Source organism: Terrapene carolina, unplaced genomic scaffold (assembly GCF_002925995.2).
Source record: "Terrapene carolina triunguis isolate 2854851 unplaced genomic scaffold, T_m_triunguis-2.0 Scaffold96, whole genome shotgun sequence".
Taxonomy (NCBI): Eukaryota; Metazoa; Chordata; order Testudines; family Emydidae; genus Terrapene; species Terrapene triunguis.
In genome coordinates this window covers 28,819,150-28,890,832 of record NW_020664447.1, presented here as the reverse complement: position 1 = coordinate 28,890,832, position 71,683 = coordinate 28,819,150, and the positions used below count along the sequence as shown (strand labels likewise).

The window sequence follows — 71,683 nt, the reverse complement described above, 5'->3', positions numbered from 1 at the left end:
CAGCCTGTTAGCCCACCACCTTTATTGCCACCTTGGAAAGAAAGGCCTACCAATGGGCCCACGCCACCAAAATCCCTCCTGCGCCATTTGCTAAGAACTGAGGACTGCCCATTGGGGATTTCCTTGCATCCCCATGAACTCTGGAGGGACACTTAGCCCAGAGTTTAAGGAATGGTAGTAGAGAAGTAACTGTGGAGGAATTTCCTGGTCTCACTGCTACAGAAAGCAGTGGTGAGTGACTGCTTCCTCCTCCAGAAGACGCTGCAGAGTAAAATTAAGTAGAGGGGGCTTGCCAGCTGTCTCCTGAAGAGCCAGATGGCGGAACCAACTGCAGGATAAGATGGCTGAAGGTAAGAAAGGAGAACAGCATGTTCTGAGAAGGCCGTGAGGGAGTTTAGTGGGTTTTGTGACACAGCCTGTGGAATCTGCTGTGGTTTCTCTCTGAATTTCATTTTTAGTTCTGGAGGCCATCTGAACTCAAACCTCAGAAGAAAACCCAAGTGTTGCTGAACCACCAAGCTGAACATGCCAGAACCATTCACTAAAATGCACAAGCACCAAGATCATTGGCTTTCACCCAGCCCCTTTCTAACCATCAGTAGATTTTAAAATTGTATTAATGAAGTCACTTAAACAAGTTGTGGTCTGAAACCAATGTAAATTTATCTCCCTACAGATACACAACACCTAGTCATTGTTTCTCTACCATAATATCGACTATCTCCCGGGGAAGCAATATCTGTGTTAAGTTCATTATGGGATGTAGGTCCATAAGACAATTTATTTGATTTAACCTTGTACCCAGCACTAAATTCACCAGGAATTTCAGGGGCAGATGAACCCGACATTTGGCAAAGTGGTTTTGTGGCCATTTCACAAATGATATATGGCTTATGTGATCTATGAATCATTAATCTGGTAAACTGGGGGGTGAAATGTGCATGCAAAATTTGCATGAAAGCCAGTGGGAACTGTAACACACTCATTCAAGGAGGGCACTGACTGTGTCCGCCTTCTTATTGCCTAACCAATAAGGGGGCCCTATGCTCCTGCTTCAGACCTGGTGTAATAAGAACTTTGGGACCTGTCTTGATGGCGATAAGGAGGAAATGATAAAACCGTGTTTAATTTTGTTGGGATTTCATATGAGTTGCTTGGTGATACTTCTCCTGTAGTTGGTTATTGTGATGTTTGGCTGAGGAACTTCACTAATGTTTATTCCAGGAACTTAGACTCCAAATTCCTGGTGTAACTAACCCCCCTAGGGGAGCGCCTAGCTGAGCTAACCCTTGATTGCCTGCAATGACCTGCTCAAGCCTCAAGGTGGACAATGGTGAGGCTGAAGAGAGTGGTGGGTCTACACAGGGTCCTTATCAGGAGCCAGTCTGGAAATCCTTTGTGTAGACAGAGCCTAGCTATTTCTCCCAGTGTTGTGAACAGGTGTAGTCTCTAGCATTCCCTTCCAGAATGAGTAGTTTATGTTAGGTCCTACAGGCCCCCTGCTAGCGGAAGAACAGGTCTAAATAGGAGAGGGAATACACTGATTCCAGTTTTATAAGGACAAATACAATTCCAATATTTTAGATAATACAGAAACATTTATTAACATCATGTCAGAGTTACTAAGAAGGAACAATGATAATACATCAGATCAAGGACTATGTGGCTAAAAATAGAGTGTCATAGAGCAATAGAGATGAGAGAAAAGAGGGAGGGAAGGAAAGAGAATGTAAACTACAGTGGTGTAGTCACATTGTTTGGGCATGTAATGAAACCCAGCCCTTAAAATTATTATACCAGAATATTAAAGCAGATTGCTACAGACAAACAGATGGTACCAGAAAGAAATTCACTTCTGAAAGATGCTTATCCATGCTGTACTAGACTAGCAGTTGACACCAGACGTTGGGTCACTGATTAGCCTGGAGATGTATCTGATTCTTTGTAGCTATCAACAAATTGAGTTAATTCATGATGTAATTCCCTTGACTTCAAGGATGAATCTGACCCATGGTCTGCAACTGGAGTCAATAAAGGTTCCGCAGAATGACGATGGAAAACTCCATGGCAGAACTTCAAAGGTCCCTTCCAGCCCTCCTTGATGCACACTCAGATGAGTGACCCATATTCACACTCTACATGGTGGTCTGGTCTTTTGTTCCCCATGTTTTTGGCATTTAATAATTTTTGCTGCTGGCTCCCCTGGTCATTTTGTGATGTGCAGCTGCGGAAATGTGGTTTCTGAATTTGATCTGCAGCAGCTAGCGTGGAGGGTGGCCCAGGGCTTTTCAGCCTCTTGGGAGGCTCACCAAATACTAGAGTAGCAAACTGAGGAGCCGTTCCATCCAGGTAGCTGTCTTCTGCTTTGTGTCTGCCTCTCAGTATTGTATTATGTGCTGTATGGAAAACGCCACAGCATAGGTAACCCTAAACGTCACAAAAATATGTGAATAGGGTTAATGATGTTTTAGTAAGTTTAAAAGCATGATGTCAAACTGCTTCCGCAAATTCACAAATAGAAAAGTACACCTCTACCTCGATATAACGCTGTCCTCAGGAGCCAAAAAAATCTTACCACCTTATAGGTGAAACCGCGTTATATCGAACTTGCTTTGATCCACCGGAGTGCACAGCCCCGCCCCCCGGAGCACTGCTTTACTGTGTTATATATGAATTTGTGTTATATCGGGTCATGTTATATTGAGGTAGCGGTGTAAATGGATTTGTTCTCACTTCAATGGGAGTTTGCCTGGCAGAGCCAGATCATTCCTCTACCTGGAAATAACCTGCCAATGGGAAGGGAAACAATATGAGATTCTCCTCACAGTGCTCCCTCTCAGTTCTTCTCTGAAGGACAGTCAGAGGTGGAGATTGCCCTGGTGCAAAAGAAACCAGGGATCTGGACCCCGTGTGGTTCTGTCCCAACTCCCTGACAGCATGGCTCCAATTGTGTTTTCATGGGGGAGGGAGAAATGCCCATCTCCCCTAAGACAAACCCACCCACTCCCTGCCCCTGACTGCTCAGATTCCCAGACCCTGCACTGGGGGTGAGGGAATGCTGTGGCAGCTCATGGGATCCTCATAGAGTTAAACTTGAGTCATCTAAAGGTTACTTTATTTTCTTTCCTATTGCTCCACTTCCTCTATTTTCTAAAGATAAATAAGTATGAAATGAAAGCCTGCAACTCTGCTGGGAATTTCTGCAGCTTGTTTATTCTGTGAAAATACATCATGTTATCTAAGTTTGGTCCAATTATTAAAAGCAGCAGCTTTCTTATATAAACATCTTTCAAGTAAACTAGCTGGGGCTTTGGGGAACAGAGCTCCAGGACACAGAGGACTTGCTCAGAAATTTGAGGATGAACCTTATTCCACTGTCAGCCCTTTTAGCATTTTTCTATAGCTTTGCACTATGTAAACCTGTCCAGGTGTGTTCATGCTGCCATGGCAGTTTAGACTTTGCATCTCTGCAGATCGACCTGTCTGTCCAAAACTAAGTTATAATATTTCAGCGTAGCCCAGAGTTTGTTGTGATTCTACCTAATGATAGTTTTCTTTTGATGATGTGAACATACTAAAAGATTTCCTTTCCTTTTGCAGGTAGCCACAAGAAATAATGAAATGGGTGAGTTTGATTTTAACTATTCTATAGATACTCGGGGTTCTTATGGATAAGGCTGTCCTTTTTATTCCATACACTAAAGTACTTCAGGCCTGATTTTCAACTCTGTTATACAAGGCTTATACTAGCATAACTCCTACCACTTCAAAAGAGCTACCTCTGATTTACAGTGCTGTAACTGGGAGGGGAATAGGGCACATAGGCTAAAATTTTCAGACCTGGATGCCTTCTAAATCCATATTTAGGCCCCTAAATATAAGTGATTATGGAGATTTTCCAAGGTGATGAATCACACCTGCAGAGCCTGTCGACTTCAATGGGAGACTGGAAAAGGGCAAATATAGTGCCCATCTATAAAAAGGGAAATAAAAACAACCCAGGAAACTACAGACCAGTTAGTTTAACTTCTGTGCCAGGGAAGATAATGGAGCAAGTAATTAAGGAAATCATCTGCAAACACTTGGAAGGTGGTAAGGTGATAGGGAACAGCCAGCATGGATTTGTAAAGAACAAATCATGTCAAACCAATCTGATAGCTTTCTTCGATCGGATAACGAGTCTTGTGGATAAGGGAGAAGCTGTGGATGTGGTATACCTAGACTTTAGTAAGGCATTTGATACGGTCTCGCATGATATTCTTATCGACAAACTAGGCAAATACAATTTAGATGGGGCTACTATAAGGTGGGTGCATAACTGGCTAGATAACCGTACTCAGAGAGTTGTTATTAATGGTTCCCAATCCTGCTGGAAAGGCATAACGAGTGGGGTTCCGCAGGGGTCTGTTTTGGGACCGGCTCTGTTCAATATCTTCCTTAACGACTTAGATATTGGCATAGAAAGTACGCTTATTAAGTTTGCGGATGATACCAAACTGGGAGGGATTGCAACTGCTTTGGAGGACAGGGTCATAATTCAAAATGATCTGGACAAATTGGAGAAATGGTCTGAGTTAAACAGGATGAAGTTTAACAAAGACAAATGCAAAGTGCTCCACTTAGGAAGAAAAAATCAGTTTCACACATACAGAATGGGAAGAGACTGTCTAGGAAGGAGTACAGCAGAAAGGGATCTAGGGGTTATAGTGGACCACAAGCTAAATATGAGTCAACAGTGTGATGCTATTGCAAAAAAAGCAAACATGGTTCTGGGATGTATTAACAGGTGTGTTGTGAGCAAGACACGAGAAGTCATTCTTCCGCTCTACTCTGCGCTGGTTAGGCCTCAGCTGGAGTATTGTGTCCAGTTCTGGGCACCGCATTTCAAGAAAGATGTGGAGAAATTGGAAAGGGTCCAGAGAAGAGCAACAAGAATGATTAAAGGTCTTGAGAACATGACCTATGAAGGAAGGCTGAAAGAATTGGGTTTGTTTAGTTTGGAAAAGAGAAGACTGAGAGGGGACATGATAGCAGTTTTCAGGTATCTAAAAGGGTGTCATAAGGAGGAGGGAGAAAACTTGTTCACCTTAGCCTCTAAGGATAGAACAAGAAGCAATGGGCTTAAACTGCAGCAAGGGAGGTCTAGGTTGGACATTAGGAAAAAGTTCCTAACTGTCAGGGTGGTTAAATACTGGCATAAAATTGCCTAGGGAGGTTGTGGAATCTCCATCTCTGGAGATATTTAAGAGTAGGTTAGATAAATGTCTATCAGGGATGGTCTAGACAGTATTTGGTCCTGCCATGCGGGCAGGGGACTGGACTCGATGACCTCTCGAGGTCCCTTCCAGTCCTAGAATCTATGAATCTATGGAGCTGGAGTTGCTAAGGACCTCTGCAGGTTAGGCTACTACTATAATTTCAATTTTAGGGACTCAGGGCTTGAAAATTTTGGCCATAATTTTTTATCACTTCAAAAATAATCCTCTGTGTCAGTACCTAATGGTGGGCCCTGGAAAATGAATCCAATTGTCTCTTTGAAACTCACATTAACTTGATGATTTATGTTGGTATGATAAGGAAATCAAGCAAGGTTACTGAATACAGGGCCGGCTCCAGGGTTTTTGCCGCCCCAAGCGGCGGAAAAAAAAAAAAAAGCCGCGATTGCGATCGGCGGCAGCTCCACCGCACCGCTTTCTTCTTCGGCGGCAAGTCCTTCCCTCCTAGAGGGACAGGGACCCTCCACCGAATTGCCGCCGAAGAGCCCGACGTGTCGCCCCTTTCCCTTGGCCACCCCAAGCACCTGCTTGCTCAGCTGTGCCTGGAGCCGGCCCTGACTGAATAATTACCCCAAGGAATGCTATTTTGCCAATGAATATGACCAGTAAAAGAAGAGAGCAGAATCTCTTCACCCTTTTTATATAAGTGATCCCCATCCTGGCTGTCTGACGCTGGGCCAGATTCAGTCTTGATGTAAGCAAGCTCAGCTCTCTTCAACATCAGTGGTAGATGTGTCTGCTTATGCCAGAGCTGAATGTAGTCATTTGTCTCTATCTTCTCCTCCGGCCACTCTCCACACTTGGGGGTCACTCATTCACCTGTGCTGTCCCTTTTTATCTTTCCTGTGTGACATTGTCACTTCTTTGTCTGCACGCACAAAACTACACGTGTATTTGGCGCAGTAATCGATACTTACTGCCCATGAGAAACACAGGATGGGAATAGCAGTGGAGATTTGGAAGTCAGAACTGGGGGGCATATTATGATGTCATGTAATACTTCACAAGTTAACCCGGAGACTAATTAGGGGCACACACTGAATAATCCCCTTAGAGACAGTAATGACTCTTGGACAGTTTAGCAGATCTTTCTGGATGCCAGTTAAGACTTTTCTTTCACTCTGCAAGTCTCAATGAAGGAGAGCAATGCCTTACATGTCTAAAACACTTTCCATGCTGAAGGATCCCAAAGCTCCTTTAGCAAATGTATACACTGTCATTCACATGACAGAATGTCATCGATTAAAAGTGTGCAGTGGCCTATAAGTTATCATATTTTCTTCACTGGAAGTTAGGAAGGCCTTACCTGTCCCAGCACATCACGGTTTATTTTAAGAACGGCCATACTGGGTCAGATCAAAGGTCTATCTAGCCCAGTATCCTGTCTTCTGACAGTGGCCAATGCCAAGTGCTTCAGAGGGAGTGAACATAACAGGTAATCATCAAGTGATCCATCCCCTGTCATCCATTCCCAACTTCTGGCAAACAAAGGCTAGGGACACCTATGGTCTAGACAGTATTTGGTCCTGCCATGTGGGCAGGGGACTGGACTTGATGACCTCTCGAGGTCCCTTCCAGCCCTAGAATCTATGAATCTATGAATGAATAAACCATCCCTGTCCATCTTGGCTAATAGCCATTGATTGACCTATCCTCCACAAACTTATCTAGTTCTTTTTTGAACCCTGTTATAGTCTTGGCCTTCAAAACATCCTCTGGCAAGGAGTTCCACAGGTTGACTGTGCGTTGTGTGAAAAAAATACTTCCTTTTGTTTGTTTTAAACCTGCTGCCTATTTTCCACACAAACATATTTACTAATCCTTTTGTACATTATTAGAAATAACTTCTCACTCAGGACATTTTCTAAGACAAAATGGGCAGGACACTGAAAGTCATTGGGAGTTGGCTGCCAAATTCCCATTTGTGCCTTTGAAAAATCACCCCGTTTCCCATGTCTAGTATGTTCTTTATTCTCTTTATCTGCCTAGAGAGCGATACAACTCTGCATGAGGGTGACATTGTCTTGAGAAGGAAACGCAGTGCCATAAACTGTGACAGCAGCTGCTTCTGGCCCAAGTCCCGTGATGGGCTAGTCAACGTCCCAGTTAATATTTCTACAGAGTTTTGTAAGTCACGTGTAAATGTACCTGTGGTGTTAAAATCCATGCTAATTTCAAATTATGAGGATTATTTCACGGCGGTATCTCTGTATCATGTGTCAAAAGTGATTTTAACCCAAGGCAGCCTTTATGACTAATACCCTTCCCATCAGCTGCTCTTAGGACAGTTTGGCTAAAATAGTATATAATTTAGTAAAATGGATATTTAAAGGTGTGGTTAATTGACAGTATTTAGTTACATAAATACCAATGGATTCATACATACTAGTCTATATTTACTGACATTTAACAGCTATGGACCAAATAACATGTCTAATCTGTTAATACAAATATTAGTAATATATTATTACTTGTAGTAATAAATATTTTGTCCTCACATACTAGTTTTTATGGAAGGATCTCAGAAAGAGCCATACCAACAGTAAGGCCTGATTGTCCTTTCCCATGGGAAATGGTGAAGAGGAAAAGACAAAGAAATCTCCATGAGGTTTTCCCTGGAGAGATTTCTTCCTAATTGTTTTGCTGGGGTCAGTGGATCGGGGGTCAGTCAGTGGATTTGTGGAACAGGCTGCAGAATTGGTGCCTTAACCTGGAAGATCTCTATAGAAGCCCTGTCTTCATATGAGCTCTGTGCCACTTTCACCACCCTGCTCCCTTGCAGATTGATTCCTTTGGAGCAGCACTGCTCGGTCTGCAACCACCAGTGACTTCCCTGGGGACCCCTCCTAAAGAGTTATTCTCACTTTCAGGGGAAGAGGCATGGACATTTAACACAGCCTGGGTCTGGGTTAACTTTTCATGGGAATCACTGTGGTGCCATTTGGGGGCAGGTGGACAATGTGGGTCCACCTATCCGTACAACTGTCCCGCTCATTCCTCATCCCTTTCTTATTTGCATATCCCTGGACCTGCAGAACCCCCCTCTTGAGGCAAGGGGCAATGGGGTACACTGATGCAGAGGAATGACTGTGCCCAGTAATTAATTCAGTTTTACGACATCCCTGTGGCTAGGTAAGGATTATTTACTGTAATGTTACAGATGGGGAAACTGAGGCACAACATTGTTGTGGGACAAATTTTGAAAAGTGGGTTGTAATTGAGGGGGCCGACCTAAGCCAGAAGTTTCAAATATAGTCAAGCACTTAAAGGCATGTTTAGGCACTGAATAAAAATGCTCTGATTTTCAGGAGTGCTGAACACCTGCTGCTTCATGTGACTTCAGTGGGAGCTGCAGGTGTTCAGTATCTGTGATAAACAAGCCGCTTTTATTTAGCTGCCTAAATATAGTCAGCTGTCTAACTTTACACACCCCAGACTGACTATTTTGGCCTTAACCTCTCTGTTTTAGTTTCTCCATCTGTCTAATGGAGATAATAATACTGACCTACCTACCTTTTATTGCCTGCACAGTGGTTTCATCATGCAAAGCAATGTACATAAGGGATAAGTATAATTATTATTACTACCCTAATCACTTTGAAGATCCCTTAACCCTCCGTACTCTTATCCAATTTGACTTCTGTGATAGGAAAATAAGTAGGTGCAGAGATTTAGTGGAGTGGACTGCCACATAATAATCAAAATACCATTGTTACATATTCCTCCTTTTCTTCCTAGCTGTGGAAGAGAGGACTTGGATTGCTGAAGCAATGCAGGAGTTCACAACCCTGACTTGTGTCCAGTTTATAAATCGCACAACAGAAACCAACTACATAAGCGTTGTACCTGGGGAGAGGTCAGTTCCATCAGTCCTAATTGTGACTAGAACATATTCTTCAGTTTTCTTTCTTTCCTGCTTGACCTGGATTTAAATAGTCCCAGCTGACAGCAAACTCCAGGAGCCTGTGATTAAGAGAGTGAGTTGTCAGAGCTCATACAATTTTTCATTTTTCTCTTTTTGTTGATATTTTTGGTTGATTACGTTGCTTTTCAGCTATGGGACTATAGCTTGTTGCACGTGACATCTTTGGTTATTGGTTGCATGTTCCTTTCAGCTGCTGGTCTCACTTTGGAAAGATTGGAGGTATGCAGAAGGTGGGCCTCATGAAAACCGGCTGCATGAATAAAGGAGCAATTCAACATGAAATGAACCATGCGCTGGGTTTTTTACATGAACAGGTCCGGAGTGACCGGGACAACTATGTTAAGATCATGTGGGAATATGTTATGGCAGGTATGTCCAAGGGAGTGGTGTGTGGTGTTGATGGTGATAGTAATAGTGCTTATCCTAATTCTTTACATCTTTAAAATGTTTACCAAACATTACATAATGAGGGATGGGACTGGGGAACAGAATACCAAATAGTGACAAATTACTTCAGCAAATGTATTTGATTCTTCCTTCTCAGACACATTGAAATATATGTGCTTTCCCTGTGAGTGGGACGTGAGCATGTTTGCTCCACCAGACCCTAAAACAGTTTGCACCAAAAATTTTCAGCCATTCCCACATTATCCTGAGTAAATTTCAATTGCATTATCTTGTGCTTAGACATCAGAGGTGGTTTCTTGCAAGATATTATAATTATTTGTTATTTATATAATGCCATAGGGTTCTGTGGTGCTTTTCAATGAAGTATAAAGAGGAGACCCCTAAGAAAAGGGGTTAAAAATCCACAGTTTTACCAAAGGTAGTGGACTTGGTTCTGATCTAATTCACACCCATTTTACAGTGGTGCAACCTCACTGACTCAAATGTAGTTACTCCTGATTTACACCAATGTAAATGAGATCAGAATCGGGGCTCATAATGAGAGGACAACCCACCTGGATGCTGTGAGGACAAGGCTAACAAAAAGAAGGGATTTAGCCCTGGAGTTTCCCCAGAGACCGTGAGAGATTAAAGCAGGTGGCTTCACAGGTCTTTATAGTTATTACTTATTTTTATGATGCAAAGAAGAGTAAAAATAAAAAGACAAAGAAGGAGTTAGTATGCAGTGTTGGTGTAGTCCTATCAGTCCCAGGATATTAGAGAGACAAGAAGGGTGCAGTAATATCTTTTCTGGGACCAACTTCTGTTGGTGAGAGAGAGAAGCTTTTGAGCCACATACCCTTCTCAGACCTGAAAAAAAGCTCTGAAGAAGGCCCTATCCTTTTCCCATGGATGTCAAAGGCAGAATTCCCATTGACTTTAGTAGTGCAGGATCATGCCCTGAGATCTTTTGCAATTTCCCAGCTCTTCCACCTCCTATTTTTTCCCAGGGTTTCAGTATTTTTTTTTTTAAACCCTCCAGTTCACCTTGGAAGTTTTCCCATTTCTTTGCTTTGACAACATATTGCCTGCTGTTTTGTTGCAGTCCACTTAGATCCTTGAAACTTGGCTTATTTTTCTCAGGTTTTTTTAATACAAGATACTGTTCTGTTCCTTAGGCCAGAACTTCTATTTTAGCTCTTTCTCCTTGCTTATAGTGTTTAGGTTCTGGGGCCCCAATTCAGCAAAGCATTTCAGCATATGCTTAACTTTAATCACATGCTTAAGTGCATTGCTGAACACAGATGGACTTAAGCACATTTCTGGATAAGCACATGCTTAAATGTTTTACTGAGCTGGCGCCTAGGTACTCTTTTCCCTCTGTCCATAAGACTCCCCAAATGATATGTTATTGTTTACATTTGTTTGCCTCATCAGTCAGCTAAAAAGAATCTGTTATACCCCCTTTTTTTTTTTAAAGTTTTTCTCTGTAAATGTTGGTGGGCGACTCGGGGCAGTTTATCATGAGAGGAAGGATGATCTTGTGCTTGACGAGATCTGGGTTTTATTCCTGGCTCTGCCACTGACTACCTGTGTGATCTTGAACAAGTCACTTACGCCAAAATTTGGGTGCCTGCAATCAGGCATTGAAACCCGCATTTAGGCACCTGAACAAGTGTCCTTATTGTAAAAGGTGCTGAACACCTTCAGCTCTCTGAAGTGAATATAATATGAAGGAATGTGGTAAACTTTATAATTAAAGAGAAAATTTTGGCTGTAGCTATTTTGTGCCTCAGTTATCCCAACTGTAAAATAGAATTGTACTAACTTAACTCACAGGGACTTGATTAAGAAAATTAATGTGTGTAAAGGTGTTTTGAGATCCATGGATGGAGGGTGCTAGAGAAAGGCAAAGGATTTATTGCTTACATGGTTTTGACATTTCTATATAAACAACTGATGCTGAGGCCCTTTCATATCTGCTGGTTAATAAAAGAGAACAGCATAGAGGTGGAAAAATCACAGTAAACTGTAGCAGCTTTTCACTCCCCTCCTCTTGGCTATAAATGGGGCAAATGGACATTATCATGAAACTATACATTGGCCTGGTGGAATCAATGCTGATAAGAACCAACCTGAACCTTTCCCCAAACCTCAAATCAGTTTTTTGAGCTATGAAAAAGTTCGGTTACTTTTTTCTCCCTCATCCGTTGTTAATTTTTGGATTTTCCCTGCATTTCATAGTCCTGGATTGGCCCAGGAGTGAAAGTGCTAAATGAAGAGACTGGTTTTTCCTTCAAGCTCTCCGGCCCAGTTTTGCAGACTCAGACTAAAGAGACTCAGATAGCTGGGATGAATTTCTGATAAGCATTCAATGTGGGGGACTTATCCAAATGGTTCCTGCTTTGCCAGCCACTAGTAACAATAACAGAGAAACTCATGTCAAAGGGTGAAGGAGAAAGGAAGGATGGCCCAGTGGTTTTGGCACTAAACCTAGGATTTAGGAGACCTCCCTGCTCTGCCTCAGACTTCCTGTTCGACCTTGTCAAGTCACTTAGTCTTTCTATGCCTTAATTCCTTATGTGTAAAATGGGAATAAGAGCACTTTCCTACCTCCCAGGGCTGTGGTGAAGATAAATACATTACAGGTTGTGAAGGTCTCAGATATTACAGTAATGGGTAGGGGGGTAAAAGTATCTTAGATAGAAGGAACATGTTCACTAGGATCCTATCCTGTGCTGTTATGTTGGCTATAGGCAGGTTGGGAGTGAAGTCAATGGGAATTTGCCTGAGTAAGGACTGAGCAAAACCTGAATAAAGATCTCGGTGTTTGGCCCTTAAGAGGTATACTTTGGTACAACTCCATGGTCCATAGTTCATGTGGATCAAATTCTGAAGTCCTTACTTGGCTTTTAGGACCGGAGCCAAAACCCTCTGAAGTTGATGGAAAGACTCATATGGGCTTAGGTGGGCTTTGTGTCAGGCCCATGCTCAGGACAATCTCCAATGGGAATAAATATATTTTAAGTATTCTAACAGCTCTGTGAGGACTGCAGTAACACTTTAATACTTTTTTTCTGGTCTTGATCCTGTCTTGGTGGTTGAAATGTTGCTTTCATACCTTACAGGGGAACAAGGGAACTTTAGGAAAGTGAATTCCAATAACCTGGGTCTTCCCTACGACTATTCCTCAGTGATGCACTATGGCTTGTAAGTTGGAGTCTGGGGCTTTCTTTCATAGATGCAAGTGGGGCTCTAATCTCCTATTCAAACTTAGGAGACAGAATTGCTCTTTCTAGGGCATGGCTATTGCTATTGACTTAAGGTATGTCTATACTCCAAGCTGAAGGTGTAAATTCCAGCTTGAGGAGACATACCTGCGCTAGCTCCAATCAAGCTAGCGCACTAAAAAAAAAAAAAAAAAAAAGTATAGTCATGGTGGCATGAGCTACAAGAGGGGATATCCGCCCTGAGCACAATCCTGTCTGAGTCTCTAGACACGTACTTGGGTGGTTAGCTCTCCCGCTGCCACAACTACACTAATTTTAGTGCACTAGTTTGATCACATGTGATACGTCTCCTCAAGCTGGAGTTTATACCTCCAGCCTGAAGTGTAGACATACCCTTAGAAATGCGGGAACACTTATGACGAAGGGAATCTATTCCTACTGTCTGACTTAGCCCTGGCAAAGGTAAAGAGGGATGGGGCTGGAAGAGAAAGACAGTGGAGTAACAGATTTCAGAGTAGCAGCTGTGTTAGGCTGTATCCGCAAAAAGAACAGGAGTACTTGTGGCACCTTAGAGACTAACAAATTTATTTGAGCATAAGCTTTCATGGGCTACAACCCACTTCATCGGATGCACAGACTGGAATATACAGCAAGAAGATATTTATACATACAGAGAACATGAAAAGGTGGAAGTAGCCATACCAACTGTAAGAGGCCAATCAATTGAGATGAGCTATCATCAGCAGGAGAGAGAAAAAACCTTTGAAGTGATAATCGAGATGACCCATAGAAGATGTGAGGATATATTAACATGGGGAAATAGATTCAATTAGTGTAATGACCCAACCATTCCCAGTCTCTGTTCAAACCTAAGTTAATTGTATCTAATTTGCATATTAATTCAAGTTCAGCAGTCTCTCTTTGGAGTCTGTTTTTGAAGTCTTTTTGTTGCAAAATTGCCACCTTTAAATCTGTTACTGAATGGCCAGAGAGGTTGAAGTGTTCTCCTACTGGTTTTTGAATGTTATGATTCCTGATGTCAGATTTGTGTCCATTTATTCTTTTGCTTAGAATACAAAAACAGACTCCAAAGGGAGACTGCTGAACTTGAATATGCAAATTAGATACAATTAACTTGGGTTTGAACAGAGACTGGGAATGGCTGGGTCATTACACTAATTGAATCTATTTTCTCCATGTTAAGTATCCTCACACCTTCTATAGATCATCTCGATTATCACTTCAAAGGTTTTTTCTCTCTCTCCTGCTGATGATAGCTCATCTCAATTGATTAGCCTCTTACAGTTGGTATGGCTACTTCCACCTTTTCATGTTCTCTGTATGTATAAATATCTTCTCTCTCATGTAAAAATTCAAGTCTTTATGTACAATCGTGGGATTGGAACTTCAAAGGACTTTTTGGTACAATGCACATGAAGTGGATTTCTTAGGAAATAACTGGGGTTTAGGGGATGCAAATTTTCCCCTCCAAAGTCAACCTGTGAAACTTCTCCCTGGAGAGGTTTATCTATACACTAGTTCAAACTTGATTCTCCAGGGTCCAACATGATTGTGTGCTTGTTCTGAGCTGAAGCTGTGATGAACTTGCATCCACAAGGAGTCCCTTGAGTTAGAGGAGGAAGGACTGCTCCTGCCAGAATCCGTATTAGAATGAACTCTGGTAAACTTATTCATATGCATGTAGGTTCTTTTAGTGTTTTTAATATGTTTTCTCTGTAGTTCTTTTTACCATAAGATTAAATCAGGCTTGCCTAGGAAGTACGGTGTGGTACCTTATAACCGTAGCAATTGTTATCTCTTATCTGCCTCTGAAAAGAAAGCAAGCAGATGTCATTAGGCAATCAGTCTGTGCTGGAAAATACAGACAGGACAGGGAATTGTGCAGCCTGAAAATACTCTAGTCAGAAGGGAGATAGAAGGGAAGTCAATGGCTGTGGAGCAAGAAGCCTAAGAGTGGGTGCCCTTGGTGGACCACTGAGGGGGAATACAGGTGCTGTTCACATTTGCCAACTTTCACGTGGTAAATAAGCACCCCAACTTTCACAATAAGCCAAAAATCAAGCTAATCCCATTTCAAAACAAGGCCAAAACAAGCCCATCCCTAAGAACCCCAACACTCTATGTGACTAGATCCCCCCAGCGGGCAATCTGGGACTGTGGTGGGCCCACTGTGCACCCCTGACTCTCTCCCCTGCTTGCCCCTTTCCCCTCCTTGCCGGGAGCCGATCCAAAAACAAAACAAAAAACCACACAGAAGCAACAAACAACAACAAACTACAAGCCAAAAACTAGCCAACAAGCAACTCACAAGCCAATTAAGCCAAAAACAAGCCCAATTTCTGCGTTTTTTTCATGGATTTGGCATGTTTGGTGCTATTGCCCTGAGCTGTGACACCTTAGAGTAGAGGCCTTATATGGCCGTAACTTCAGGTCTGGCACTTCCAAGTCTGTCCTCTAAACCAGCCTCTGCAGTGTTCTTGGGGCTGGGCTATTAATTAGATCGCTAATTCACTTATGCAACAGTACTTAGAAAGACAAGGAGGATTCCTCTTACATCCTCAGGATGTTGTGTAGTACTTTGTGAAAATTGTGTATTATCTTGGCTCATGGCTTAATTCTACAATTTAGCCCTTAACACAGAAGCCTGTAGGAGGCACCTTGCCCCACATTTGCACTAATGGGCAGCAAATTTCTGAGCATTTTCCCAAAGCAAACCAGTAATTAAGATAAATAAATCCTGTCTAGCTGGAGGCAAGAGACAGCAAGTAGCAGTTTCAAATATTCAAAGAATCAGGAGCTCAGACAGCAACCTTGCTCTTCAGAGCATTCTGCTTGGGACACAGAGTTCATTCTAATGAAAGGTTTGGAAGGAGTCATCCCCCAAACAATACATTCTCCCCTTGTTTTTTCATTTCAGTGTTGCTGGACACAAAGCTGCTTCCTCAGTGTTCTTCCGGAGATACCTGTGAAGGCTCTTTGCTTGCCCTTTCCTAGTTAGTTAATCTCTTCCGAATCTTAGGCAAATGTTACTTAGAATATTTTCCACAATAATACAAATGCATCACTTAAAGTGGGATTTGACTTAGACACATGATTTCCCCTGCTTCTGCAGATATGACTTCTCTAACACCTCTGGGAAAGCAACTATTGTACCGATTCCTGATCCCTCTGTACCCATCGGACAGAGAGAGGGACTGAGTAATCTTGACGTGGCTAAAATCAACAAGCTCTATAGCTGCAGTAAGTGCTCCAAACACTATGTACTTAATTAAGAAACTTTATGATAGCTGCTAATTTCCTTCTAGCTTATTTTACTAGCTCCATTATTTTGCTTACAGTTATTTAATGCATTTAGTAGATGAGCATTGACACATTTGTGAACATGACAATTAATTTCTCTTTTATAAATTTGACAGCCGTTAATGGATGGAGATAGCTGTGACTGGATTTTCCCTTGAAGAGGATTTCTCTGCATCTTTCATTTTCTTTACAACTGTTTTCTTTTGTTCTTCAGATTGCTGTAGCAATGTGCTGCATAAACCTAGTGACACCTTCTCTTCTGTCAATTACCCATCCTTATATCCAGACAACAGCAACTGTCTGTGGCTCATTCGCATCCCACAGCATCAGGTGATTTTTGTTAGGAAAAAGGAGGTTTGAATAGGTGTTAATAATACATGGCATTATTTATCCGATTTTTAATGTCATAATTTTAATAATATTATATATTAAATATTATTTAACTGTGCCAGTGATTAACCATTGGAACAAACTACAAGGGAAGTGGTGGATTCTCCATCTCTTGATGTTTTTATATCAAGACGAGGTGCCTTTCCGGAAGACATGCTTTAGCCAAACACAAGTTATTGGGCTCAGTGCCTGAGTAACTGGGTGACACTTAATGGCCTTTGATATATTGGTGGTCAGACTAGATGATCTAATGGTCCCTTCTGACCTTAAAAAGCTATGAGATAATATATCACTTTCCGATGCACTGGTTAATAACATAACCCTTTTGGGGTCTGATTCTGCTCTCATATATATCAGTTTTATACTGGTGTAACTCCATTGATGTCAGTGGAGTTACTCTGATTTACACCAGTGTAAATGAGCTCTGAATCAGGTTCTAGGTGCAAAGATTTACTGCTTTCCAGGGTTTTCCTTTGGCCACTCTGGGGAACGGTGGCAGGGAGAGGGGAATCTCTCTGGCTGCTGGGAGGTGGAATCCGGATGAGACTCTCATGCAAGTCCAGTCCCTCACTCTCTGTTTTTCTATACTTGGTCCTGCTGTTCTTGTCAAACCAGGAAGCTTCATGGGCATGTAGCATAGAGAAGTGGCTGGGGACAGGAGAGTGGGGACTGAAGCAGCACTGGCAAGGTGAAGAGCTGGGGAGAGCAGGTTGGCAGCGAATGAAAGGTAGGCAAGGAGCAGAAGGGTCTCTATGGTGGTGTCATTACTGAAGGTAGGTGGAGGGGACTAGAGAGATGGAAGAGGCACCACAATTTGGGGGGCGGCGACTGCGGCGGCAGGACCTTCTGCCGCCTCTGTGGAGGGCGGCATTTCGGGGCGGGATCTTCTGCCGCCTAGGGCGGCAGAAAAGCTGGCGGCGCTCCTGGTAGAAGTCAGGGCAGATTTGAAGTGTTTAATTTTCATGTTCCTCTTCAGGTTTTCCTGCAGTTTGATGCTTTTGATCTTCAGCCTTCCCCAGACTGTACCTCTGACTACATCAGAATTTATGATGGAAGCAGCAGGAATTCCAGTGTCTTACTGGACAAGTTGTGTGGGATGGGGTCCTTACCATCATTGGTGGCTTCTAGAAACATGATGCTTGTAGAGTTTGTGAGCGATCAGGCTACTGCAGCAACAGGTTTCCAAGCCTCCTATAGCCAGGGTGCGGACAGTGCCTCATTTACAGAGCTTGGTGACATTTCTAATTTGTGCTTAGCAAATATTCATGTGCAAAACAGAACGTTTTGTGGAATTTTGCAAAATGTGTTTTTCTATATTTGAATTTTTGGTGGTAAACCCTTTTTTCCATGTTATCCCTTCCTCCATCCATAAGAACTGTTCAAAGCCAGCAGCTTGTGAAGCTGGGAATGAAGAAAAAAAATGAAAAATAGGACCCTATCTGGCCCTCACTCCAACAGCTCTCAGGTCTCACTTCTTCTTCTGGAGGTCAAGGAAGCCTTGTTGGGCTAGTTGAGGTCTTCTCAGTTACTTTTTTTTTTAAACAGGTAGCTGTACAGTAGGAGCTGCTAGCCACAGAGTGAAAAATGGCTGCAGAAAACTCCACTAGCCATCTGGATATCTATGCAACTTTAGATCTCATGAATGACAAGGTAGAAAGTAGGGGCCACATAGAAGGTATTTTTTAACAATGGGGGGGGGGAAAGAGAGGCAGGGGGAAAAGGGATGGCTTGGGTCTACAGGTTTCAGGCCTATCATTTTCTAGGTTGGTTCAAATCAGCTTATCTGTGGACTTACTCCCTTGTGAGGTCTGGGCTTACTACACAAACTAAGTAGGATAGGGCCCTGTTAGTATTTGGACAGGGGAGACTCTCCCCCCAAGAAACATCCAGGTGCAGCAGAAAGTGGTTTTGGTGCTTCGGCAGGTAGCCATCTGACCCCCAAGTCAATGCTGAACCAATGATTCCACACTGGTGTGATGCCAGAGGGTACCGAAGAGAATTCTTTCCAATAAGATGTAAAACCAAGGTCCTGGCCACTTGGTGGTTATTGAAGGTCCCATGGCACTTTATCTAAGACAGGATACTGACCCCAGCGTCTTGGCAAGTTTCAGAGGAAGTAATTACAGGCTGCCTACTTAAACTTTTCCTGTACTTTCCCTTGGCTCTGGTAATTTTTCACTTCCTGATTTCAATGCTTCTGTGTGCGTTTGGGACCCTCCCAACTTCTCTTGAGAGGTTACTGTATTTTGGGGGGAGCAGTGGGGAAATAAACTACTTGGTGGCTATAGTTTCTCTGTCATTAGAGAAATGCTATGGAAGGAAAGGCATCAAATACAAGTAAGATCATTACTACTTATTATTACTTCAACTCCAAAATGTAACTTTGGTTTTTATGGGGGAAAAGTGGAGGACACCTCACTGTTTGACTTTTCACAAAAATGAAAAAAAAAATTTAATTAATGTTGTAGCCAGCAGTTTGTTCCCTCCCACTTCCCTCCTATTTTTGTCACTCTCCCTTGCTGTAGGACTATGATACTAGGTATAATTTTCAAAAGTAAATTTTACCCAGGATCTGACTCCTTAGCTACTTTCTTGCAATTGGAGCTGCACAGGCACCGCACAGAAAATTATTAACTCTCTACATCAAATAAGTGCTCCTGAAAGCTCATTTCCTTTTTACTGGCTATACAAATATATAAGAAACTATTTCAGACACATTTTTGGGACTAGTTTACTAGAACAAGTTACTGTCTATCTACCACAAGCCTGGTCTCAGAATCAAGCACTGGCTGAATTCCTGGTGAACAGAGAGGATGATCTATAAGTAGAAATGTGTCATATTTACAATTCTGCTCCCTGCTGGTTGAAGAAACAAAAATTGGGAAAAAAGTGGGGATGGGCTTGGGAATGTGCCAGGGGAGGTGGGTGTGGGGCAAACCCTCCCTTGTCTACATTAAAGTTATTTAAGTTCAGACCTTTATTCAGCATTAAGTTGCAGTTTCCCCCTCTTCTCCAAAGGAGAATCAATACTATGCTCTAAGCTCCGTCAATACAAATGGAAGCATAGATGCTGGCCATAGAAAACTGAGTAGGAGACATTTTCTTTTGGCTCTAGAATAGGCCCATATTGATGTCCCTTTTGATTCTTTCTTCCTGCTCACAAGCTGTTAAGAAGCTCATTAACATTATCTGTGTGGTTTCTTTTCTTCTTAGTGAAATGTGGAAGCACTTTGACGGGCACAAGTGGAGTGATCACCTCCCCGAACTACCCCAACAGGTACCCCAAAAACCAGGACTGCTTCTGGATCATCAGTGCTCCAGCAGATTGCAAGGTGAGGTGTTGAAGGGCTATTCTGCTGGCTCCAGCAATGCCTTCTGACTGCTTCTCTTTGCAGTACAGAATACCAGTTGTTCTAGCGCATCCTAAGAAGCAACATCAGCTACTCAAAGAATGAAATTTACCCCTATGCACTGTGTAAATCCAACCTAAGCCTTCACAATAAAGACTTCAGTAGGTGCCATAGGCCTTATGTGATAGTTAAAGAAAACCATTTTAGCCTTGAATGTGAACTGATGGTGACGTTGTCTCATAAGTGGTAGGTTTAGCTCAAAATAATCTCTGGGGCTATGTCTACACTATGAGCTACCGATGTGATTCCTCCTGCTCCTCTACGCATATTTGCAATAGCTCTCATTGAGCTAGTGAGAGTCTGAAGAGCAGTGTAGCTGCAATAGCACAGATAACTGCGGTGGAGGCATGGCTTAGCCATGCCGAGTACATACTCACTGGTTTTGGGGGGAGGGGTGCATAATCGGAACAGCTAAGCCTTGCCTCTGCTGCCAATACCCCTGTTGTACTGCTATTTAGACTTACCCTCGCAGATAGCTAGTGCAAGTATGTGTATGGGAGCAGGGGAATCACACCCCTAGCTCGTACTGTAGACATAGCCTAGGTGAGAGCCAAGAAGCTGAAATGCTACACTGGTATTTTGAATATTTGCTTCTAGAGGTATTCAAAACTGTATCCGATGCCTTACTGCCAAAGAGAGTGAAATTAATCCTGCCACAAAACAGGAGATTACCCAAATGACCCACCCTCCAAACCAAATGCCTTTTGAGTTCAAACAATTTTATAATAAAATAAATTTACATTCAGTAACACTTAAGGCCCACCCAAGATCAGGGCCAGACTCCTGGGGCACTGTACAAATAGCAATGGACAGTCTAGGCCCCCAAAAATTTACAATCTAAATAGACAAGATAAAGGTTAAGGGAAAGGTATGCAAGCAAAGTGTTCTTGTTGTATTTTCTATAGATATCTCTAACAATGGTGTCCTTTGAGCTGGAGGACATTGATGAATGTAAGTATGACTATTTGCTTATTCATGATGGGAGCCGACCCACATCTCCAGCTGTTGGCCGATACTGTGGGACAATGCAGATTGCAGACTTTACCTCCTCGGAGAACTTTGTGCTGGTAGAATTTCACAGCGATTTTGTTTGGGTGTTTCCTGGATTCATGCTGAACTACACTTTTGGTAAGTCTAATTGCAAAAATTTAGGGAGGGTTGGTGAATTTTCATGTTGATAAAAGTGTGAGACTAGTTTGTTTTGGGCTAAGTTATTATTTTACTGCTCTAAAAGTGTACATTGTGAATCACACACAAATAAAGGACAATGTCCTTGATCTTAGGCCCAGGTCCTCAAGGTATTTAGGCACTCAACTAAATACTTTTGAGGATCTGGGTCCGACAGTTTAAGGGCCCTCTCAGATACGAGCATGTAGTTATAACCTGCCCATCACCAGGGCAGGGGCATATAGTCATTTTGTTACAAAAATAAATGGCCACATTTTCAAGAGTTCAGCGTAATAGATACTGAGCTCCATTGAAAATCTGACCCTAAGTGTCTGAGTGGGCATTTCTGTGCGCTGAGAACTTGTGAAACTATGGCCACCTTGTAGGTGTCTAAATGGAAACCAAGCTCTATTGAAAAGCTGTCCCTAGAGATGAGACCTAAGAAAGGATTATGACAAATGTTGTGGGGCAGAAGGATGTGAGATTAAAGGCTACAGCGTTAAGATTATGGCTGATTTTAAGTCTTGAAAGTCCCACCGCTTTTTTGACTGTTTGCATATGTATAAAACACACTTTATGTGAGGAGACGTTTAGAGTTTTATCCTAATATAGCTTCTAAAAATGATAGATGCACTTGGTATACTCTGAAACCTTCTTGAAGCATAGAAGATTCCCTGTCCTAGTGTTGAACATGCTTGTTTTGTGAGGGCTGGACACTCAGAACCCATTTTGCATAGGCCAAACGAGTCCTCACAGAGTGATGTAAAGCTCCTCATCTCTAATGATTAAAGTCCTAGTCCAAAACCTGTTGAAGTCAAAGGGAGCCCATTGATTTCAGTGCCTATTACGGCTCAGATCAAACACATTTAGCTGCCTAACTCCCATTGATTTCAATGGATTAGGCACATTACCACCTTTGAGAAGAGGGACCTAAGTACATTGTGTCCACAGTGCTCTCAGCATCTGATGGCACAGGATTAAGGAAATGAACCAGACCTTGAATTTGGATCTCCATAGGGTAGTCTACAGCACCAGCACACTATACGTCAACGCTGTATATACATGGTCTTTGCATTGACAGATGCTACAGTTGCAAATGTTCTGTAATTGCAGTTATGCCATCATGAAGGAAAACTCAAGGAAAATCTTCTTCCCCCAGTGCCAGGAAGAAAGAAAAGAGTGCCTGGAAGGACACCGATTCACCTTGCTCTTTACCATTTGCCTGCAATATATTTTTTCAGATACTGGTTCATTTTCATTTTCATGTGGGAATCTGAACTGTGAGACTGGTACCAAGATGAGAGGGGGTACAGAGAAGTGGAACTCGGGAATACTATGTGGACACCACACATTTTCAGCTCTGGTAAGAGCCGGCTTTCCAGGAGCTGTGAAGTCTCCCCATATTGCACATGGTTGCCTCTTTGGATTTGCACCTTGGATGGAGAATGTAACAAAATTTTAACTTTACTCATCCATGCTGTGGTCTCTTTCTGGCTTTGTCTTCACTGCTGAAAATGTGCATTTTTTTTACCCCAGGTTAACTAATGTGTGTGAGCTATTTTAAGTAAAAATGCAATGAAGACAAGGCACTTTAGTTCTACCGGAAGGTAAACTAGGTGACGTCAACACCAGACTGGGGCATAGTGCTGATCTTGCCTAGTTTAGTTTTACTATGAGGAAAAGTGCCTGTGCTTTACCTCAGGATTGCCCACAAGTGTTAGTTACCCCAACCCCCCCCCCCCCCCCCCCCCCGCAAAAAACCCACCCAATGACAACAAAACCCAGATAAGTGAGTTTTGGGTTACAGCACTCAGGCCACGCCTACATGGGGGCACTCCAGAAAGTTAAGGCAAATCAACTAAAAGGTATGAAGTCAATGGGCATAAATTAAAACATATCTGTCATCTCCCTTGCCCCTATGGTTTCATTCAGGAGTAAAGTGGCCTTAGTCTGCTGTAACTTAATCCTATATATATGCAGTGTTGTAGCCATGTTAGTCCTAGGATATTAAAGTGACAAGGTGGGTGACATAATATCTTTTATTCGACCAACTTCTGTTGGTGAGAAGAACTCTATGTAAGCTTGTCTCTTTCACCAACAGAAGTTGGTCTAATAAAAGATACTACCTCACTCACCTTGTCTCACTTAATCCTAAAGGCATTCTACTCCTGAATGAAACCACTCATGGGGGAGTGCAACTAACACACTTTAATTTATGCACATTGGCTTCACACTTTTAGTTCATTGCCTTAACTTTCCGGAGTGTCCTTTGTAGACATGTCTGGCTTAAGTCAAGACTACAGTGTCCTCTACTCACAACATCTTCACCCTTCACTCCTTGTTCATGCCCACTTGCTTCCCTATTAACAGCTAGTTAAGGTATGTAGCTGCAGTGGCTTTATCTTCAACCTACTGTCCTTTGGCCATTAACCTTCTACATGGCAGAGTCACTGTGGCTGCTTTCCAAGTTTGATTTTGTATTGGAACATCTGTGCACATAGCCTACCTGCATCAGATGGTAAGCTTTCTAGGGCAGAGTCTGTCTCTTCATATGCATGTATGTAGCACCCAGCACAATGGGGCCCCAATCCTGATTGTATTGCAGTAGTGCCCAAAGGCCTCAAATAAATTATCATAATGATGATCTAGAACGGAAGCAGGTTTTTTGAAATAATAATAATCCCTATTGGTAGATATCAAGCACTTTACAAAAGAGGTCAATATCATTCCCCCATTTTACAGACAGGGAAACTGAGGCACAGAGCAGGGATGTGACACTCAAGATTACCCACTAGTAGAGCTGGGAATGGCCCAGGAACTACATCCTGTAGCAGATCTTTGGCTACTGGAACAGCCCGTGGAAGCCTGTAGCAGGGTATACTGGCCCTTTAAGGTTACACCTTTCTCTGCTAAATTAAAGAGCCCTTTAGAACCTGGTATTTTCTCCCCAGGAAGGCACTTATACTGTAATCAAGTCACCTTGATTTTCTTTTTGATAATTGAAACATATGGAGCTTTTCAAGTCTCTCACTGTAAGGCATTTTCTCCAGCCATCAAATCATTTGTGGCTCTTTTCTGTACTCTCTCTGATTTTTCAACATCCCTTTTAAAATGTTGAGACCACAACTGGATGCAGTACTCCAGGTTCAGTCTCATCAATGCCTTATAAAGAGGCAAAAAAATCAATTCCCTACTCACTATGCCTCTGTTTATACATCCACAGATCAAATTAAGCCCTTTTTGCCAGAGCACCACAGTGGCCACACCTGATGAGTCCCTTGTTCACTATGACAGCTAAATCCTTTTTCAGAGTCACTGCTTTAGGATACAGTCCCCCATTCTGTAGCGCTTGCCTGCATTCCCTTGTTCCTAGATGTAGACGTTTGCATTTGTCTGTATTAAAACAGCATTTGTTTAAGTGGGCCCAGCTTACCAACTGATCTAGATCCCACTGTATGACTGGCTTGTCCCTATCATTATTTACCACTCAGCCAATCTGTGTTGTCTGCAAGCTTTATCAGCAGTAATTTTATATTCACTTCCAGATCATTGATGGAAATGTTGAATGGCATCAGGCTACTATCAATCCCTGCAGAATTCCACTAGAAACACCCCTCTTCAGCGATGATTCCCCATTGACAACTACTTTGAGATCTGTTAGCCAATTCTTAAACCATTTAACTTGTACTCTATTGATATTGTTGGAGTGCAAATTTTTTAGTCAAAATGTCATGCAGTATTAAGTGCAATGCCCTACAAAACTCTAAGTATATTACATCTACACAATTACTTTTATCAACCACACTTGTAATCTCGCCAAAAGAACAAGGTCATGTTTCTTTGACAAGACCTCTTTTCCATAAAACCATGTTGATAGGAATATAATTAAACCCAATTCTTTATCAACTGAATCCCAAATCAGCATTTCCATTATTTTGTCCAGGACTGATGTTTGGCTAACCAGCCTATAGTTACCCTGGTGAACCTACTTGCCCTTTTTGAATATTGGTACAGCATTGGTACTCTCTTTCCCCCAAATATTCCAAGATTTATTAGAATTATCATCAAAGTCAGGTATCTCAGTCAAGGCTTATAGGACTCTTGGGATCAAGTTATGTGGATCAGTTGATTTAATTTTTTTTTTAAATCTCTAGTAGATGTTGAGTAACATCCTCCTTAGCTACTAATGGACTGGAAAGTACTTCATCATCCTTATGTGATAACTACATTATCCTACTTCTTTCCAAATACAGAATAGAAATATTTATGAATTCTTGTTCCTTTACTTCATCATTAACAAGATGGAAATTGTAATATTGTAATAGCCCTATAGAATTGCTAGGATTTCTTTTGTTCCTCTTAGGCCTGGTCCACACTAACCCCCCACTTCGAACTAAGGTACGCAAATTCAGCTACGTTAATAACGTAGCTGAATTCGAAGTACCTTAGTTCGAACTTACCGCGGGTCCAGACGCGGCAGACAGGCTCCCCCGTCGATGCCGCGTACTCTTCTTGCCGAGCTGGAGTACCGGCGTCGACGGCGAGCACTTCCGGGATCGATCCCAGAAGATCGATTGCTTACGGCCGGACCAGGAAGTAAGTGTAGACCTGCCCTTATACTTAAAAAATTCCTTGTTGTCCTTCGCTCTGCTAGCCATGGATTTCCCCCTGACATCTTTAGCTTCTTTATCAATTTTCTACACTTAATGATTTTAAATTTACATGAATTTCTGTCTACTTCCCCTTTATTACGCTTGTTAGGTATTGCTTTTTTATTTTTAATTGCTGCCTTCACTTCACCTCTGAACCAAGGTGGGTTTTTAGTCAAAGTTGCCCTCTTCCTTAATTGTGGAATCATGACTTTTTGGCCATTTTAGTTCACATTTTTCTGTCTATATTTTTTCCTCTGACTCAGCTCCACTTATGATTTCCCTCAGCTTTGGGAAATTAGACCTTTAAAGCAGCACATGTGTGTATGTGTAGGGCTAGTTGGATCTGTCTTTTGTTTGCCCATATTGACGATAACTGGGTCATGATCACTGATCCCCAAGCAATCACCAACTTCCACGTCTCCAGGGATTATTTTTTCTTTATCAGTCAGTGGTCCAAAAGAGAATTACCTCATGTTGAATCAACACCTTGTGTGTTAGAAAGTCATCTATAATTTTAAAAACTCTAATAATATTTGAATTATGTTCTTTGGTGAGTGAGCCAACCTCTGAGAGGGTTTTTAAGGGACAGGGCCAAAGCAAAGTAAGTAGACTTTGGAAAGAAGCAAGGGAGGTGTCAGGCCTGGTGTCAGCTTTATTTATGTCAAGATCCCAAACCTGGAGCTAGTGGAAGAGGGAGGACACATGTTCCCCTTTAATTCTGAGTGACCAGCAGAAAGTGTTGCTGCTACACCTGGAGAAGGGTAAAGATTGATGGACCCTCAAAAGACCCCTAAGGGAGGGCTGTGACACAGAGGAGACTGTAAAGATTTTCATATTATTTGGGACTGCAAGATGTGGAGTTGGCCAGTTTAGCCTGCTAGCTAAACCAAGCAATCAAGTCAGGAAACTGAGGCAGCGGCCACATTCCATGAAGAGAAGATGTTATGGGGCCACAAGCAGCCAGATGTAAGAGCAGCTGAGACTGCTCTGTCTGGCAATGGGGAATCACCCTGCCACCCAGTTGCCCTGGGCTTGGGGTAATGCAAAGGTGATTTACTGCCACCCCCAGGGTTGTACTAGGTATAGCATGTCAGAGAGTTGGCCCTATTCTCCCTGCTGGTGGCTCACCAGCTTACTTGGAGGACATCCAGCCATGTGTTTTAATCTTCCTTGGGTCTCAGCTGGCTCCACACTGTTTCCTCCCTTTGCTTCTCTGGTACTTTTCCTGGCACCAACTCAGACTGTTACCTCCTCACAGAAATGGAGCCCCACAACCCACCTGCAGGATCATTGCTCCCTCCTGCTGCCAAAATACCAGAGTAGCTTAGACATAGCCTCTCCTAGAGCTCCACCCCAGAGGTGTGAGTCTTCTGGTTTGCCTCCCCAAGGGACATCTGAGAAGATGTAACACATCAGGCACACGGACATTTTGCACAGAATTCTAACTCCATGGCTCTTAACATAGATTACAGATCATAGTACACAGACATCCTGAACACACTGGCCCCCACTCTAGCTCACTCTTCTGTGCAAAGTCCTTGGGGGACTATTTGCATTCAGGTAGGCAGGATCTTCCCCTACCTGCTCAGGCTTCTGAAGCAGCTTCCCTCATCCTGAGCTGGTGAAAACAGCCAGAGACACTAAAATGATCAGGTCTTGCCCTCTTATAACCTTCCAGTCCCTCTGTCAGATGACTCCCACATCTATCACTTCAGCTGATCCCAGACCCCTAGCACATGACTCTTCTCCTGGAGAGGAGCCAGCCTATTGTTTGGAGCAATTCTATTTCAGTGGGAGAGCACTTCAGTCAATGACCCTATATTGTTATAGCCCTTTGCCACCAGCCTTTGGACTTGTCCTGTTACCTCCACAGCAGAGGTAACAGGACAACAGAGAAGGTAGAGAACCCTACATTCAAAATGGCATCTGCAGTTTAAGGTAAATACATATAAAGAACTCTGTAGAAAAGTGGCCTCACCACTGGTCCACCCTTTCCTACTGTGCAGAGCATGATCTCCTCATCTAGCACCTCCAGCCAATAGCCCCTCTAATAATCCTCTGGCCACATCAATTATAGCCCTCCCCTGCCAGAGTAACCCACCAACAAATAATTCAAAGTCCTTATGTCAGGTCCCTCACTCTGACTCCAGGCCCAAGGGTCCTTACAGACCTTTTTTCCCAGGGTGTCATGATCTCTCCATCTTTGCTGGCTCCACAGCCTCTCAAGGTTGACCCTCCTTTCGGGGGAGGTGCTTGCTAATTTAAACCACTTATGACCTCTTCAGGCAGGAGGTTTCATCTCTCTTAAATTTCCTCTGGGCTCTATTCCTCAGTTGACTGCCTCCCAGGGTTTTCTCCCTGCAAGTCCAGGTCCTGCCCCTTTTATCAGTGCTCACCTCTAGAATCTGTGCCACAATGGTAACTTCTCTATGTCTTTCCTGATCTCTTGCCAGAGTTCTCTACCCAGGAGAGGATCCCCAGGCTAAGTCTCCCTCTAAACTTCCTCCAGCAGGTTTCTCCATGTGCTACTGCCAAGAGAAGGACTGCAGAGATCTTTTCCCTGAAACCCTGCCTTCTGTTCCAGATTTCCTCTCCCTATGGTAACCACTCACCTGAGACTCATCTTAAATTGGGCCTGGCCCACCCTCCAGATGTGAGCAGATGCCCTAATTGAGCTCTCCAATTGCAATTAATTCTTTCAGAGCCTGTGTGGGGTGTGCACCTCATCACAAGCCCCCAATATCAAACAGAATTCATAAGTTGTACATACAGATTCCCCAAAGTGTCATAGGCAGTCCCTATGATCTGGGTCTATATGTTTCCACAGGCTTCAACAGACTCCGACAGAGCTGAGTGCTTGGACAGTTGATAAACAAGTTCTGGGCCTTCCCTCTTGATGAACTATTGAATTCTTATTTAACATTACAGTCAGGATCAGCCAGGCCTTCAGTATTCACACTCAGGGCCTGATCTGGCATTCAGAAATGGTCTTGTCTTATTATTTACATTTGTGCAAAGTGGATGTAGACTGTTCCTAAATCAGAATAACTTTTCATGGGTATAAAGGACTCTGCAAAGCAGCAGAAAGATGCAAAGCAGCAGAAAGTCAGGCTCTCAGTTTTTCAAGATTATGGTGCCCTGTGGCTGTCTAAATGTTTTCCATAATATGTGACTCACAAATCTCATGATATCTGAAATGTTCACCAGCATCCTTGTGAGGTGACTATGGGGGCAATATAACATGAAAACAGGAAAGGGTTTGTGAGATTGGACGTGCTTGTACAGGGTTTTTTGGTCTGCTGTTCATCTAAAAATGAATTGTAAGTTTGCTTGCAGCATCACAAGCAATATCTTGACTTGATTTTTCTGGTTAAGGGGCATTCTTGTCCTGTTATTTTACCTGGAGTCTACAAATCATGTCTGTGTTCGTCCGCTGATTGCTGTGGAGTGTAATACTGTGAATAGCTTGTATTTTTATATTAGAATCTTCTTTAGCTGTTGCAGTATTGGGACTTCTCACACACCTGTGACAGATATTGCAACCACATGCAATATCTTTGGAGACCATATTGTATTAAGTTTGTGTATCACTGTGGGCCAGAAATTGTATGCTGTTCTAAGGGAGAGGTTTACCACAGCTCCTCCAGGAACCAAAAACAGTGAGGGGTGATTAAGGTGAACTACTTAGGTTGTAAACACATCCATAGAGGTACGACCCCCTGGGATGGCTTGCATGTACAAGTTCAAACTGGATTTACTAGAGACCAACAGACAAAGAAAGGGCTTTTGGTATAAAAAGGCTGCATTTAAACTAAGAGTCTTCTTTTTGGTCCAGCAAGTGGACAGGACCTTCTGTCCAAGCGGGTCCCCAACCTTTGCAGAAGGGTTGGAAAGACTTTGGCCTGCTAGGGCTCCATATGACTGATGGGTGACTCCTGGTATGGTTAGTGTGTGATTAAATCGGTTTGTTGTTTTTATTATGTTTTCTCTGTAATGCTTTTAACATAAAAATAAATGGGCTTGCTTAGAAAAAGCTGTGTGGTAACTTGAAGCTGCTGGCGATGCACTGCTCACAGCCCTTGGGGAGAGACAGCAATGCACAGGCACTGGCCATTAGACTGGCTTGCTGGGGATATCACAGGGTAAGGGCAGGGAGATGTGCAGCCTTAAAATCCCTGGGCAGAAGGGAGTGGGACAAGAGTCCCTCCCCACAGATAGGTGATGGCTGGAAACCTAAGACCTGACTGAGAACTCCTGGAATGGACCAGGGAATGGGGGATATAGGTGCAGTTACCCTGAAACTGTGACAACACCATAGAGCAGTTCTAATTCCTCCAATAGAGGACAGGAATAACAAATACTGTGGCCATTATATACATAAAAATGTCATTTCTACACTGTCTGGCAGAATGTGATCATAGGTTTGAGGTGCTTTTTATACTTTATAGTGAGCACAAAAAAAGGTAATAGGAATAGATAGTTTCTATTAAATGTTGAAGGAAGAGAGATCCAAATAAGGCATATAATGAACCCCAGTATCTTAACTCTGGATTTACAAACATCATCTCTATTGTAAAAAACCCAGATAATTTCTATATACGGAAGCACAGAGGCGAAAAGAGGTCCATTAAAACACTAGAGAACCCAAACTAGAAATTAATGAATGAGTGCCAAAAAATCAAAAAGTCCAAGAAAGGGAGAAGGTTTGTTTTTTTTTTAAATGAAGATTTTATTAAAATGCTGTTAGTTAAATAAAGAGACAATAACTTAACCGTGCAGACAATAAGATTATATACCCTTGTCGAGGGCAGATATCATATGACACGAGGGGGTGGCATAGGGTACATAGAACTCCCATTTATACCTGAATCAGGGAGCACACTTGGTACAGAAGCTGGAGACTGATTCATAACAGAATTAAAATTTCCTTTTGATCATAGCAAGAAAAGGAAGCAAAGTAGGAAAAGCATAATTTAGATTTTCACAGAATAGGCTCTTCCCTTCTGTCTCATATGCTGATCCTCTCACGTGGTGCGTGGTGTCTTTACTGTTTAAAAAAAAAAAAGAGAGAGAATATTTAGCTTGCAATAATATCTTGCTGTGTGAACACTGGTTTCTGTGAACTATATGAATACTGGAATGTCTGACCATGCTCTGTTTTACAGTCAGGACACTTGTGCATCTCTCTACAGTAATTGATATGTAGTCCCGCAAGCTGACACACATATCCGGCATGGAGAATTAGCATACTTTCCCCTCCATACATGTCTATAACCACCATTAATGTGAATGGATGTTACACAGGGACATCAGAATCCAAAGCTTAGTGATTAGATAAGTGGTCCTGAGAAAAATGTCTTTTTGGGGAATGAATTCTAAAGATCTTTACCTGGTAGAAAGAATTATTGGTCAGAAATACTGCCTGTTATTATGTGACTTCTTTCCCGAGTAATCTGCCTCTGTCTGATTCTATCTGGTCCCTCTGAATTGTAGGCTTGTAAGCTGCATCCATCACAGAGTAGCCACATTTTTATACATAACAATGATTTATCTTGTGTAATAAAATAATATATCAGACAAACTGTATTATTGTGCTGTTATTTAACACATATTTTTGATCCTCTCAGCTGGCTAATGTAATACAATTTTCATTAGGAGGGCTACAGTCTTACGGGATATCTTCAAAAGCATTCTCCATTGTCCTCTGCTCCCACTGAAGTCTATGAAGTGAGTTTTACCCACTGACTCCAATGGGAGCAGAGGTAGGCCAACACTGAGTGCTTTTGAAATTCTGCCCTTCGCAATACATTAGGCAAATGTGATCCAAATTTTACTTAAAGTTCATCTATGATCCGTTGTGGTAAAATTCAGATGATCATATTCCAGTGGGCACAAGTTTTATTCGAGTCATAAAAAGAGATTTGCAATGGCATAAATCTGAGAGATGATTCAAACTGTAGAGGCTGGGAACCACATCACACTGATGACCTCGTTAGTGTTAGTGAATGTGCCCCATTTACTGAAATTAGTTACAGAATCATAACAAGACTGAGCTGCTATATCCGCAAAGCAAGATGAGGGATGATGGTAAAGCTAAAAGACTTTTGATTTTACATTGTTTACATCTGATTCTCTGCCATTCTTCCTGGGCTTGGACCTACCAGAGGTGTAGGAGATCTTGAAGCCAGTGGCTGCACCAGTGCCACCCCTGACAAACTCCACAAGCATAGTTCTACCAGAAGCTGTTACGGTTGGGGGACTCTTTGTCCCACAAGTCTTGTCCAGTAGAACCTCAGAAGACTGGCTGACCCCATCATATATTTTAACATATTCAGTTTTACAGTCTGTGGAGGATTTCAGACTAAAAGCATCAAACTGCAGAGAAACCTGAAAGAGAAGAGGAAACAAACCTTTTAATACCCACCAGCCTAATTCATTTCAGCCAGGTTCCGTTAGATCAGAGTGAGTCAAAACTAGATATGAGCCCAAACTGGAACTAGTTATCTAGCCTCTTTTCCCATACCCTGAAAGTTCAGATAAAACAGAATCTGAATGTGAATTGCCACTTCCATTGGTTTTGCAAAACTAAGGTCCAACCAATGAAGTTTTCCAAAATCAAAACTACTCCTGTCTTTTCCCATCCGTAGTTTAAGCACGTGAATATGAATGTTATAAATTAGAGAAAGAAAATATCTATTATGTTAGCTGCATAACCCAAGAAAGGAACTTAATTTGAAATTTGTATTATGTCCTTATGTGGAAACTGGAGTGTAGCAAGCACAGCAAAATGCATAATCATACAGATATCAATTCAATTCCCTGTAGAAGCTATCAAATCCTTGTAATTACCCGTTTGGATGGGATTCGGATGAGACAGAAATAGGTAGCATTGCCTGAGTATTTTGACGTGTAGTTGTCAGAGCTCAGTGACCCAGATGGGCTATCAAGGATGGTGCTGCAGCGATCTAACAGAAAAAACAATGATTGTACCAGAATCAGATTTAGAGACTCTTTTACATTCAAGTCAGGTACAGTTGTGCTCTGTTTAGAATGAAATGTTCTCCATATTGTCATCTGCCAACCAGGGCCAGCTCCAGCATTTCTGCCGCCCCAAGCAAAAAAAAAAAAACCAAGAACAGCCGCGATCGGCGGCGGCTGTTCAGCAGCAGGTCCTTCGCTCCTAGAGGGAGCGAGGGACCTGCCACCCCTGAATTGCCGCAGGTGCCGCCCCTCTCCCTTGGCTGCCCCAAGCACCTGCTTGTTAAGCTGGTGCCTGGAGCCGGCCCTGCTGCCAACATTAATTTCAGGTCTCTGCACATCTGTGATAGTTAAAATTCAGACCACTCAATGAAGAAATGTGTAATTCTAATTTTCAGATCATTCATAAATATCTATATTGAAATGGTAAGTACATTAGCAAAAGGGAAACGCATCAGCTTTTTACAGATAAAGTCCAGAACAGAGCAAAGGGACATTAATTTAAGGTTTCTTTTTGCATATCTAAGAAAAATGTGAGAAGGTTTAATTTTGCTGAGGTAGTGGCAAATAAGCTGAATGGGTTTCCATTGGGGATGAGGGAAGTCAAGCTATATTAGTATATTTAAACAAAAATGAGATGACACTGTGGTATTTATATTAAAGGGGTTTTAGTCAGTTTTGTGCTTGGGAGGAGTCAGCAGACTATCCTCTTGTCAGGAGGAAATTTTCTATTTATCCTGCTTTCCCCTGAGACTTAGAATTTGTTTTTGTATTTTGCATGGGAGGGGTTTTGCCTTCTCTGGTACAAAAAGTTAAAATTAAAGCTTTAAATATTAAAGTTTTTTTAAAAGTTAATTAAAACTTAAGTGTTTAAAAATATGTCGGTTTTGGCTGGAGGAGTTGTCACAAAACGGTTCCAGATGTGAGAGGCCCCCAGCTGTTTCTGGTCTTTTCAACTCTGAAATTACCTATGTCTGCAGTCAGAGACATGTGTGATAACAAACTCTTTGAAGTTCTTACAGTTGTTTTTTGAGTTCTACGGAAGTCAAATGACTGAAAGGAGGTACATAATGGAAAGACTACATAGGCCAAATTCAGTGCACTTCCATGGAACTGCACCCACTTACACCTGGGCTGAATTGGTCCAACAGAGTTGGAAACAAATCACATATTGTGTAATCAAGATGTGTCCCAGTCTTCATCTTTGGTTTCCAGGTGCATTCTCTGAATGCCATGTGTTCTTAATGTGTACAACCACGGATTTAGTGTAGAAGTTTCAGGATGTTCCAAATACAGCATCTCTCTGCAGGGCTACACTTGTGCCTCTGTGAAGGCTCTGAACAGAAGATAGATATGAAGCACTTACTGCAGTTATAGAGCTTGTTGATTTTGGCCACATCCAGGTTACTCAGTCCATATCTCTGTCCAACAGGTACAGATGCATCAGGAATTGGTATAATAGTTGCTTTCCCAGGGGTGTTAGAGAAAGCATTTCTGCAGAAACAGGAAGGATCATGTTTTCTAAATCTAATTGTTTTTTACAGTATTTAATTGTGTAATCCATATGCTTTACAGCAGTAAAAATATTTGTACATAACTTACTCCCATCCCACATTGCAACTGTATAACTCTTAGAAACATAGAATCATAGAATATCAGGGTTGGAAGGGACCTCAGGAGGTCATCTAGTCCAACCCCCTGCTCAAAGCAGGACCAATTCCCAACTAAATCATCCCAGCCAGGGCTTTGTCAAGCCTGACCTTAAAAACCTCTAAGGAAGGAGATTCCACCACCTCCCTAGGTAACCCATTCCAGTGCTTTACCACCCTCCTAGTGAAAAAGTTTTTCCTAATATCCAACCTAAACCTCCCCAACTGCAACTTGAGACCATTACTCCTTGTTCTGTCACCAGGTACCACTGAGAACGGTCTAGCTCCATCCACTTTGGAATCCCCTTTCAGGTAGTTGAAAGCAGCTATCAAATCCCCCCCCATTCTTCTCTTCTGCAGACTAAACAATCCCAGTTCCCTCAGCCTCTCCTCATAAGTCATGTGCTCCAGCCCCCTAATCATTTTTGTTGCCCTCCGCTGGACTCTTTCCAATTTTTCCACATCCTTCTTGTAGTGTGGGGCCCAAAACTGGACACAGGACTCCAGATGAGGCCTCACCAATGTCGAATAGAGGGGAATGATCACGTCCCTCGATCTGCTGGCAATGCCCCTACTTATACAGCCCAAAACGCCCTTAGCCTTCTTGGTAACAAGGGCACACTGTTGACTCATATCCAGCTTCTCGTCCACTGTAACCCCTAGGTCCTTTTCTGCAGAACTGCTTCCTAGCCATTCGGTCCCTAGTCTGTAACAGTGCATGGGATTCTTCCGTCCTAAGTACAGGACTCTGCACTTGTCCTTGTTGAACCTCATCAGGTTTCTTTTGGCCCAATCCTCTAATTTGTCTAGGTCCCTCTGTATCCTATCCCTACCCTCCAGCATATCTACCACTCCTCCCAGTTTAGTGTCATCTGCAAACTTGCTGAGAGTGCAGTCCACGCCATCCTCCAGATCATTAATGAAGATATTGAACAAAACCGGCCCCAGGACCGACCCCTGGGGCACTCCATTTGAAACCGGCTGCTAACTAGACATGGAGCCATTGATCACTACCCATTGAGCCCGACGATCTAGCCAGCTTTCTATCCACCGTATAGTCCATTCATCCAGCCCATATTTCTTTAACTTGCTGGCAAGAATACTGTGGTCAGAAGAATAACTCTTCTGACCAACCATTTCATATGGAACAGTAGTAATGCATACTGTGTACATGGTATTCTCTGAATATTCTGTTAGAGTGACATTTATCCCTATGTAGAGGACCAGCACAAGGTTGACCTACACACCACTTAAAGCATACTTAAGCCTTATGGTTATAATGGGCCCAATTGATGGAGTTACCCTAAGGATGAATTTGGCCAATAATAATACTTTAAAGTACACTTTAGCTTAAGTGATACATAGATTTTGCTGAAGGAAAATAGTTTCCACGGTGTGTGTGGGGGTGGGGGGAATCATTATGACATTTCTCTTTGTCTTAAAGCTTATTTTTACAAAAATCTAAATTTGAGGCCAAATTTGAGCTGACAGTGGACTTTAAGATCACCTGAAGAAATGTGTCCTTTAAAGCCACCAGACTGGACCTGGAGAACCCCAGTTCTACTGAGGGCTTAACACAGAGACCAATTCCAGGTCAAGGTCCTGATTTTCAAAGCCTTGCATGGAACTGGTCCTAGATATCTGGGAAGCTGCACCTCCCTCCATGATCACGATCTCCTGCAAGATCTGTTTTCCATGGGAACAACAAAACTACAAGGAAATGATGGAGGATCATGACCATGGAAGAGCGAAGCTTCACAGGAGCCAGTCTTAAGACTACAGACCCCACTACCACATAATAGAAGGACCACTAACCTCACTGCATTGAGAGCTAAATGTAAAGCCCACCTCTTCGTTCAAACTTTCCATTGGTCTTAGGATTCACTAAAAACAAAACAATCCCCCAAAACCAAACCAACCACCCCTACCCACTGTGAAAAAGCCCTCTAAGTCTGCCTCTTAGTGGCTGGGAAGAGAGAGAGAGAGCACACTGTTGTCATATTTAACTTGGTGGTGTTCAGATACTATGGGGATGAGGTCCACATGAGTACCTGTAGAGATAGTCTAGTGCACGTGGTATTGGAATACAGAGAAGTAGTATGTAGTACTGCTAATAACAGAGCATTAGCCCATGCCTATTTGTGTGCCTGGACTCACTTCCACAACACACTATACTCACCAATAGGTCATATATACACCTATCTATGGTTGAGGCCTAGTAATCAACGTCCTCAGCAGTGACAAATGAGGAGCTGTTCTCGGAAGCTGCTGCCTTGAGACTTTCAGATACAAGATCAAACAACAGGGCTGGCAAAAATATATTTTGTATAAATTTGATCTGGATGTCATGTAAGGAGAGTAAATCTGGAACAACCCTTATCTCACTTTCAAATGACTTTAATGGGGAGATAAAGGACAATGAACTTATCTTGTAGAAAGGGTTTGTTTGAATTGAATCACAACCATTCATATTTTCCTCAGAAAAAATGTAAAGCTGATAATTATGAAGAGTAATTGTGTCTCCTAAGTTTCAACAAGAGATTTGAGCTCTATGTGCCTTCAAGAAAAGAAATCCCACATTCCAACTTACGTGCCATAGTGCATCACTGAGGAATAGTCATATTGAAGGTCCAGGTTGTTGGAATTATCAGATTTCTTAAAGTTGCCTTTATTACCTGTAATATACAATATCATACTTAGAAAATGTATCAATTTTCCCTCTTTTCCAGGAACAAGGACCAGCTTGGAACAATAAAACATTAATTAATCCAGTATCGGCATTGAAGAAGAGTACAAGTGTACCTACCTGAACTAATGTACTCCCACATAATCTTTACATAACTGTCTCTGTCACTTCGACCCTGTTCATGTAGAAAGCCCAGTGCATGGTTCAGTTCATGCTGAATTACCCCTTTCCACATGCAGCCTTGCTTCATCACAGACACAATCTGGCCACCTCCAATCTTTCCATAGTGGGACCAGCAGCTGAAAATGACAAACACCAAAAGAGAGGAAAAGTTTGATATCAACTAGCCTTGGGGACTGTACAGAGAATTTCAAATCACGGTTTATTAAAGGAGTGAATGGTCATTCTCTTCTGTCTGTTGTGATATTAGGGGCACGTAGAACTCCCATTTATACCTGAAACTCACCCCAGGGCAGAGGGCCAGTGCAAGACCTGGCAACACTTAAGTTCCACATTAGCCCTTAAGTGGTGCAGAGTCCTCTGTTCTGGTGTGCTGGCCTCCTGCACAGGGAGAATTTCACCCACTGTTCCTTGGAAACATGATTTTTTTCTAAAACTACTGTAAAGTTTATCTTGCGGCTTCTTTTAGAGAATGAGCAAACTTGAAGGCATTTTGAATCACAGGGATATTGGACAGTCCTCCTCCTGGCTGGATTTTTGGCCTTGACAGCCTGCTATACCCCTGACTTAGAGGACTAATTCTTCCATACTCTATTAGAATGGATACGTCCTGATGCAAATTAAGAATCACGGCAGCTTGCCATGTATTGTGCTCAAGTGTGTGTCACAATGCCCAGGCACAGCAGCATGAGTTGGGGATGCAGTTTCTACCTTAATGCTGCTTTTCCTGGATTTGTGAGTTGTTTTAAGTCTGCATTTGGTTAGTTCCTGATGTTGCTCCTCATTGCTTAACACTGAGCAGGATACTTTGCACACTCAAATGGCCTGGAGTTTCTCAAATAAATCCAGTTCACTGTCCTCTCTACATTCTCTCGAGATTAAAGAAGCAACGACGTGAAAAGTGGGATAGAATAACATTTTTAATAAGAGTCAGTGCCAGCGGGACTTACCCTTTCCCTGACTTAATATTTAGATAGTCAGATTCTGTTGTGCGATTCACAAAATCAATACAAGTTAGAATTTCAAACTCTGCCATGGCTTCACTAATCCACCGTATTTGTGCCTCATCTGGGGAAGAAAGGGTTAAATTACTTGTCACACAAGAACAATTATTTGAAGCATAAAAGTCAATGTATGCTCAAAATAGTGCTTATGAGGGATTTAAGTGGCAAGTCGATCTCATGCTGAATTTCACCCTAACTGCTTTTATGGCTTAGTGCAAGACCCTTCTCTGTATTCAGGACTTGGCCTGAGAAGGGTTTGGACAGCAGGCTGGTTTCTGCGTTTCTTGTCTTAGATGAAGGGGGTGGTGGTTGATTAATCTGGGGATGGTCCAGCTACTGTCTGTTATTATGGGCAACTCTTTTGCTACATGTGTGATTCAAAAAATAATGAATGCATCCAAAGGGTGATGCAATAGACACGTCTTATAAAGTGTATGTAATAATAATACCTCATTACAGAGAAGTGCCATCACTGTCTACAAGAGAATAGAACAGTCAGCAGGATGGGTGCAATCGCCTTGGGACGATTTGTTCCCTTTTCTCACTGTAATGTACAGCTTGTCTATGTATGTGTGTCATAAGTGAACTAGTGGCATGTGTTGCATCAAATATTTGCATTGTCCCTTTTTTCTAAGTTTGCATTTGGAATTTAATTAACATTTCAATGACAATTAATTAAAAAAATATTATAGAAATGCAAATCACCATAGTCGGGGGAGAAGACATAGGGGACACGGACAATGCCATCACTGGATTGGGGCCAAAAACATGAGCGATCTGAACAGCCAATAGCACTTCGGCTCTTTGTCATAACAATGTCACCTTCACGCAAGCGCTGAGTGGTGTCTGTGCAGAGAGAAAGAGGAACATAATATGGAAAGATGAGAGGGTTGTTTTCATTGAATGGAAGTTCTGGCTCAGTTAGGTAGGGTTTAGATAGGGAGGGGTGATGGAATTGACAGAGAGAGAGGCTTATGCTACCTTAAAAATATCAACATTTCAATAATCAAAATTCAAAAGAGAGAGCAAAAAGGGCGTAGGAATGGAGGATTCAGGAATGGACAGAGAGAAGAGTGTATGTAGAGAGATACATGAGAGACTGTTTCTATGTGCTGGAGTAAAGTCATTTCAAAAGACTGTTGGAAGGGGGAAAGGGGGCGAAGCAGAGAACAGAGGGAGAAGAAAACTAACAGAATAGATCCAAAAGCATCCAGAAGACTCAAAAAAAGAGGCTGAAATGGGGACAGAGTGGGTCTGATCAGCCACCAAAATATCAGCCACATATTCTGAAGCCTTATCATGGCTGAAGACCCATGGCTACTCACAAGATGTTTGCATTCAAGACAATTAAACAGTGACTTAAATATTCAAAGATCTTTTTCTAAATCCAAAAAGTACAAAGACATCCAAAATTACAGTTGAAGCCATTATTAATCTGCCTCCACAGTTCAGATGTCTCCAAAATATATATAATCTTCAACACCAAATGTGCTAGGCACAACTGGACAGATTGGCAGATTTAAAGACTGCTTAGCAAAAAAGGTGTGTGTCTTGTCTCTAAGTTTATCTAGAGCACTTCATGTTCATAAGACCAGAGAAATATTTGGGGCAACTGCTATAAAAGGCAGCAGAAAAAAGACACTGAAAACACCCAAGATACTTATATAGCTTTGAAGTTATTACCTGCGTTAGCTTTCAAAATTCGGTTAAAAACGTCTTCCTGTGTGTCTGTCTCTGTAGCCAGCTCAGCTTCTGCACAGAAATGCAAGGATGTCAGTTTGCCCTTCCCAAAGCATATACCGGTCCTGATCTTCACACTGGGGTTACTCCATTGATTTCATTCGATATATTCCTGATTTACACCAGCATGTATGAAATCAGAATCAGGCCCAAAAGAAATTTATGAGCAGGCATGACATAAAGCCATGTATTTATTCTGCTAAGAAGCACAAAATCTTGTGATCCCACAAGAGCTGTGATTACTTTTTAGTTAAAACAATTTCATGAATAGGTCAATTTTTTTTTTTTACTACCACCCTTTAAGGACCCAATCGTTGGCCCCACTGAATCTGGTTTGCACAACACAAACCAAATGGATTGACATGAATGGATGTTACACAAACATAGGGAGAACAGAATAGACCCATCTCCTCTTACTTAATGAATAGTTAAAAGCCACAATAAAAATTCCTTTTATAGGGAACAAATTCCAAAAAGCCTTTGGATCTGATTCTCCACTCTCTTACTTCGGTTTTATATCAATGTAACGCCACTGAAATCAAATTTAACTGTAGCAAACTTCAGTCAATTCTGATCCATTGAACCTGAAAGTTCAGTGCAACCTGAAAAATTCGTCAGTGGCAGTAAATTTTAGAGATGGCTTGAACTAATTGAGAAACATATGAAAAATCACTAAACATGGGGGACTCTATTAGTCAGTCAAGTGCCTAATTCATTTAGGTGCTTTTGAAAATCTCACTAGGCACCAATTTCCATCTTTAGGCACTTAAATACATTTGTAAATCTGGCCTTAGATCTTGAACTCCTGGCCAAACTCCAGATTGCTTCCTCCAGTCCTATCATAGATGGAGCTCTGGCAGAGCAGGTCTGGGGCATTCAAAGGGTGCAGCCCCTTCAGCCAAGATTTTTTACTATCTGCCTCCCCTGCAGAGTGGAACTGCCATGCTTCCTCTGCCTTTCAGACCCTACATGCCTGCCGAGATGAGGAACACGATGTGACCAGTAGAAAATAAGGAAGAGTGGTCAAGATTTTCCACTAAAATGTATCTATTTTATAGAGAACTTTTCTTTAAATGTGGCAAACATAAGTTTGAAGTTTGGACATCTAAACAAGATGACCACATTTTTTATTTGTGCACCTGTGTTGGCATTTCACTGCCAATATTTGGTGCCTACACGCTGAACTAAGTGTCCACATGTAAGAGTTTGAAGCCCTATTTAGGTGTCCCGTCTTGAAAATCAGAATACACAGGACACAGCTTTTACATGGCATTACTGGGTACCTTTTTTCTTAGCCTTATTGAGTTTGAGATAGACAGATGGAAAACTAGATCTTATTTTGTATTGTTGCATTTTTATATTGTTTACATTGGTTGGCTTGTAAAATCCTAGTAAAGCCAAACCCTTCATTTTCTGTCTACACAGTGGAGTTGTAGTTTGTAGAAGGAACCAAGGGTGTTAAAGCTTCCTGAAGTCTTACTCAGGGGTCTGGAGATTGGGGAGCACAATAACAGAGCATGTAGTTCCAAATCACTTCCAAGCTTGCTGCATTTCTTTCCTTGGGGTAAAGGTTCTCTGGGTAATTTTGAGGATCCCAGCAAGAATTCTTTAAAATGCTAGAAGCATCAATTACAAACAAAGCACTGGTGCATATTGTGCTTTTAAGGCAGCTGCACCACGCTTTCAGAGCACAACACGAGGAGGCTCATAAGTGTGGCCAGCTCCACTGGCCTGTGTGAAAAAGCAGGATGCCTGGCCTGGCCCCTCCTGGCTCACTTTGCGGGGTTTAGGACAAGTTTCAGGGGAAAACAAGGAACAGAATGTGCCCAGGTGCAAGAAGGTGAATGCTCCCTTGCATGCCTGCACATGACCAGGCACTCTCAAGCCTAACCTGTCCAGAGCACATTAACATTGTGTGCCAGGAAACACTCCAGCTATATGACACTCCTGTAAACAAGCAAAGATAGAGACAATGCAGAGCAGTGCTCCAGATCTCACAGTAAGATGCTTGTGATTTACGGTCAGAGTAAACAAGATGCTGGATTTGCATTGCTTTATCTTAGATCTATATTTTTTATCATGACTAAATTTATTAGAGACAGACATATTAACCAGGAGAGGACTGGAAGTTACTGGGCCCAGGTTTTTACATCATTTACCTTGAGAGGACTGTAAAATGTCACTAGAAGGGGTCACTTCACTCTTCATAGGATAAACAGTAACATCTACAAGAGGAAACATGGATGTTAAAACCGTAGCAAGATAAACTACCCAAACCTTGTAACTTCACCCCTGAGCTGAAGCATAGTAAGAGGGGCACATCCTATGTGCTTGTCTGTCTGTTTTTATGCTGCATTCATCATAATATCTGTGCACCTCTTGGGGGAGGAAGTTGGTGCACCACCTGGGAAAAGCATGAGGCCTTGACTGGTGCTTGTTTAGTGTTCACCAGGAAACTCCATCCCTCCCGGACCTGCTCCCCTCTGGGGCTGTTAGTACAGCTGGCTTGACCACACACTCCCAAGGGTTGCCAGCCAAATGATGCTTGCCCCCTGCATGTGTCTGCTGAGTGGAAGGAAAGATTCCTTGCGCCCTCTTTCTCATTTCCAAGCTGCCATTAAATGGTCTTCAATTATTAGGGTGTCTACAGGTAGACGTCCCAGAATGCACCTGCCAGTGCCACATGCCTGATTGCATGGGCTTAGGGTATCAGGTATGGCATAGAATGATGCAGTTCAAAGTTTCCTAAGAGTATATCTACACCCAGCCGCTAGTTCGGCGGCTGGGAATCGAAGTTCTGGGTTGGACTTATCGCGTCTTGTCTGGACGCAATAAGTCGAACCAGGAAGTGCTCGCCGTCGACTGCGGTACTCCAGCTAGACGAGAGGAGTACCGCGGAGTCGACGGGGGAGCCTGCCAGCCGCGTGTGGACCGAGGTAAGTTCGAACTAAGGTACTTCAAACTTCAGCTACGTTATTCACGTAGCTGAAGTTTCGTACCTTAGTTCGATTTGGGGGTTTAGTGTAGACCAAGCCTTAGTGACGCCATAAATACCAGATTTCACAGAAGAGATAAAAATTGTAACAAAGGTAAATTAAAACTTCTGTGCATTGTGAAATTCAATCATCCCATAATATTTCCATCAAGGACCCTCTGCAGCTGTGAGCTCCAATGGTTGACTACTCTATGGAGTGTGTCCCGCAGTTGGCTCCAAATTTACTGACCTCTAATTTCACAGAGTGTCCCTTTGTTCTCACATTATGAAACAGGGAACAAAGGAGCCAGTTAACAATTCTGAATATCTCACGCAAATCCCTTTTAACACTTCTTCCTTTGGGATAAATCATTACAGTCTTTGCAATTTCTTATTGCACTTAAGTCCCATTTAGAGTTCCAACTATTTCCATGGCTCTTTCCTAGAGCTTTTCAATAGCTTCCCTCTATTTCTCGTGATGAAACAAATAAAAGTGAATGCCCTAGATGAGGCTTTATGGTTGCTTGTTTTATGTCTTTGTATGGTCCAGTGGTTAGGGCCTAGGACTTGGAAGGTCTGGGTTCAATTCCCTTCTCTGCCACAGCCTCCATGTGTGACCTTGGGCAAGTCCCTTAGCCTCTCTGTGGCTCATTTCCCTATCTGTAAAAATGGGGATGACAGCACTTCCCTGCCTCACAGGGCTGCTGTGAGAATGAATACATTTTTAAAAAGTTTGTGAAGCACTTTGAAATCTACTAATGAAAAGTGCTCTCTGTCTCTGTCTCTCTCTCTAGGTGTATACATACAAGCTGTACAACAACATTACCCATTTGCAACTGCCTCCCCTCTACCTCTACTAAAAGCTTTGCCTTCATCTCCTCTCTCCAGGACTTTGGCAATTCAATTCATGTACTGCTGCTGCTACCTGCCTTCAGACCTGTACAATCACATGCGCATACATACATATGCACACACCATCCTCAAACTACTATGCTGGCTCCCCACCTCTTCCAGGATCTAGTGCAAAATTGCTCTCTTTGTGTATAAAACCTTGGCCTTTCTCCAGTTGACACCATCTCTCTATTTCTCTTCCACTCACTATATACATACAGCACTGACCTTATTTCTTAAAACTCCCTTTGTCCTCACCACAGCTGGTCCATGTGCATTTTTCTATGCCACCTGACCAGTGCTGCTGTATGCCTTTGCGACTCCATCTCTTTTCACATTTCAACTGAAAACATCTTTACTCCTTTGTCTGCACCTCTTAATTTCTCATTCCTTCTGCTGCTATTCATTATTGAACTCAGTAAAGTGTTTGTAAGGACTGTGCTTTACAATAAAAGTTGTATTGTTCTCTGACAGTTCATTTGTTCTTCTATGAAATAGATGGGAAATTGAGCAGAAAGCCAAAATCTCACTGGAAACCAGACAAGTGCAATTTAGTGGCACATTTATTACCAAGAGCAAGAGCCTCATCTGGTGTAAATGGGTATAACTCTGTTAACTTCAATGGGGCTATGCTGAATTACTCCATCTGAGGATCTGGCTACAAGAGTCTTGTTTTATACAGTCTTATTTTGGTAAGTGGTCAGCAATTTCTTTACATTTTTATATTTAAAGTATTGTATAAATCCTACTTACTTGCACCAGCATGTCCATTGCGTTCCTGCAAAACCAATATATTTAAGTTTTCATTTTTGCATGTTAACTCAAAAAATCCAACAACAACAAATGAAGAGCAAATGGAAGAAGTAATCTCAAAGACTGATATAAAAATAATGTTACAAGCTAATGTATGTCTTTTAGAAACACAGCTGGGAAATATTAAAAAGACAGCTCATCCACCAGTCAAAGAAGCAGAGATCAGATACAGTAAACAGAAGGGTTGTGTGGAATCGCTCTCACCTGAATAGGGAAGCCTAGAGTTGAATAAAGGAGAGGTGCAATAAAGACTAGGAGCATCTTCAGGTCCATTTTCAAGTTCTGACAGCTTATCTGTGACTCTCGCTATCTGTCCCAGATCGGGAGCACTGTTGCTAGATATACTAGCAGAGCCTGCTCTACCAGGGCTGCAAAATTAGCCAGCCAATGAGCAACTCAGAAGACAGCAAACAAACAATTTTTTTTGGTAGCCAGAGAGGTCAACTCAGCCCTAATCAAGTTCCAACGCTGTCCTATTGGCTGGCAGTTCCAGCTATCACTGTCTCTCACTTCCTGTATGCCTCCATACCTCCCCCTGTTGCTTTCTGACCCTCATTCATGCTGCGCCCAATGCTTGGAGCAGACCCCTCTATCGGTGCCATGTGCCTTCTCTCTCTTCTCATCAAATCCTTTCTGAAAACCCACTCCTGCTGTGAAGCCTTCTATGCTGATGCCACCAGTGATGTCTCTGCACCTGAACACCTGTCCCATGTAGTGTAGTTGTTGGAGTTTAGACGGTAAGTTGTTAGGGGTAGGGATTCTGTCAGCCTACGTGTTAGGTGAAGCATCAGGTACTGTCACGGTGCTCCCTATACAGTCATTTTGGAGCATGTAACAATCTCTGCCTAGTGGGGACATGTCCATATCTCCTCCCTTCCCACCCGTTTAGCCTACTAAACAAATCCCTTACCTCCCCTGCTTACTGACCTATAAACAAAATATTTTGCTTCTTACTGTCTCTGGGTTTTCTGTCTTTTCTGGACCTCCAAAGCTTCTTGCCTGCCACTTTTAGTTGCCAGCCTTCCAGTTGTTACGTGCCCCAGGAGGTTTTGTGGCCATCAGTCAGAGAAGAGACAGCAAGAGCAGCACATACTCTATGCATTGTTCCCACTGCGACTAACAGGGGCGATAGCTTGATGGATCTCGTTGATGGCTGGTGTAAGGAAGTGGATATAGGAGGATTTGGGTGCAGATATGGATAGAGTTGCTGGTGGTAGAGAAGAAACACAGCTATGGCTGGAAAGAAATATCTCAAAGGAAACTCACCATCCAGCAAGAGAACTGTAACCTGTTCACCTAACCACACATTACCCTCTGACCAAGCTGCTGCACCGCTGTGCTGTCTATGATCTATGGCTGTTTTGCACCTGCAAGTGTCCATTTTCCATATGACCATCACCATAGAGAAGGAAAACAAAGATACATCAAAAGAGAGAAAATAAAGAGAGGAACAAAATGGTTGGACAACCTTAGGGTAAATTTAAAAACCAAAACACAGCAACTTACATTTCCCTTCATGTCTTATCATGTCAAGGGATCTGAAAGTGCTTCACAATAATCTTGACGTTAGAAGCAATTCCATTCTAGTGAGTTGGATGGCTCAGGGGTGCAGTAATGGTCTGTACAGCTTTTTACCTGCAGGTCACTAGCTCAAACCCAGACCAGGTACACCGTGGCAGTGAAATGCTACATGAAACAGCTATATGAAATGAAGTGGTGGGTGTCAGTCTAGTGCTTACTGGACAAAAGTCCACCCCCATCACAATGAGAGACCATGGATTGAATGGGCCAGGGAGATGAAACCCCCCCTTAGCCCTGGAGGGGGCAGTGTAGGCGAAGCTAACGGTGCTTCTGCCTGTGCTGTTGCTGTTCCATGGGTAAATAGAGGTCAGTATATGAACAGGGTATGAGATGACTGGTTGGGCTACATCTGCTTCCAGTGTTTTAGCACGAAAGATACATCAGTCACTGAATAGTAAATTGGAAAGTATTTCAGGGCCCTATGCCACACTGTAAAGAACAGGGATCTTGGCTCATTTTGTTGCTCTTCTCAGAATAACTTCCAAATTGCCAGTATTTTTGGTGATGCAGTGCCCAGAAAGGAATGCATAAGATCAATTCATCCAAGGTCTATCTTGGCTTTTGCTGGTGAAGACCATTTCTGAGGTCCCCCAGCAGCTTCTGAGGGGCTCACAGGTAGCCAACACAAGTTCTAAAGTCTTGTATGGTCTAGGATTTAAAGGTCTGATGTTAGCATGTGTTAGCTAATATGGTCTGCCTAGCACATTTGAAAAGCCTATGTAGTGTTTATTATAAGGTGTGCTAAACAGGTCGAGTTAAAGCTCCCCCCTACACTTTCACTCAGCCATCGTAACACATATTAAAAGCAGCGCGCATTGTCTACACTAGACTTTTCAAAGATGTTCGCTAACGTATATACTAATATCTCACACCTCTGAATGCTCATCTAGGGTCTCTGCTGGGAAAGGGTGTGAATATGACAGCTGGGGATGCACTGAGTCAGCAAATTACTGCACAATCCCCGCCAGCAGGGCTCCCACACAGCCTCTGGCATACTTTAAAGCTGCCCTCCCGAAGCAGTGTCCCGGAGGAAGGACAGTGGTGGAGGCATCACCCTGTGCATGAATCACTTTTGGGAGCAGCATGTCAGACTGAGCAGCTGCGATGGCTAATGGATTGATATTTCAGATATGGTTGCACCAAAGCCATACAAAGAGGGACTGTTCCCCTCCCTGCTCAGAGACATGAAGACTCTTATGCAGATCCCAAATTGCATTGGCTTTTTCACAGCCATATTGCATTGGCAACTTCACACACTTATTTGCTGCCTACTCTCCCCCTTTGAGTCCCTCTCATCAGTGCCTGCTCCTTGGGTTCCTCAATCCCACTGAGGACCTTGGGTTTAGCTTGCTTTTCCTCAGGTGGATTAGCTTCATTTCCCCAGATTGAGTCTTGTTTTATTTCCTGCCCATGTTTCCAATCTGTTTAGGCCTCCTTGGATTATCTTCTTCTCCTCTTTGGTGTTCACAGCTGTTCCCTGTTTAGTATTGTCTGTATAATTCATTTATTCACATGCCTGTATTATCAATGATGAGCCATAATCCTGATCCCTGGCACCAGTGGGACACTTCCCTAAACTTGGTACCCTGCCCTTTATTCTGATCTTTCATTTACAGTGTCTTAGTCAGTTTTCTGTCTGACCGTGGTAGTGAACTAAATCATGTAACCTGGTGCTAAGGAGAGCTGGATGGGAAATGGTTTTCCTGTCATGTGAAAAAAAAAATTTCAAAAAGTTTCCCATTCTATACTGGGACAAAACCAAGACTGTTCAAAATTTTTTTTACAGAAACCAGTGAATGCCTGAGCCAACAGGCTATTGCCTATTCTGTGGTGGGGCTCTCTCACTCTCGTCTATGGCGCTGTTTCACTAGATACATAATCAACTATTCATTGGGCCAGAGAGAGAGTTTATAGCCCAGTGGTCAGGGCACTTACCTAGCCTACTGTAGTGGTAGGTTCCAGTGCCCTTTCTGCTTGGTTCAGAACCTGGATCTTCAGGGGTCTCCATCCTGGACCCAAGAAACAGTCCCAATGACATTTTCATTGAAACCAACCCTCTCCCATGAAAAGTTTTGATTTTAGCAACAAACAACAACAACAACAAAACATTTGGTGAAAAATCCCCGAAACCAGCTGCAGTGCTAAACTCTGCTAAGGAGACATGAGGAGGTAATGAACTTCTAATTGTTTTGAGCTTTTCCTGAAAGAAAGGCCAAATTCCTCACCGATATCAGGAGAAGTCATCTGATGTGTCTGCAGCCCTTAGGCGAAAAAAGATTGATCAAAGGTTTTAAATCATGTATTTGGCCCTCAGGACAATGCCGAGTTTAGCTGTCTGCAAAGGAATCCATGTGACAGGGTAAACTGAGAGTGGCTAGAGTAGGTGCCTGAAGGTATGTTTGGTTTCCTGCCCTCCTAATGTAGACCTGCCATCATATCACACTGCTAGTGCTACCACATGTATAATAGTAGGGAGATCTCTCATCTGCACCTGCCTGCTGATATTTCATTCAGTACCCCAGTTCCCCTTCATGTTCTCCTCTTCTTGGAATATGGGTTGTTCTGTCCTGGCTGGTATTTTCTGAGTGCCCTCTGATTGTACCAGAGATACTAACCACACTGACATGTCTTTTTATTTCTTCAGCATGAGAGCTGAAAGACAGATGCATGCTAGCTCTATGCTCTTTGGGGCATGAGCATCAGAGCTGGTTGCATGTGTCCTGAGTTAACTCCACTTGTTACTGGCATTAGTATACAAAGATCTCACAGCCCAGGTCCTAGGTAGCTGAATGAAGGTTGGATCTGAGGCCCGGTTCCAGTCAGGCCTGTGTTGTGGGAGTGCTTTATGAGATAATATATGGAGATATACCTAACTTCTGTAAGTCTTCAGCCAAAAAGGCTGGACACTACAGGGAAGATGCTTTTGGGGAAATTTTGGACTGGGGTTTTTTGGGGTCACTCTGCAAACTGTAATTGGGCGGTGGAAGCCAGGACATAACCCACATGTTTGTAGGCTAGCTTTTGGTGTCAGGGCTGTGAGCCACAGCAGCAGAGCATTTAAAGCACCCAGAGTTGCAGGGCAGGTGGTGACACAACCTCTTACTGGTCTGGTTGAACCCCAAAGTGTCACACTCTTCTTATCACCTTTTATGTCCCTTTCTAGTTGTAACTCATTTTGTGCTTTATTTTTCTAAATTTGTCCCTACAATTTGTGCTATTTCTTTACACTCATCTTTACCAATTTGTCCTTGTTTCCACTTTTTTATGGGATTCCTTTTTGATTTTCAAGTCATGATAAAACTCCTGATGGTCTCTTACTATTCTTTCTATTTTTCCTTCACATTGGAATAATTTGCTATTATGTCTTTAATATTGTTTCTTTTAGAAACTGCCAGCTCTTCTGAACTCTTTTTTTGCCTTAGATTTCCTTCCCATGGGACCTACCAGTTCTCTGAGTTTGTTGAAGTCTGAGTTTTGGAAGTCCATTGTGTTTACTCTGCTGTCCTCGCTCCTTCCTCTCCTGAGAATCATGAACCCTATCATTTGGTGAGCTGGCTGCCTGAATGCTCTCTGGTTGCCCAGATCCTTTAGCTCTGGTAGGCGCTTCACTTTAATTTTAGTATTTTGTATTGATTTTATTCTATGATAGTCAGATGCTGATTCACAAGCATGAAATAAATAAAGGAATAGTCCATCACATTCCCACCTAGCAAACCTCTGCTTTCTGGATTTTGTTTCTTCCACCTCCTTCTGAGACTTTTGGAAGATTTTGTGTCGCAACTAAACACTTCCTCTGAACGGTTGTTTGCTAAGGTAATTCTGAGTTGTCCTCGGTTTTCACAACATCCCCACTTCCAATCGAGACTTTATCTCACGGCATCTTGCTCCATGCACCCTTTCAAGGAGAGTGAGATCTCTTTAAGGCTGGCCCTTAAAGAGCAATCAGCTAATCCCCTTTCCCCAACTGCTGATCCTGACTGGCTGGAGATCAAATGGCTCAATTTAGTTATCAGACCCAGCCAGGGATTTTCCTAAAGAGTTAGATGAGCCCCATTGGAGAGGGGGAGGCTCAGAGGAGAGAAGTATGTTGTGTGCTGTCTCTTGGAAGTGGCTAGAAAGAAGGCTGAGAGCAGAAGGGGGAGAAGAGCAGACAAGCTATTTCCAGGGGGACCAGAGGGAACCCTGAGTGAGTTGAGGAGTGTATCAGCCTCCGGACTGTGGAGTTGATGGAGACACAGGAGTCTGGGTCAAGGTGTGGGGAAAAGACCATGGCAGCTGAAATGTGCCTGTGAGGAAGACTTGGCCTGCTGAGCCTTGTTGGGCTAGATCTTTGATTTCATTTCTGTTTGTTAGACTAAGAGAGTCTGAGGCTCTGGAAGGAACTGGATTCTCTAAAGTGGTCTGGCTGGAGGGCCAGGTCACTCCTAGGGTGGGAGTAGGCCAAAAGAAGGGAGGGGAAATGGAGACAAGTGGTGCTGCAATGCCATATCCAGTCAGGAGGGAGTGTGTTGGGACAGAAACTTTGCTGTCCTGTTATATCCCTTAAATGAGACCTTCAGTATTCTCCCAAAGGTCTGACTCCAAAACTGACTCTTACCTAGTTTTGTGTTATGTTCTAATCCACACATTGCCCTTTTTTATGCAAACAACATTTTCTGGTGTAGGCCTGTTATCTACACTGGTCACTCTTGCACCGTTAACACAGATTAGTCATCTTCAGCACCATGGGCCCTCTTCAATCTGGGCTGGATTTTCTCCAGCTTTGTAACTGTTTTATACTTAAAGAGACAAATCCTGCTTGCCTTACTCACGCAGCTGGCCTCAGTGAAGTTCCTGAGACTATTCTCACATGTAAAGTGAACAGGATTTGGCCCTGGCTGGCTCTGGATTTCCAAATCTAGACAGATGCCCCAGCATGATGACTTCTGAATTTCCAGTATTCAGTTACACCATTTTTGAGCCTCACTTCAATGTGATTTTTCTAGGGCACTGGTCCTATACAAATGGGAGGTTCCTGGTTTGCCCTGAAATGAGTTCAGAATGCTATAGGTACATGGATCAGCATGGCCATTCCCAGCCTTCGTTTAACCTCTGTATCCTCCCAGTTTCCCCAAGTTCTCTCAATTAAGCTTCTTTGACACCACTTCCTATCAATCTTACTCTTCATTAACTTCTGTACTTCTTGCCCACTAGTACACAGTTATCTCTCTGAGGGATCCTCTTCCTACTTTCCTAACGTGTCTTGCAGTACGTCATTTCCAGTCAGTGCTCTTGACAGTAGACTTGGGATCATACTGAATCCTGGAATTCAAACACCCCTGACTCTTGATCCAGATTTTCCAGCCCAGTCTTGAGTTTAGTTGAGAGCCCGTCTTCTCAAGATGGCAGCTTACTCTGCTTTCAAGATATTCTAACATTATATTTTTGATTTCCTGTCTAATTCTCACACTGTTGCCCATCATGTCAGCCAATGCCACATATTTCCTGGAACTTATCCTCCCCAAGGCAGCCAACTTTCTCAGTGCATCTGTACCTTGCACTGCACTATCCAAAGTTAATTGACTTATGGATCATGACTTCTGCAAAATACCATTCCACCAGATTTTCAGCACTAGATACTTATTTGGTTTAAGTTTGGGCTTTGCTTTTGGACAGGTAAGTTCCTTTCTGTTGGTGGCTAGGTGAATACCATCACCTCTAGGGACAGATCTCATGCAGGGGTTCTTGGCCAGGTTCCTGACATTTCTCTTTGGTGGACCTACTGTGATACACTGTCTGGAGTTCTCCTAGTTATGCTGCCCTTGCCTGCTCCTCACTACAAGATTTTGCAATATCTCAATGGGAAGCTCCTGCTGATGAGAGGTTTTTAGTTTTACTGTATTTCACTGCTGGCAGCTTATGTCAGTGATGTGAGGCATCATCGTGATTTATATCAATTTACTGGGTTAGCACGCTGTTCTGCTTCCTATACTCAGAAGGCAATTTGCAGTTTCCTTTATGCCTTCAGGGAAAGCAGCTTGGACAGCTCTTCCTCTTGCTTCTGACCTCGTTTGAGTCCCCACAAAATTCTCTTGTATTTTTCTACAGCAGGGTTTATATCACAAAAGTTCCTTCTCACCTTTCTCACACATACATCACTTTGCCTAGGGATATATCAGATACTAAATGCAGCAGTAGATGGTAAAAAGGGTCCAGGACAAAAACGTGCAGCCAATATTGGGGAAGTTCAGGTCGGGATCTGCTCCAAAGTTGAACATCATAGGCATCTCTAATCTTCATTGGACAGCTACAGTCCAGAGTCTTAGCTGGTAACAACCAAGAGATTGACATAAAAAAGTTTGGCTGATCCTGGCCTGGCAAATTTCAAATTAGTGTCTACCTAACGTTTCCTGAGTCTGCAGAAGAGCTCAGTTCAAAAAGTCACCTGCCTAGACAGAACATACTGATAATAGATGTGTGTGGGGTCTGGATGCTTTTGACTGTGACTAATAGAGTTTAGATTCCTGGAACTGACACAGAACAGTCGGCAAATTAGTTTCTATTCAGTGGCAATTGTTAGAAGATTAGCACAAACTACTTAGGAGAAGTCTAGCATTGCAGTACTAGGGGTGCTATGGGTCAGGCCGGAAGGCCATCAGCAGAGCTGTGTCTGTGGTGCCAAGAACTGGAACAGTAGGGGTTGCTACCCATTGAAATTGAGGTCCATCAGCAGAGCTCTGGGGGACAGACACAACCGTATTGTGAAGTTTGGCGTGGTTATCCCAGCGAGGTAATAGCTTTAGATAAATGTGTGGCCTCTGCATTTAACCATATTATGGTATATCAGGTTTGCTGTACATTAAGACTGTGGAGCATTAGCAGAGCTGTAGTGTGGAGGGCCTGCAGGACAGGACTAGAAGAGCAAGGAAGGTGAAAGTCAACATTGCAATGTGGGGGGGAAGCCTGCACAACTGCAGCCTAAACTGTGCCTGACGCAGGCCAATGTTATCAGCCCCTTGTTGTTGATGTACAACATTCACACAAAATAATAACAACAATAAATAATCAAAAAATCCACAACCTGGAGCTCCTCAGTTAATATTTATAATATTTTGTATGAAAATCTCTTCACCCTTATTCACTTAGTGAGAACCAACAACTCTTCAAGAAATAAAAAAAATTGCCTCTTGTTGTTATGATCTGTTCAGTTATATGGCTTCTGCCATGATAGTTCCTGAATGCCTCAAACATCTAAGCATTCATCCTCACAACCCTCCTGCTGGCAGAAAAGTATTATCCCCCTTTTACAGAAGGGGAACCAAGCAAAGAAAAACTAGGTGATTTGCCCAAGGTCACACAAGAAGTCTGTCGCGGGTTGTTTTGAGAAACCATTAATGAGGCACCATTTTCAGATAAATTCCACACACCCTCCTGCACATACTCACTACCAGTCACCTGCAGGAGTTAGGAAACAAGTATCAGATGCCTGAAGTAGGGGTGTCCCTCTACTGAAAAAACTGGAAAGGAGAAAGCCAAGCACGCAAACCCCCAAAGACTGATACTTACACAGGATGCCTTTTGAGACTCAAAAGCCCCACATTAATTTCTAAAAATGCTCACCCTGCTACCCAGCCTTGATGAGCCAGAAGCAGTGGAGACACCATCTGGGCTTGGAGGGAAGGTGTGGAGAGGCATGTGAGGAGAGTTCTCAAGTGGGAGCAGCTGAGAGAGTGCCCCCTTTCCTTTCCACCTCTCTCCCTTGCCTTTAGTATGTGGGGGCTGCTTCTTCTCTTCTCCTTCCTTCCTTGTGCTGTGGGGTGCAAGGAAGGGGAGGGAGGGGGTCACATGCTGCATCTGGGCCCAGGCTCTGGGGCCTATCCTGCCCACTGCTGCTGTCATTGCGTAGTGGGGCTGGGTGACTGACTCCCATGAGGTGCTGATGGAGCATGAGCAGCGTTTATTTAGTTAATTTAGTTTATTCATTGTGGGCTCACTGGTTCAGCCTCACCCTTCCCATCTTTAATGTAGTTGCTGGATTTCTGGTGATGCTGGAGTCTTGACTCATCACCAATTTGGAGGATCGGGAAGGGGCTTTTCCCACATGGCAAAGATGGCTAGCTATCATGTGATGCTTTTCACCTTCCACCTGGCACCTAGGAGGTCTGGTTTGCGGGGGTTAAATTACAATTGTTGCTACTCTGGTAGGTTCCAGTTTGATTGGTAGGTTACAAAGGGTCCCACTGAAGTCCCAGTAGCCCATTAGCTTGCTGCTTGGGCATTGATCCTGGGCATGGCATTGCATGGTAAGGGGGTTTGCCGCTATGTCTCATGCAGCCTGTGGCTCCCCTTATCTCATGTCTCCTACCCGCAGCCTGGAGAATGTTGGGGGGCGAGGGGAGCAGGCTTCTGGCTTCCAATCAGGGTTTGTTGGCAGCCCAGAGTGTAGTGGGGTTTACAGTCCTCTGGGACCATTTGTGCCTGTTGAGATCTGCACTGGAACAACCGTTTTGTGAAGTTTGGCGTGGTTATCCCAGCTAGCTAATAGCTTTAGATAAAGTTGTGGCCTCTGCATTTAACCATATTATGGAATTTGTGTCTCACTGATTCTATGTCCACTTCAATGCAAAGCTAGCGAAAGGGTGGAAGTGACGTTCTGGACAACAATCACTCATGTTCACCCAGTCACACACAGAGAAAAGTACCTTTCCCTTGAGATTACACAACTGTTCCTGTTCTACAGACAGGTGGTGAACTTTCCCTTTTATATTCTGGTTCTCAGTGTCTCAACTTTGAACAGCATTTTAACCCACAGTTCACAGAATTTGACACAATTTGGGTGAAAGGTTAGACTTTAATTCTAACTCTGTAAGAGCAAAAAACCTTTTCCTCCTAAAAAACACAAATTTAGAGTTCAGTTTTCATGTACAGGCCTCTTTATCTTTCTCACAACTTTCAGTCTGATAAGGTCATGAAGTGCCCTGAGTGGAATGAGCACTTCACTGGAGTTTGGCAGTGTGGGCAGCAAGAAAAAATTGGAATCTGGAAATGTTACGAAGCAAGAAGCTGTGGGATTTTTGACATGATCTGGATACGTAGGGTAGGGAGAAGGATGAGTCAAAGATGACCCCCAGTGTACGGGCTTGAGTGACAAGGATGATGAGCGGCGACAGAGAATTGTGGGCAGTGGATAGGGCTTGGGAAGGAAGATCAGGAGGTCAGTTTTGTCCATGTTAAATTTAAGTTGATGTTGAGACAGTCAGGAGATGTCAGAACAATGACCCAAGGTGCAGGACAAGAGGGAGGGAGGGAGACCAATCACAAGAGGAGATGCAGATTTGTAAGTTGTTGGCTTGAAGCTGGAACTGTGAGAGTGGATGAGAACATCCAGAGAGAGGGTGTAGAGGAAGAAGAGGAGGGAAGCCTGTGGCATGTGGGAGAGGAGAAGATGAGGGCACACAAAAGGAACATCTAGAGTGGGTAGAAGAACCAGGAGAGGACAGAGTTATGAAAGCAGAGGGAGAACGGAATTCAAAAAGGAGGATGTCACTGACAGTGTCACTAAGGATGGAGCAGATGCCCTGAGATTTGGGCAAGATAAGCAAAGCAGTTTCAGTAGAGTGGAGATAGTACAGGAAAGAATCCAAGATGGAGTAAAAGCAGAGGGACTTGAAATAATGGTTTTAAACTACACCCATGGCTGCTCCATAACTTGCTGTTAGAGAGAGAATCCTCCCACCCCTGAAAACCTCTCTCTCCCCCACAGTGTGAATGTTTTTAGCTGAAAGACCATTTATCCAGGAGTTGTGTAAGGGACCAGGATTTGGCCTTAAGGCCTGGTCCACACTTAAAATTTACATTGACCTAGCTACATGGCTAGCTAATTTTTTCACATCCCTCAGCACTGTAGTTAAGCTGACCTAACCCCTGGTATAGACACAGCTAGGTGGATCAAAGAATTCTTCTGTTGACCTAGCTACCACTGCTTGGGGAGGTGGATTACCTATGTAGAAGGAAAAACCCTTCCGTCTCTATAGGACTTTCTACACTATGGCACTACAGCCGAGCTGCTGTAGCGCTTGTAGTGTAGACATTGACTAAGACCTTTGTAAGTGACAAGGCTGCAGGGGGGAGAGGAGAGCACACTAGAGCACTCAAGATTGTTTTTTAAACTCCAGTTCAAATGTGAAGTGTGATTTAAGGTGTGGATTTATTTGTAAGAAGTGTTGGAAACTGTTTCTCTTACGGTTACATGGGTAATATCTACACATACATTTGTTTTGACTGGGATTTCCAAGTCTAATGGGAGGGGTACATTTTGGAGTCCTCTTTTAAATTACATGTATCCTTCTGAATTTCATGTTAGGGAAAGATGCTGTATTGACAGATATGGAGACTGAAGTGCCTTGAAGACTGAAGAAATCCACCCTGGATTCTTCAGTCCTAGCCAACTGTCATCAAACCTGTCATTCCCGAGCAAGATCACAGAGAAGCTAGCCAAAGACTGACTACAAGATCATCTAACTGAAGCCATAATTCTAGACCTGGCACAATTTGGATTTAGGCCAAGACATGGAACTGAAACTGCATTAGTGGCACTGGTGGATAATCTCCTCCTGACAATGGATAGAGGATAGGCATCCATTCTCATCCTCTTGGACCCCTCTGCAGCGTTCAACACTGTTGACCATGAGGTACTGCTGTCTGACCTGAAAGAGGTCACAGGGGTCCAGGGTAATGTGCAAAAATGATCTGAGTCCTTTGATGGCATGCATCCAAAGAGTAGTGATGGGAAACAGAACCTCCCATGTTAGACTCCTCACTTGTTGGGTTCCACAAGGATTAGTTCTTTCTCTGGTCCTTTTCAACATCTACTTGAAACCGCTAGGTGAACTGGTCTGATGGCAGGGATTCAAGTGCCAGCAATATGGAGATGATACATCTTTCACCACATCTGACCACATGACTACCACCAAGATGGCCCAGTGCCTTGATGAGATCAGCTAATGAATGAAGAACAGCTGAAGCTGAACCCAATCAAGGTGGGCAGAGGAAAGTGTTTGGAGGAGTTTGGAGCCACATTGCAGTTTTCTTTGACTGAAGGTTCATACCCACAACTGCTCTATTTAGTCCATAGTGTAGGAGTACTCTTGGATTCCTTGCTGACGCTGAGGTCTCACATTGCAAAGGTTGTGAGTAATGCATTCTACCATCTCTGGTTGGGTAGGAGACTCCTTCCCATCCTGACAGATGAAGACCTGGCCTCAGTTATTCATGACTTTGTTACCTCTCAGCTGGACTACAGCAATGTGATATACTTGGGCATGAAACTTTAAGCACTTAGGAAACTCCAAGTAGTAAAAATGCTGTAAAGCATCTCCTCAGCAACACAGGCTACTGTGAGCACCTCACGCCTGTCCTCTTCTCTCTACACTGGCCTCCCATAGAATTTTGAATCAGTCCTTATCTTCAAAGGTCTCCATGGCCTGCACCAGGCTGAGCTAAAAGACCATCTAAAGCTCCATCACAAAGACTACTGTCTACAACTTTGCTCCTCTGGCACAATGGAACTCTCAATAATAAAAGTAAAGCTTGTCTGTGTGAGAGACGGGGGCAGTCTGAGACTGCGGAATTATCTCCCGCAGATACTAAGCACTATCAGAAACTTCACCACTTTCCACGCCAAGTGCAAGGCACATTTCTTTGACCTTGCTGTCTCTAATATAAGAACATAGCAACTGGTATATTTAAAAACAACAACAAAAAAAACCTACACAAAAACAAAAAATCCCAACCCACAACCCTACCAAAACAAGACACTTCACTCATCATGCTTGTCCCTCTAGGGAGAGGATGCAAGAACAAACAACACATGACACGTGTAGTCACATTGCTTATTTCACTACTGGAAGGCGCTCGGACACTGCAGTGATGAGTGCAATCTAAAAATCTACATAGACTAGAATATAGAATAGGACTTGTTTTGCTACAGAACAGGTACAGCATAGGAAAGCAATAGGACAAGCTCCCCATACACATCTAGTTCCCACTAGAGTGCCTTAACCATGATGCTGATTGGACTTCTAGAACTACTACAGGTATGTCTACACTACAAAATTAAGTCAACCTAACTTATGTTGACATACAACTGCCGCAATAATTACATCGCTTGTGTGTGTCTACACTTTGCTCCTTGTGTCGGCTGTGCATGTCCTCACCAGGAGTGCTTGCACCAACTGAACTGTCAGCATGGGACATGGTGGGACAGCTTCTAAAAGCCAGAAACAGTGAATGTAAGCAACACAATGTCCACACTGACACTTACATTGATACTGACTACACCACTCATGGAGGTGGAGTTATTAAATCAGTGCAGCAAGCGAGTCATGTCAGTGGGGGTGAAATTTTAGTGTAGACACTTACAGAGTCGGGTTGACGTAATCTGCCTTGTGTCGACCTAACTCTGTAGTGTAGACCAGGGCTCAGTCCTAGGCCTCTCTGCTGAGATTGCCAGTAAGGGTCCCAGTTGTGTAGTTAAGTGTTTTATGATGTGGACACCTGTCAACTCAGGAATTGCACTGAAACGCACCAACTCATTTCACAGAGGCCACCAAACAACCATGTGTCAGACTTGGCTTGGATCAAATTTGAACTATGACCTAGATGTGAAAGGTTAAAGATAGTGTGTACTTATTTCTGCAGTTAATGGAACAAATTCCTGGTCTGAATTATTCCAGTGGAACTCTGCTGGGGTCAATAGGGTTGCACTGGAGTGAGAGGGAAGACCGAACTAATAGTGGACCCATTGCCATCACCCTTTGCATGTCATCTCTAGTACCATGAGCGAATCAGAGCGTGGAGAAGAGCCTGCTGCAGCTGGGCTGATTTCTAAGGAGACTAGTTTCATGGAATAGTGTTTCTATTGCCTGTATGTCTCCTTTTGATTGGAATGTCTGTGTACGTGATCGTATGTACAAGCTGGTTTTATTGGAATGTGTGTGCAGTTGCTGTGCTGTACAGAACATTGCAAGCATTCCAGTAGTAGAAGCAGCCTTACAGGTCAGACAGAAATTACTACATCAGCACAAAAATAGCAAGGACATTTCTGAACTCTCACAACACTAGAAAGTTCTGGGTCCTCTTCCTTCAGTCTTATGTCCTACTTCCCTTTTCTTATCCCATTCATATTTCCCCCGACCCTTTCTCAGTCCTTCTGGAACAAAGCCCTTTGCTCAAGCAAGTGGGGAATTAATAATCCAATGACTGATGCTCTATAAATACACAGACTAGATATAAATCTCACCAGAGCAATTTCCTGCCAGCACCTTTCCAAGTCAGGAAGGTCTTGTATCAATGGGAGAGGATGACCAAGATTCAGGGGAAGTGAGGAAAGAAACAGAAGGAGCCCAAGGCTCATTGCACAAAGCGTTCAACCCCAAAACGTTTCCTGACAAGATGCCAACTTTTTATACAGGCAGCTTTATACCTACAAAATAAGGAACTAATGATTGTACAGGGCCTGGCAGGATGGAGCCCCGATCCAGATCTGAGGTCTTTAGATAGTACTGGAATACAAATATTAAATCTATTTATTCGTCATCCTTTTTATTGCTTGTTTCCTTAGTGCATTTCACTCAGCTCAGCTAGTGAAAATACTCTAGTCATTTTCACAAATGTTTCTCATCAGTGTCACTTAAAGGTTCTAGCAGGATACCCTGCATTTGTTGGTACCTGCTTCAGTTTGGCTGTTTCTGCCTTAATAAAAAAGCATGGTTCATGTATGAAAAATTGCTATTCCCTTCCCAGTTGTGTCATCCATATATCACAGTGGCTGAATTCACATTAAAGAATGTCAGTGTTTCACCAAACAAGGATGCCTCCCACTGTAATAACAATAGAAGTTGCCCCTATGGGCAAAATGCCAGAAATGCTGGAAGAAGTGTGTTTCACTACCACCACAGCAATAACAACACCTAGCTCCTATATAGCATGTTTCATCAGCGGGTCTCAAAGCACTTTACAAAGGAGGTGAATAGCATTATCCCCATTTATAAATTTGACTCTAGCAACTCTGAAGATGAGTCAAATTTATAAATGGGGATAATGCTATTCACAGTGGCCACCTGTAATTTGCCTAACATCACACAGGTACTCTACAGTAGAGGTAGGGATAGAATCCAGTTCTTCAGAGCAGAATTCAACTGCGTTAGCCATGAGACCATCCTTTCCGTTCCCACAATCCCCTGCCTCATTCACTACACACCTTTTAACTTCTGTAACAAATGGGCCTGGGGGCCTACAGTCACACAGTCAACAGTCTTCTTCACTAGAAAACACAGATTCATCCCTGAGCAGGTCTATCCTGTGCACTGAACAAGGCAGGGATCCTGTGGAAAACACTGTATGTGAACATGTTATTAAAGACTGTATCATATCAGTCACAAGGGAGCTGAATTAAGATTTCACAAGTAATCTTAAATTCTGGAATGTCCTAACTGTGGAGCATGTGACTTTTTAATCTTAACATACTTTTAATATCTTTTGGGATGCAATTTTATATAATTGGATCTAGTTTTTGCATCTCATGTATTTGTACAGTACCACATACACCTATAGCATTGTATATATAATATTGATTAATAATCAACTATTGTAAGCTGTAAGAAAAATACTGTTTATCACCTCTGGGTGGCAGCATCTTATAGCTGATATACTCTACAAGTGTTACAGTATCAAACAGATATTTCAGTAGCTTTTCAGGTTTTTAAAGATAGTGTGATTAAAAAAGTTAAACGATAAAAGAAATAATCTGGTTTCTTAGCGTTTGTTACTAATCTGGGACATATTTTCCAAGAAGCCTCAGACTCTCTTCCATTTATCCATATGTTATTTTTGCACACTTAAATATACACATGAATAGTAGGATTTATATGCACAAAACCCTTTATGGTCAGTTTGCTCAAACAAATGATTTATTTGTGTAAGTTTGATCAGCAATGCCTTGTTTTACTGCTCATATTTTTGGCTGAGAAAATAAATTGCATTTTTAATCACATTTTGCTAATAACAAAATGCCTTTTGCTTTACTGTAGGTGCTCAGGTTCAAAATTAAACTGTCTTGTTATTTTTAAATGTCATCTGCGATCTGGGCATGCAAAATATTCACAATGAAATGTACAATATTCCCAATTTGATGTCTTCATTTTTATTATGAATGGCAATGTTAAAAAAAAAATCTATAGAAAAAACTCATTTCCATTTTTTTCCACTTGAAAAAGGGATCTTTTGGATAAAAACCAATAAAAAAAAGATCCAGGAGAAAAGTGCTGATTCTCAAATGAAATGGGGATATTTGGCAATAAAAATTAGTTCTTTTTGGTGGCTTTGGAGAAAAAAACAACAACATTCAAACACTTGCTTTTTTCCAGGTTTCCAATGCAGAAACACTAATTTAGTAGAATTTGGTGGAAAAGCAAATATCTGGGGTGCCCAAATGCCCACAATAAAATGAGACCCCATTCAGGAAAATACTTAAGCTTGTGCTTAACTTTAATAGCTATCCTGAATTGGAATGGGCATAAGCACCTGCTTAACTGCTTTCCTGAAATGGGGCCATGAGACGCCTTTGCAACAAACATGTTTTCCCAACTTGTACTCAGCTCTGTCATGAGCCCGGGTGACTTGTCTTTAGGGTGACCAGATGTCCTGATTTTATAGGGACAGTCCCGATTTTTGGGTCTTTTTCTTATATAGGCTCCTATTACCCCCCACCCCGTCCTGATTTTTCACACTTGCTGTCTGGTCACCCTACTTGTCTTTTGGGGGCGCCTAACACTGCAGTGCAAAGATTGCCTCATAAAGCAGCTCTTCCTGTGAAGCGTAGGAGTTACTTTCCTGCTGTACTGTATCCTTATTCTGTGAAGCAACCTTCTAAAGCATGGCTGACTTCTTCTGTGCAAACACAGATGGCTCTTTTGTTGCTCTCAGTAGAATTGTGATAAAAAAAGAAGTCTGCCTTACATATTAATGCTTTTATAATCTTCCACGGGCACCTTGTGGGAACAGCAGCTGAGTTTATCACACACTGGATTGGGGTTTGGAGTTCTCTCTTGGACATATTTTGGTCATTAAAAAAAACATTCATGTCAACTCCAATGACTACAGTCATGGCTGCAGCCGTAGCCTCCACACCTGACACATAAATCACATCATTCCTAGTTTTTAGTCCGTTGATCAGCTCACCAATAGAATGGCTCGAAACCCACATTTCACAGATCAATAGTCTCTGGGGAACATGTGAGACCTTAGCAGGTTCTTACAGGTGGTCTTAGGGGGTGACAGGTGGTGGTGGCGGCAGCAGCAACAAACCAGGCTGTTTATTTTGTTTTAAATATGGGAATCAGATGGCTGATATGAAATCAGTGAGACCATGAGGTGGGGGTGGGGGCAAGGGGATTGAAGAAAGTGCCTCTACCCAGGAAATTCTCGTGTGTTCCCTAAGTATATTGTGACAAAGTTCCTCCTCTATCTTGGTGGGTCCTGTGCTTATTGGCGGATTTTCTTGCCTCAGAGATTCACCATGTGGGTTGGGGAACAGCCCAGAGACCTTCCTCTCTGGAAGAACCCACAGTCCAGGTCAATTGGGAGGTTTGGGGGGGAACCCGGGCCCACCCTCTACTCCGGGTTCCAGCCCAGGGCCTTGTGGACTGCAGCGGTCTATAGTGCCTCCTGTAACAGCTGCATGACAGCTACAACTCCCTGGGCTACTTCCCCATGGCCTCCTCCAAACACCTTCCTTATTCTCACCACAGGACCTTCCTCCTGGTGTCTGATAACGCTTGTGCTCCTCAGTCCTCCAGCAGCACACCCTCACCCTCTCACTCTCAGCTCCTTGCGCCTCTTGCTCCCAGCTCCTCACACTTGCACCACAAACTGAAGTGAGCTCCTTTTTAAAACCCAAGTGCCCTGATTAGCCTGCCTTAATTGATTCTAGCAGCTTCTTCTTAATTGGCTCCAGGTGTCCTAATTAGCCTGCCTGCCTTAACTGGTTCTAGCAGGTTCCTGATTACTCTAGTGCAGCCCCTGCTCTGGTCACTCAGGGAACAGAAAACTACTCATCCAGTGACCAGTATATTTGCCCTCTACCAGACTCCTGTACCCCACTGGTCTGGGTCTGTCACAATATGTAAGAGCAGCGCTAAAGTCATGTTTGCAACACTTTCAGATAATGAGTCACATGACCTCTCCCTGAAACAGCCGCATACTATGAATTTTTTTCTGAGATTCCCAAACCTGGGAGACCCTGTTCTGAGGAAAGGCTAATTTAAAAGTTTTATTTAGAAAAAATAAGCCCTACATCATTTACATATATCTAACTCTCTTTTCACACACTAAATCTTTTTTACCACACAGAGTATATAAGACAGACAAAGGGCCAGATACTCTGCTGGTGTATATCAGTGCAGCTCCCTGGGTTTCAACAGTGCTGCACCATTTTACATCAGCAGGAGAATCGGTCTCAAGGATCTACATGGCAGTCATCATAACCCTGAAGCAATTTTTTCTTGGAATTGATCTCTGCAGTTTGCTTACTTTTTGAAGATCAATCTTTGCTTCTCTCTTAAATCTGTTCATTTTACCGATTTATATCTCAGTGCATAAACAGTGGTTCTGACAAAGATTAGGGGTCAGAATTCACCTTCCTTCCACACCCAAATCTCCCTTTGGCTCAGTGACAGTGTGCAGAGACTTCAGGATTGACCCCTACATCTTAATATTCAAATGTTTTTTTGAATATTTCAATGAATTGTTGTATTCTAGTAGTGCTCACAATTCTTTAGGCACGGTTTACATGCACACATAGGAAGATACAGGCCCTGTCCCAAAGAGTTTCCAGTCTTAGAAGACAAACAACATATAAGGGCCTATGGAGAAGGATGTACTCACCATAAACACAAGTTGTTATGTACACGTTTGTTACTTTGATATTTTGTTTGGTGTTAAAGAAATGCACAGCAGCTATACCTGCTTGTCCCTCAACTTTAACTTCTCTATCGTTAGCTGGACAATTTCTTATAGGACTCATGAAAAAGTAGTGAGTATGATAGTGCAGCTAACAATTTGCAGGTCAGAATTTGTTACTTACCAGACTATCAATAACAACACTCCTTGGATACTTTCCTTCTAGCTCTGGACTGAAAGACAGAGTTTCTGTCCTTTAACTGATAACAATAATAATACATTCACATGCAACCCAAAAACCCCATACACATAAGGAGTTACTAGCTGCTGTAACACAATTAGACTTGCAAGAGCCAAAGCTTAATACATAAAGGCAATGCATTATGAAGAAGCAGGACCTTGTAATGCCAAAACTGAAAGATGCTTCCAGCAACACTGTCATAAACATACAGCTAAGGGTAGCATAAAATCCCTCTTTACGCTGTAAAGGATTAATTCCTCTTTACCTGTAAACGGTTAAGAAGCTCAGATAAGCTGGGTGGCACCTGACCAAAAGGACCAATAAGGGGAAAAGATACTTTCAAATCTGTGGGGGAAGGTTTTTTGTCTGTGTCTCCCAGAGTCAACAAGGAAGCAGGGCAGGGAAAATACATCTCCCTAAGCAATATCTGAACTAAGCATTGGTCTTGCCAAAATAGTAAGTAATAGCAAAGAAATGCGTTAGGTTACATTTTGTTTTAGCTTGTGAATTTTCCCTGTGTTAAGAGGGAGGTTTATCCCTGTTTTTGTAACTTTAAAGTTTTGCCTAGAGGGGAAATTCTCTGTGTTTTTGAGTCTTTTGTTATTCTGTAAAGTACTTACCATCCTGATTTTACAGAGGTGGTTCTTTTACCTTTTCTTTAATTAAAATTCTTCTTTTAAGAACCCGATTGATTTTTCATTGTTCTTAAGATTCAAGGGTTTGGGTCTGTGTTCACCTGTACCAATTGGTGAGGATATTATTCTCAAGCCTTCCCCAGGAAAGTGGGGTGCAGGGCTTGGGGGGAATAGGACTCCAAGTGGTCCTTTCCCTGATCCTTTGTCTAAATCACTTGGTGGTGGCAGCATACTGTTCAAGGCAAGGTGGAATTTGTGCCTTGGGAAAGTTTTTAACCTAAGCTGGTAAAAATAATCTTAGGGGGTCTTTCATGTGGGTCCCCACATCTGTACCCCAGAGTTCAGAATGGGGAAGGAACCCTGACAAACACATTTTAGTTTAGTAACTGAAATTCTCCTAGAATAATAAAGTCTTGAACAACATCAAAACTGGGCATGTTTACTTTTTAGATAAGAAATGATAGAGGGACCTAATAACAGTCTTTAAATATGCTAAGGGCTGTTATAAAGAGAATGTTGATCAATTGTTCTCCATGTCCACTGAAGGTAGGACAAGAAGTAATGGGCTGAATTTGCTGAAAGGGAGATTTAGGTAACATATTAGAAAAAAAAATTCCTAACTAGGCTTCAAAGGGGGTTGTGGAATCCCCATCATTGGAGGTTTTTAAGAACAGGTTAGACAAACACCTGCCAGGGATAGGTTAGGTATACATCATCCTGGCTTAGCGCAGGGGACTGGACTAGATGCCTCTTGAGGTCCCTTCCAGCTCTACATTTTGGTGATTCTACTCCTTGCCACTGATACCAGTATAACTGACACAATTTTCTGGGAATATTAGTCCCTGTGCAAAGTAATGGGGAGCAGCGGAAGGTGCATCCGAAATAGACATTTTGAATGAGTAATTATTCAAAGAAATTATGCATTGCACCTTTAGACCATGATCCTTTTCAGGCTTATCCCCTTTCTGGGACTTGGCTTCATTGGTAACTCAACAGCAAGACAACAAAAACACACCCCTTAGCTTAAGTATTCTCCCCAAGTTGACTGTTGCAAGGGTTTTCCTGAAGAGACTTTTTCCCCAGACCTTAGTTCCTTCTGTTTGAAGTGCCAATTTCATCTCCTGGCACAATGGCTCAGTATCTCCCCTGCAGTGTTCCAACCCCTACTAATGGGGTGGGTCAATATAACAAACTTTCTACCCTGTTGCACATAGGCATAAGTGTAACATTTGTGCTAGTGAGGGATTTTGGTAGCTTACTTTGTGGCCGCTAGTGGCAGTGTTAATGAGCAGCTTACACTGTTCATTGGGAATTGCAGTAAGTGCCTTTTCTGAGAGGGCACCAACCACCACCAGTACAATGCAGTTACTTACAGATCACACGAAAACTCTCTAATGTTTTGTCTCTATTGCACTAGCAAGCAACTAGCAGTTATTTCCTTTAATTCAGAGAAGGGCCCTTCCACACTGCTTGATGGACAGAAAGTCTCAAAATGTCACTGGAAGAGCTTGAAGCACCAAAATGGAGCTCTGTAGCACCAAATGTTGTCCAGTGTCTGTGTTTTGTCTTTTAACATGTGTTATCCATATGGGCATATCTGAGGTGACATAAGCTTAAATAAGACTCAAGCTAGTGAGGTGCTTAGCTTCTAACATGTACTCCCTCTTGGGCTTGGTGGCCTCTCAACATTAATATAGGACTGGCTTCCCTTGCCTTCTCTGTTTTGCTTATCCCTTTTTACCTTACACCTATATAGATAACTCTCCAAACCTGCACGGTGCACGGTCAATTTCTTAGGAGGCTGAGGAAGCTAACAGATGGAGTATGAACGGTCTTGTTGAAATGAAGCCTTTCTTGATCTATGGTGTCTGTGCCATTCATAACAGAGAGCTCTTCTTCTGAACTAGCTGCTGTTTTCTGTGGAGTTTCCAGGGTTTTACTAGTGGCTCTGTCCTTTTCAACATCTCTAAGTTGCCTCGTGGCAGTTCTGTTGTAGGTCAGGGCATGTTTTTCATGCTGACCAGACTTGGATTTCTCTCTCTGTTCTGGTGGTGTCTATTCTCCTTGTTTGGCTCTGTCTGGAGCTCAAGACCGATGGACACAGGAACATCTGGAAATTAATGCTGAGCTGATGGAACTTCTATTGATTGCTCCTTATGACCTTTCAAATGCCTTTTGCTTTTACACTGTTCCTTCTGATGGCTTCACTTTGAGTCCAACAGCTGAGGTTGGAAACGTTTGCATTACTTTTGCTTTAGGGCTGTCATGCCAAAAGAAGATCAATCTCATTATCTACCAATCCTATTTTTAGTGCGGGAACATCCTCAGGCTTATATTAATGTGCCATGATGCACAGACCCTTGATTGGAATTGAAATATTGTAGTTCACAGCCAACTGGTCTCTCGGTTGTCCCTGGGGAAAAAAAGTACCAGCTGGAAAATGGATTTTTTGTGCTATGTTTTTGTAATGAATCAGCCATGAGGAGGTAAGAGTCTTAAAGTCGTTAGGGGCCTGAGAAGGGAAGTGGGACGGTAATGCTGGTGTTGGGATACCCAGCCACAAGGGATCAGGGATGATGGGGGATAGTTCACCAAAATATGGAATTGTGTTATGTGATTGATTGACTTAGTTGTTGTTATAACACTAACCACTGATTTTTTTTCTCCCCGTGACTGAAGACAATGTACAGGGACAACCGAGGAATGCTGGCAGGGCAGTAAAGGGAAGCATAACCTGCTGCTGCCCATGTTCTATTCTATTCTTCTCTGCTCTGTTCAGGTTTGTGTGTCACATGTCACTGCAGTACTGGAGATCCTTCCAGTAGGGCATTAAGCAATGTGACTACACATCTGTCGCATGTTTGTTCTCTCCTCAGAGGGAGAAGTGTGTGCACTGGAGTGTCTTGGTTTGGTAGGATTTATATATATATATATATATAAAAATAAAATAAAATATAATATATATACAGACAGACACACACACACACACAGGATGGATGTGTTTATGTTAAAGCAGGCAGGTCAAACAAATGTGCTTTGCACTTGGAGAAGAAGATGCTGAGGTTTATGGTGGCACTTGGTTCCTGGGGTAGTCCATTCTACTGTCTTGGGCTGGCCCCTGAGAAGAACTTCTGTTTCCCGCACAAACAAGCTTTGCCCTTATTGTAGAGAGTTCATTGTGCCAGTCTCCAGGGCTGTCAGGTTGGCAGCTTTCATCAACCACTACATTAACTTTAAGTAAAAAAACCCCTAACCCAATCCTCCCTCCCTCCCCACCGAGAATTAAAAACCCAGCCTTCCCAAATCCTGCTAACGAGCTGATCCAACACTTGGACCTCTCTGTGGGTTAGCCTTCAGGCCCCACCCCTTTCTGCTGACGTCTTCCCTCTCTCACACATCAGACTTTTCCCAGTGGAGCTGGAAAACAAGCTTCAATGAAAACTGCCTGCTTGCGGCTGTAAAGGGATTGCAGGCACCACAGCCACTACTACTTCTGCTTTTCCCTGCCTGGCCAGGAACATAAAACCAGAAACTCCATCAGCAGGGTGGAGAGGCTGCTTCATTGCCTGGCAAACCTGGGATAATTTATTTCTCTCTTCAGTCACTTCTTTTCCCTGCTGTTATTGAGGCTCTTTTTCCTACTTCAAAGTGAATGAAACCAGGCTAAACTCTGAAAGGGAATGAATGAAATACATACTGCTTGAGAAGAAGAATCGCATGATTCTTGTGTAACATCTGTGCAGCCTGAAACAATGGTTTTGTCTGTCCCAGTTATAGCTCTGGGTGCCACCTTGGGGACTGCAACTAGCATCCTTGCCCTCTGCGGTCTGACCTGCTTGTGCAAATGCAGGCGACCTAGGAAAGGACTCTCGGGAAAGGACCAAGACATGGACACTGAAAATGCTAAGCCCAGTATGCTTCAGCCAGTCCAGCAGGTAAACCACCTTCTCTAATTTACTGTGCCACTTTTCTGTAAGTGTAGATGGCAGGAATGCAAATTCCGTGCCAGACTGTGGTGGGTGATTTATCACATCCTATTTGTTTGCAGGATTCAGGATGTAGCAACATTTCAGTGGGGGAGGGGAGACTCAGGTGACCTGCAAAATGCACAAAGCAACAGTCAGCTCAGCTGTCATTTTACCAAAGAGAAAGCTCCTGGTGGCAAAAATACAGAAAAACAAGATTTGAAATTCCACTCGAATTGTCAGGCTAGATCCCAGGGGAAATCATTTAGCTAGAACAGAAACCTGGACTCTACTAAGAAGCAGTCAGAACATAGTTGTGTGCAGAGTAGGAGCAGAATATCAGTAGGGTCAGAATCTTTTATAATCTCTCTCTCTCTCTGCACACACATACACCTATGGCTACTGCAGTATAGTGGAAAGGCTTCTATGTAAACAGCTGGTTTATTATGAAAACAATCCTCCTCCACATGTGAAACGGATGAAGTTTTAGGAAAGTTAAGACATGAGGTTAAAATTAGGTTTATAATATAAATCTAGTAACAACCTTAACTGTGGAGAGTCTACTTTCTCACCATGCCTACTGTGACCTGCTTTTTCTTTTCCTTTACACTTACTATAACAGCCGTTTTGAAGTGCTGCAAATGCCAGATATCCCTGGTGATCTGACTTAATTGCTCAAAGGATTCAATCAAAATAGGAGCATAGGGACTGTCAGGCTGGAATAGACTGACGGTCCATTTACTCCTGTGTCCTGTCAGTGGCCAGATGCATCAGCAGTAAAGTGTAACACTTCCCTGATGCACCTAATTATGGACTACTCAATACTGAACCTTGGGGAGAATTGTTTTTTAAAAACTTTTTTCCCTTGGCTGATTATGACCTCATGTCTGAAACATAAAGCCTGATGGTCACTGAAAGTTTTACCTTAGCTCATGTTACTGTAGACGCTATTCTCATTTATACGGGTCTAATGATTTTTTTTCTCATTCTTACTAAGCCTTAATAATATGCTACATCAGCTAGTTCCAATAGCTGATGATACATTGTATCACAAAGTCTTTATTCATTTGCCTTTAAATTACATGGACTGCTCTATTATTTTTGTATCACTGAAAACTGCAGTAAGAGTCCTAATTGGCTTTCTCTGTGCCATTCATTAGTGCATACTCAGTCCCTGTGTAATGGACTCTCTTTTTCTTTCCAAAGTAAATAGTCCCAGTCTCACCATATTTCTGCCGCAGTTGTTCTGAGACAAGATGGCCAAAGCTGATTATTTGCAGTGTTGTAGCCATGTTGGCCCCAGGATATTAGAGACACAAGGTGGCTGAGGTAATATCTTTTATTGGATTGACTTCCGTTGGTGAAAGAGACAAGCTTTCGAGCTACACAGAGCTCTTATTCAGGTCACCTGAGCTGTGTGTAGCTCGAAAGCTTGTCTCTTTCACCAATGGAAGTCAATCCAATAAAAGATATTACCTCACCCATCTTGTCTCTCAAAGATGATAACATTTGTGGTATACACATATAATGGCACCAGGTTTCCATATTATTGATTCTTTTGGACTGCCACTAGGTATTGAGTAGATACCCTTACTTAGATCTTTCCCCCTAGACATTACAGCTATTTCTGAAGCCTTCAGTGAGTAGGGTAGAGTGTGTTTTCCAATGGAGATTTGCCTGTAATTATTCTGAATTTCACCTGTTAATGTGTTGCCCAGTTTCCTAGGTCCTCCTCGGGTTTCTCATTAGCTTTGGCTAACCTAATAGATTATTATCTGCTGATTTTTTCAGTTTACTCTTTGATACAATACTACAACAAGACTGAGATTTTCAAAGTTTACAATTAAAAATGTATGGGAATTGGGTGCCCATGCCCCAAGGCTGCTGTGAAAAATTTCATTCCAAACCTTTATTATGCATCACTTTCACCTGTTTCCAGACTGTTAATATATTGAGCAGCACTATCCACAGAGCTCTCCATTATCCACTTCTTCACACAAAGACAATTTCTTTTCTAACGCTACTATTTATTGTTTTAGCTCTAAACCAATTTTTAATTCTTCATACGACTTCACCCTTGGAGTAACCAACTTTCCTGAATAGCCTCTTGAGAAAGACTTTAAGAGAAGCCTTTGGAAAGTGTTAATACATTTCTGTAGCTTCTCCCTTAGGGTCCCATCCTGCAAATTGCTAAGCATTCTGATCTACCACTGAAGTGCATTTAGATCTACCACTGAAATCAAACTGTGCTCAGGGTGCTCAGAACCTCGTAGGTTCAGGCTCTCATAATATTTATTAATTTAGCAAAGCTTGCAATATTTTAATATAGTATGTGACCAATATCTTGTTAAATTATTCACCCAGCTCTTAGTACAACATTCGTCTCCTCCTAGTGCTCCAGGGTAATAGTGTTTTGATCATCAGTTAGTTATTGTGGTTAGTATCTAATATTTTTTTTGCAAGAATTCCATAAAGATGATGTCTGCAAGATGAACAGAGCATTCTGTCACTGAAGGTGCAAAATGTCCCTAGTTCCCATATTCCATATGTTTGCTAGTTCTTTCCAAATTAAAAGGAACCTATTGCCAGGAACATGCACTCCCTAAAATGTCTCTGATTTAAAAGTACTCCATATTCACCATTACACCATT

The 71,683-nt window shown here is 42.7% G+C and overlaps 3 protein-coding genes across 4 annotated transcripts in view; 2 read left to right on the top strand and 1 right to left on the bottom strand.

The window, feature by feature from the left end:
• The first annotated feature begins 3,346 nt into the window (after positions 1-3,346).
• On the top strand, positions 3,347-22,778 carry LOC112116748 (astacin-like metalloendopeptidase). Its single transcript, XM_024214446.2, has 12 exons — positions 3,347-3,428; positions 3,601-3,625; positions 7,266-7,403; positions 9,015-9,132; positions 9,392-9,570; positions 12,717-12,798; positions 15,952-16,079; positions 16,354-16,469; positions 17,506-17,731; positions 19,743-19,861; positions 20,845-21,067; positions 22,220-22,778. The coding sequence occupies exons 1-12, from the start codon at positions 3,360-3,362 to the stop codon at positions 22,231-22,233; spliced, it is 1,437 nt and encodes a 478-aa protein (XP_024070214.1). The 5' UTR covers positions 3,347-3,359; the 3' UTR covers positions 22,234-22,778.
• Positions 22,779-31,851: 9,073 nt separating this feature from the next.
• LOC112117415 (astacin-like metalloendopeptidase) lies at positions 31,852-44,946 on the bottom strand. Its single transcript, XM_024215362.2, has 11 exons — positions 44,878-44,946; positions 44,614-44,638; positions 42,155-42,220; positions 39,939-40,007; positions 38,961-39,101; positions 38,202-38,319; positions 37,192-37,370; positions 36,976-37,060; positions 34,103-34,230; positions 32,608-32,723; positions 31,852-32,145 (listed from the first exon to the last, which is right to left on the bottom strand). Exons 1-11 carry the CDS (start codon positions 44,944-44,946, stop codon positions 31,852-31,854), a joined length of 1,290 nt encoding a protein of 429 aa, XP_024071130.2.
• A 23,858-nt stretch (positions 44,947-68,804) lies between these two features.
• The window catches only part of SYT13 (synaptotagmin 13), a 19,891-nt gene continuing 17,012 nt past the window's right edge, over positions 68,805-71,683 (top strand). The window contains exon 1 of one of the 2 annotated variants that reach the window (XM_026651546.1): positions 68,805-69,002. In XM_026651546.1, the coding sequence (XP_026507331.1) occupies positions 68,820-69,002 (183 nt within the window). In that variant the 5' untranslated portion in view covers positions 68,805-68,819. The remainder of the gene's footprint in view (positions 69,003-71,683) is intronic. The other variant, XM_026651547.1, reaches the window with a different exon arrangement.

Coding starts and splice junctions, on each gene's coding strand:
- LOC112117415 (XM_024215362.2), bottom strand. CDS start 44,946: ATGGACCTGAAGATGCTCCTAGTCTTTATTGCACCTCTCCTTTATTCA. Junction 42,221..44,613: donor CAATGGACATGCTGGTGCAA/GTAAGTAGGATT, acceptor TTCCTCTTGTAG/ATGTTACTGTTTATCCTATG. Junction 39,102..39,938: donor AATTTTGAAAGCTAACGCAG/GTAATAACTTCA, acceptor CTCTCTGCACAG/ACACCACTCAGCGCTTGCGT.
- LOC112116748 (XM_024214446.2), top strand. CDS start 3,360: ATGAACCTTATTCCACTGTCAGCCCTTTTAGCATTTTTCTATAGCTTT. Junction 3,429..3,600: donor CACTATGTAAACCTGTCCAG/GTGTGTTCATGC, acceptor TTCCTTTTGCAG/GTAGCCACAAGAAATAATGA. Junction 16,470..17,505: donor TTCGCATCCCACAGCATCAG/GTGATTTTTGTT, acceptor GTTCCTCTTCAG/GTTTTCCTGCAGTTTGATGC.